Source organism: Chanodichthys erythropterus, chromosome 13 (genome assembly GCF_024489055.1).
Source record: "Chanodichthys erythropterus isolate Z2021 chromosome 13, ASM2448905v1, whole genome shotgun sequence".
Taxonomy (NCBI): Eukaryota; Metazoa; Chordata; class Actinopteri; order Cypriniformes; family Xenocyprididae; genus Chanodichthys; species Chanodichthys erythropterus.
Genome location: NC_090233.1, coordinates 52,323,837 through 52,395,925, shown reverse-complemented (window position 1 = coordinate 52,395,925; position 72,089 = coordinate 52,323,837). Strand labels below are relative to the sequence as shown.

The 72,089-nt window shown below is 37.3% G+C and overlaps 2 protein-coding genes across 2 annotated transcripts; both read left to right on the top strand.

Annotated features, from left to right (window-relative positions):
• The first annotated feature begins 20,212 nt into the window (after positions 1-20,212).
• On the top strand, positions 20,213-29,180 carry LOC137035024 (cytosolic phospholipase A2 gamma-like). Its single transcript, XM_067408269.1, has 16 exons — positions 20,213-20,259; positions 20,751-20,948; positions 21,214-21,263; positions 22,332-22,443; positions 22,532-22,674; positions 22,765-22,966; positions 24,747-24,849; positions 24,930-25,070; positions 26,358-26,423; positions 26,512-26,556; positions 26,770-26,895; positions 27,369-27,512; positions 27,773-27,850; positions 27,937-28,094; positions 28,788-28,953; positions 29,035-29,180. The coding sequence occupies exons 3-16, from the start codon at positions 21,214-21,216 to the stop codon at positions 29,178-29,180; spliced, it is 1,680 nt and encodes a 559-aa protein (XP_067264370.1). The 5' UTR covers positions 20,213-20,259; positions 20,751-20,948.
• Positions 29,181-29,393: 213 nt separating this feature from the next.
• Positions 29,394-56,937, top strand: LOC137035023 (cytosolic phospholipase A2 gamma-like). Its single transcript, XM_067408268.1, has 16 exons — positions 29,394-29,472; positions 45,900-46,037; positions 46,188-46,249; positions 47,070-47,235; positions 47,317-47,503; positions 51,124-51,235; positions 53,379-53,490; positions 53,567-53,707; positions 53,901-53,952; positions 54,114-54,190; positions 54,423-54,680; positions 54,853-54,954; positions 56,139-56,216; positions 56,281-56,435; positions 56,524-56,689; positions 56,771-56,937. The coding sequence occupies exons 1-16, from the start codon at positions 29,394-29,396 to the stop codon at positions 56,935-56,937; spliced, it is 2,052 nt and encodes a 683-aa protein (XP_067264369.1).
• Positions 56,938-72,089: the final 15,152 nt, after the last annotated feature.

The window sequence follows — 72,089 nt, the reverse complement described above, 5'->3', positions numbered from 1 at the left end:
TAAAGAAAACAGTTAATGGACAGTGACTTAATGTGTAATAAGACGGGTTCTGTTCATATTCTTATCTGCTTTGCTGTAACTGTTACTTACAGTTTCTATGGGAGGAAAACGTTTAACGTGAAATTAAACGCGTTGCGTTCAAATTCTGGGCTATTAGTATGATGTTTACTTACATTACGCCACGTTAAGCTTTTTAGAATGTCCCGAAAATGGGACAAAATGGCGCTCCATTTCACATTCGTTTTCCACGCTGGTCAGTATATGCATATAGTTCATACCACAGCCAGCGTTCACCATTCTAATATGTTTTTAACTGTATAATATAAATTTTAACATCTTCCTCCACTATTTCCCAGTCTCTACTCTACTGTCCGTGACCTAATGTCCCAGAATGCAATGCGCTGCTGACGTCACGTTCCCAGACTCTATATGGCGTGGCTACCACATAAGGATGTCGTTTCCTCGACAAAACGATCTCATGGCCGTTCCCACAAATTAATAACTTGTGGCCACGACATATCATGTTTCCACGAGTTTAAATGTTGTAGCCACGAAAAAAGCTAAATGAACCGAACATGTCCCCTCCCGGTCACCGTACTAACTGTCCAATGACAGTGAGTGTTACAAGTGAGAGAGGATTGGCTCTTCAAATTGAGGAGAAAGTTGATTGGTTGCTCCCACGTGTGTACTGTCCAATGGCATTTTACCACTCGATTGACAAATGGATAAAGAAAAGCATTTGGCAAACCGACAAAGAAAAGCAACTGGTAAATAGAGAAAGAAAAGCATTTGCCAAATTCTTTTTAAAAAAAGCGATTTAAATGCGCATTTAAAATGATTTACTAATGAACTTTTTATTGTTTTATTGATCTACGTTTTAAAAAATGAATTAAATATCCCATTTCAAATTTGTCTATTTATTTATACATTCAAAAAAGATTTTTAAAATGTATTGTTTTATTGTTTTATTAAGCTACATTTAAAAACAGGAACTTTAAATATGTCTATTAATTTGCCCATATAAAAAGTGAATCATTTATATACATTTTGAATTTACAGTTTGAATTATTAAATTAATTAATTGATTCTTCTTTTTATTTTTAAGTGTCACCCCTGGTCCTCCATATTAGTGTACTTAGATATCCTAGGTATTTAATCCAGAGTTTTGTGAAGAGAGCTTGATGGATTGTAGCGTGATAGAAGGTTAAATAAAAAGGAGCTACTGTAGACCATTTAGTGAGCAGCAATACTTTACAATCGATATAGAACTTAATAGGTAACCAGTGTAGAGATACGGTGACCTGGAGGGGACATGTTTGGTTTACTTAGTTTTCATATGTTAGATCGTATGTTGAGGAAACAATATATTTTTCTTGTGGCCACGACTTCATTATGTTGAGGGAATGACATTATTTCTCATGGTCACGAGTTAAATGTGTAAACAACCTGCGCTACCATAGCAACCTGGAATTATCAGAAATGGATAGGCCTAATAATATTTATTTTTTAATTAAGAATGATAAAATAAGGGCGATATTAAGAAATTATTATATTAATATATTATTTGAATGCTGTCTAATTAGTCAGCATCATGCGTGTTACATTCCCAGTCATTCCCAGACTACATTTCCCATCATCCTCCCTGGCTATCACCTGCACTCACTCCAACCATCACTAATCTCCACACCCAGCTGCAGCACATTATCTGGACTATTTAAACCATTCACACCCTCACATACTTTGCGAAATCTTGTTTACTGTGGCAATACTGAGTGTTATTTGTCTTGTCTGTCTGCCTGTTACTGATTCTGTCTGTTCCCCGTATACGATTCTCTGCTGCCTGCCCTTTGGACTATTTGCTTTGTTTTGGATTTATGATTGTTATCTGCCCACCCTGACCCATTGCCTATTCCTCGACTACGATTCTGCCTGCTCTTTGCCATACCTGTTTGCTGTTGTTCCACAATTGTCTGTTTGACCACGAACTCTGTTTAATAAAAGCTTGCAAATGAATCCTACCCTAAGTCCTGCTTCGTTACAATGTGCAATGTAATAAGCTATAAATAGCCTATTATATTGCACGCAGTGTTACTAATAGACAGCATTCAAATTCAGTTATTATCAATTTGATAATAACATTTATGTTAGCTATATTTTGTAAATACTTTAAATTGGGCATTTAAAATATTTACAAAATATAGCTAACTAGGCCTACAGAAAGGTAAAGAGATACGGGAAATGAAGGGAAAATAAAGCAAATATGTCTACATAACAATGAATAAATAATTTAACCATTAATGATGATAATAATAATAATAATAATATAAAATATGAAATTAAAATGAACAAGTGAATGGATTTAAAAGACTGTTGGATGTGATTAAAATATGCACGGCATATTCTAACATTTATTGATAAACTTCACTCAAATGCTGCTAAACTTCATCGTACACAACACAATTAGCAATATTAATAATTTCTTAATTCCGCACTTTTTCTTAATTAAAAATAAATATTATTATGCCTATCCATTTCTGATAATTCCAGGTTGCTAACTTGCTATGGTCGCACAGGTTGTTTACACATTTAACCCATGAGAAATAATGTCGTTCCCTCAAAATAAAGAAGTTGTGGCCATGAGAAAAATATATCGTTCCTTCACCATAAAGATGTTGTTACCTCGACAAAATATCTTGTTAAACGAACATGTCCACTCCCGGTCACCGTAGTATTGCTGTTTTTTTTTTCTGTATGTTTGATATACAGCATGATGAGCATGAGACTTCTTTTTAAAAACATTATAATAGTAATGCGTCCAATCTTTTGACTGGTAGCCTACTGTAATTTAACATAGGCCTATACAAAATTTTCTTCACATGATGTGCAATAATACATGCATGCATAAGATCACAAAATCATGTTTTCTGTCAAGAGTGGACATTATATTAATGTTAATACAGCTGATATGATCCTGTTATCAGCATGAACACAGAGGGTTTTTTTTCCAAATAGCCTACCTGACTGAAAGGGCTCATTATGCAGTCCATTAATGAGTCTTTGTCTTCTCAGGTGTGAATCACAGCATTATTCATGATGATTCACACCTCCACGCATACCGTCTTTCTTGACAAAGTGTTTTACAAAATTTAAATCAATATATTGTTTTATTTGAATGAGTGGGCAGGATAATTTTTGCATCATTTTGATACAAAAACTCTGGTCTACAACCTCCAATACCCAGAAGACCACATATTTAATATTTGTATTTTGGCCTTATTTCAGTGAATTTTTTTTTTTTTCAATAACCATGCATAAACGTTTTTCCTTCAAAAACACAAACATGTACATACATGTTTCTCACATATTATGGTAGCCAAGTTTGTGCTGAATACAGTGTAATGACACTTTTTCCATTAATATGTTTATGAACAACTGAAAAAAGCACAAATGTCAGGGCATGTCAAAATTTCTCCAGGCCCAAAAAGTGAAACTTGTATATTATATTCATTCATTACACACAAACTAATATATTTCAAATGTTTATTTCTTTTAATTTTGATGATTATAACTGACAACTAAAGAAAATCCCAAATTCAGTATCTCAGAAAATTAGAATATTACTTAAGACCAATACAAAGAAAGGATTTTTAGAAATCTTGGCCAACTGAAAAGTATGAACATGAAAAGTATGAGCATGTGCAGCACTCAATACTTAGTTGGGGCTCCTTTTGCCTGAATTACTGCAGCAATGCGGCGTGGCATGGAGTCGATCAGTCTGTGGCACTGCTCAGGTGTTATGAGAGCCCAGGTTGCTCTGATAGTGGCCTTCAGCTCTTCTGCATTGTTGGATCTGGCATATTGCATCTTCCTCTTCACAATAACCCATAGATTTTCTATGGGGTTAAGGTCAGGCGAGTTTGCTGGCCAATTAAAAACAGGGATACCATGGTCCTTAAACCAGGTACTGGTAGCTTTGGCACTGTATGACAGTTTCCAACTGTCCTGTTGGAAAATTAAATCTGCATCTCCATAAAACATTTATTTTGTGACATCTTTTTACTACTACTGTCTTTTATTTTATTCCTTTCTCTGTACAGCACAGTGGTCAACTTTTGTTGTGTTTATTTGTGCTTTATAAATAAATGAAATGAAAAATGAAATGAAGTGCTCTAAAACTTCCTGGTATACGGCTGCGTTGACCTTGGACCTCAGAAAACACAGTGGATCAACACCAGCAGATGACACCCCAAACCATCACGGACTGTGGAAACTTTACACTGGACCTCAAGCAATGTGGATTGTGTGCCTCTCCTCTCTTCCTCCAGACTCTGGGACCCTGATTTCCAAAGGAAATGCAACATTTACTTTCATCAGAGAACATAACTTTGGACCACTCAGCAGCAGTCCAGTCCTTTTTGTCTTTAGCCGAGACGAGACACTTCTGATGCTGTTCAAGAGTTCAAGAGTGGCTTGACACAAGGAATGCGACAGCTGAAACCCATGTCTTGCATACGTCTGTGCGTAGTTGTTCTTGAAGCACTGACTCCAGCTGCAGTCCACTCTTTGTGAATCTCCCCCACATTTTTGAATGGGTTTTGTTTCACAATCCTCTCCAGGGTGCGGTTATCCCTATTGCTTGTACACTTTTTTCTACCACATCTTTTCCTTCCCTTCGCCTCTTTATTAATGTGCTTGGACACAGAGCTCTGTGAACAGCCAGCCTCTTTTGCAATGACCTTTTGTGTCTTGCCCTCCTTGTGCAAGGTGTCAACAGTTGTCTTTTGGACAACTGTCAAGTCAGCAGTCTTCTCCATGATTGTGTAGCCTACAGAACTAGACTGAGAGACCATTTAAAGGCCTTTGCAGGTGTTTTGAGTTAATTAGCTGATTAGAGTGTGGCACCAGGTGTCTTCAATATTGAACCTTTTCACAATATCCTAATTTTCTGAGATACTGAATTTGGGATTTTCCTTAGTTGTCAGTTATAATCATCAAAATTAAAAGAAATAAACATTTGAAATATATCAGTCTATGTGTAATGAATGAATATAATATATAAGTTTCACTTTTTGAATGGAATTAGTGAAATAAAGCAACTTTTTGATGATATTATAATTATATGACCAGCACCTGTATTTCTAAACAAAAGACCTGTTTGTATTTCACATCTTTATTTCAAGGAAATCTATTAGCTGCATAATACTAATATGTAACATAAAATGACCTCGGAGTCGTTCCTTTGCACAACATGGAGCAGTATTTTTGCAGTGCATAGTGGCAAACAGGTGTTTAGGAAAGTGCATTGGCTTTTTTTTTTTTTTTTTTTTTGTGTGTGTGTGTTTTATAATTGCGCCTTTAACCCTGTGATCATGCATTCTGAAAAAAACTGATCGTGCAATCAGATGGTGTTATAGTGTAACACACTTTTCAACATCTGTAACACCCCGCCTTTTATTCTCCCCTCTTTATCTGATACAAATTAAAGTCCATAGACTGTTTAAATGACTAAAGTACTAAAAGAACTTTACATTTGTCCATAGTTTTCTTCACAATAACATATAAACAGGGAGGTGACCCTCTGAAACGCTCAAACCCCCTCCCCCCACTTCAGCTGTCCGGAAGGTCCAGGCCACTGATCCCTGCCATTAAATTACAATAAAAAAAAGTAACATACACATATTCACCTGCATAATAAAATAAAATAAAATAAATAAATAGAATAATGTCTTAATGATTTGAGTTAAATATTTGTTATCATTTATGATTATCATTATTCATGTGCTACTTTAATCACAACAGCTATTCTTGCCTCAGTGAAGTTGACAAGTTAAAGCTGTTATTTTATGTTTGCAGCACTCAATTTGACTGGAAGGATTAAAATGAGCTACAATCTTGCATTCTGTCTGCTTTAAATCAGGTACAGAGATAAAACAGAACAACATTTATTTTAACAAATTAGAGAGAGAGAGAATTACCTGCGTCTCTGCAGCATCTCTCTCTACCCCTTTCTGAGTAATATAATGTTGCTATTCAGTTTTAAAGTTAATTTATTAATACAAGTCATGTGACAGTGTCGACAACTTAATTTGCTCCTGTTTGTGCAGCACAAACTCCAACATTTGTGTGAGAGTAAAGTGTGTGTGTGCATTTCATACAAATACATTTCAGATTAGACCGTGTCTTTCAAATACACCTTCCAGTATTCAGTTGCTGCTTGATCACTGCGCTGCACTCGCTATACCCACCTCCATTCCCTGCTCCTCCAATACATGACTGCACTCAGTACCACACCTCTACTCATGTAATCCAGGTTATTATTATTATTGTTATTAATTCCTCATGTCTGTTTATTTCTCTTTCAGGTGATGTTCACATTTTCGTGTTCACAAGATGTCTCTGTACTATAATTTTGCTAAACTGTTCTGGTAATGGGGGAAATCACTGCGCTCCCTGCTCTGTCCAGGCATGGCTGCTTGAATGAGTGGGGAGTTTTGCCCAGAACAGTTCCATACTGCCAACCTTAAATTGTTATTGTATATTACTATCATTAATAAACTTTTGCGATAGTGGTCTGACAGAACGTTAGTTTATTTAATTACAAATAAATCGTAATGTAAGAGGATCATGGTTTCTGTGCTGATGAAGACTAATTTATTCACTTTATAACTGTAAAACTTTGTTTGCACATCACTGTCACAGACACGTCAGGTTCCACCATTCACCATTCACAACGCACTCAATCACCAGAGCACCAATACCAGTGCACTCAATCCCCGGATTACTAATCACCGCCACCTGCTCATCATCAGTACCATCATCAACCGCTCCATAAAAGACTAGCACTCACACACACTCCTCGTCCGGTCTCGTTTGCACTTCACTTACCTGAATGCTTACCTCAAGGACTCCATCGATGTACTTACCTGTTTCCAACGTCTCCTGTGTTCCTCTTGTACTACTCCGTCAGTGTGTGAGTGTTCCCCGTCTCCAGTCTCCTGTGTCAGCGTCATCTTCCATTCCTACGGATATAAAAGGACAGTATTACCTCTCTGCTTTCTACACATCAGTATTCATCAGTATTATTCACCTGCATTACCATTTGACTCTGTTGAACATCAATAAATACCACTGTGTGTTTTATTCCTGCCTCTGTGTCTCTGTACTGTAAAAGAAGATCAGACCATACCAACTGGATTTCAACATGAGTCACCCGGATTCTTTTCAAGAGCTCGTGGACACTTTGAGCCGAGCACTCACATCTCAACCACCGTCTCCATCACTATCATCCGCTGCTGCTTCTGCCCGCACCGTATCCATTCCTTCACCTGCAGTTGACGCCAGTCCCATGGCCCGACCGGCGCCCTACTCAGGATCGGCGGAGGACTGCAGCGGATTCCTCCTGCAATGTGAACTGGTCCTGGAGATGCAATCGCACCTCTACCCCACTCTCCACCAACCTCCTCCGTCGATCCGAACCCGTCAGTTCTCCAGAACCAGCCAACGAACCAATGCAAGTTAATAACTCTTGACTCACTCCTGCCGAACGTCAGCGAAGAGTTACCCAAAAATCTCTGTTTATACTGTGGATCTCCTGGACATGCAACCTCTGCATGTCCCATCCGTCCTCCTCGACAGGTGGTGAGTGCTATTATTCCCTCCATTAAGAAAATAAAAACAACTCACTACTGTAATAAACCTTACTGCTGCTGATGTATCTGTTCCAGTGGTGGCGCTCCTCAATTCAGGCTCAGCAGGAAACTTCATCTCCGGCGCCCTCTGCCGACAACTCAAACTCAAAATCTCCTGGTGGATGGGTGAAGTCCTGAAGTGGGGCAATATCTGTTTCCTGTTCCCAAGTCTCCTCGTTCCAACGACATCTCCATCTGTACCACCTCCATCGAAAGTCCTGTCGAGAAACGTTCAGTGGACATACCAGCATGTTACGCCCCCTTCAGCGACGTCTTCTGCCCGCAACGAGCCTCCAAGCTGCCTCCACACCGGCCATGGGACTGTGCCATTGATCTGTTATCGGGTGAGCCAGTGCCCAGGGGAAGGATTTACCCGCTGTCAGTACCGGAGGAGAAGGCCATGGAGGAATATAATGAAGAGGCCCTTAACCAAGGATACATCCACCCATCTACTTCCCCTGCTGCTTCGAGTTTCTTCTTTGTGGCTAAGAAAGACAGAGGTTTGCGGCCATGTATCGACCACCGTGCACTGAACAAAATCACCGTAAAGTTCCGGTATCCCCTTCCTCTCGTCCCACCAGCTCTGGAACATCTCCGTGGTGCCACTGTGTTCACCAAGCTGGACCTCCGCAGCACGTGTAACCTCATCCGGATACGCGAGGGGGATGAGTGGAAGACCGCCTTCGTCACACCCACCGGCCATTATGAAATCCTCGTCATGCCGTATGGCCTGGTCAACGCCCCGTCCGTATTCCAGGATTTCATCCACGAGGTGCTCCGGGAGTTTCTCCATAAATTCGTCCTGGTATACATAGATGACATCCTCATCTACTCCCAGAGCTTGGCCGAACATCACCACCACGTTGCGGAGGTCCTTCATCGCTTATGACAGTTTCAACTCTTCCTCAAGGCTGAAAAATGTTCATTTCATCAACCATCAGTTCAATTCCTGGGATACAACATCGATCACAGTGGCATCCGGATGGACGAGAGGAAGGTGGAAGCAATCACCACCTGGCCCACACCATCCACCATCCACCAAGAACTCCAGCGCTTCCTTGGCTTTGCAAATTTCTACCGCCGTTTCATCAAAAACTACAGTTCCATTGTCCATCCACTCACCAATCTACTCCGCAACCAGCCCAAGTCTCTGTCCTGGTCCCAGGAAGCCACCAACGCCTTTGAAGCCCTCAAGACAGCCTTCACCACCGCTCCCCTCCTCGTCCACCCTGATCCCGAACTCCCTTTCGTCGTGGAAGTGGATGCCTCCACCACAGGAGTGGGAGCGGTACTTTCTCAGCAGCAGGTGACACCAAGTAGGTTCCATCCATGCACCTTCTTCTCCCGCAAGCTCAACCCAGCGGAGGTCAACTATGATATCGGTGACCGTGAGCTCCTGGCTGTCAAGCTTGCCCTGGAGGAGTGGAGACGAGATCGTGGTACCAACAAAAGATGACTATTTTGGGATCTAAGTGATCTTGAAGGATTGTACATAGTAATCAAATCAGATAGATATTTAGGAGCTAAATTATTGAGGGCTTTGTAAACAAATAGCAAAATCTTATAGTTGATACGGTGTCGTACTGGCAGCCAGTGCAGAGAACGTAGGATTGGTGTAATATGGTCATGTTTGCGGCTACCTATGAGTAGACGGGCTGCCGCATTTTGGACCATTTGAAGGCGAGAGATGGAAGAGAGAGGTAACCCAGAGTACAGAGAGTTACAGTAATCGAGTCGAGTTGAGATAAAAGCATGGATGACTGTTTCCAAACTTTTCTTTCTTAGGAAAGGTTTGACTTTAGCTAATATGCAAATATGATAAAAACTGGTACTAACTATGGTGTTGATTTGTTTGTCTAATTTAAGACCATTATCTAGGTGAAATCCTAGATCTTTAACATCAGAGGTAAGATAAGGTGTGAGGGTACCAAGGTTGATAGAATCTTCATCTCGGTGCTCTTTTGGCCCAAACTGAATGATTTGGGTTTTATCATCATTGAGTATCATAAAATTATTTGTAATCCATAATTTGAGTTCATGCAGGCAAGCTTCTAATCTCTTGTAAGTCGAATTATCCTTGCGTTTAATAGGTATGTAAAGTTGTGTGTCGTCCGCGTAGCAGTGATACGACACCTCAAAATTATGCATAATTGATCCCAGAGGTAACATATACAGCGAAAATAACAACGGTGCTAAGATTGATCCTTGGGGTACACCACAGGTGATGTGGGCCACTGAGGATGAATGAACTCCTAGATTGACTGTGAATCTTCTGTTTGACAAAAAAGATTGGAACCATTTCAACACTGTACCAGTGATACCAATCGAGTGTTCAGGCCGAGAAAGAAGAATCTTGTGGTCTACAAAATCAAAAGCAGAGCTCAAATCAAAAGCACTAAGGCCATAGTATCACGAGCATCTGTGGCCATTAAAATATCATTGAAAACTTTTAAAAGAGCCGACTCAGTGCTATGAAGGGTTTTAAAGCCGGATTGAAAAATATCAGAGATAGAGTTGATTTTCAGGTAGTTCCTCAATTGTATAAAAACAGCTTTTTCAAGAATTTTGGATAAAAACGGCAAATTAGAGATGGGTCTGTAATTTGCATATATTGCAGAGTCAAGTACTGTTTTTTTTGAGGATAGGAGTCACAGCAGCTAGTTTAAAACAAGCTGGAACAGTACCGGTGACTAAACAATTATTAATGATGCGCAAAATGTCTGGGCCGACTAGATCTGTTTTAAGAAGCGAGAAGGGAGAGTGTCGTGAGGGGAAGAAGTGGGTTTCAGTTTTGAAGTGATTTCCCTACAAGTCTGAAGGGAGATCAATTCAAATTCACTCCACTGTGAACTGGAAAAAGAGGCATCAGGTAGGCCTGCAGGCAGTATTGAAGTAAAAACTTGTGCTCTAGTAGTGTTGGTTTTGTCTAAGAAGAAGTTAAGGAAATTAAGAATCGATAGTCATAAAAAGCGCTCTAGAACAATGTTTTTAACAATGATATCAGATAAAAAATTATGCTTTGCAGCCCTGACAGCTTTTTGGAAATTTTGAAGGGAGACATTCAGCATATCAAATGAAGCCTGTCTTTTTTCCATGTACGTTCAAATCGTCTGCACTGCTGTCGTAATAATCTGATATAATTTTTGATCCAAGGCTGAGACTTGTTTCGGGGATAAACAAGCCTTCGAGGTGCAACAGAGTCCAAAATGTTGGAACATTTGTTATTAAAATATTGTAGCTGCTCATCAACATCTAAATGTGGCATGATGAAGTCATTGATAAGTGAGTTTTCGGTCCTCAGATACAAGTCAGAGAAGGCGTGATTGGAGTGTGAGGTCAAAATGCGAGACCAACGTGCTTGTAGTAGTAAGGTTTTTGGTGGAGGAGTGTTGAAAAAAGCACTGGTCTGTGGTCAGAGAGTGGGGTATCACTGATGTCAATATCAGCCACTGACAGCCCATAGGTTAATTTTAAGTCAAGTGTATGACCATGACAGTGCGTAGGACTATTTACCCACTGAACAATATTCAAGGAAGAAAGTAAATTTAAGAATTCCTTAGCTAAGGCATTGGTAGAGCAGCATACATGAATGTTAAAATCACCAAGTATTAAAATATGATCGTGTCTAGTCAAGACATCTCCTAAAAGGTCAGCAAACTCATTTATAAAATTGCTGGAAGAGGGGGGACGGTAGATTAATAAGAGTAAAACAGGATGAGGGCAGTTTAAGTGTATTTCCTGAATTTCAAAACTGCCGAAGCTGGCCGTGGGTAGAAGGCGACACTGAACTTTATTTTTAAAGACAGTCACGAGGCCGCCTCCCCTGCCAGTTAACCGGGGAGTATTAAAAAAATCATACTGAGGGGGAGTCAGTTCAGAAAGAGGACTCAGATCACCTGATTTTATCCAGGATTCAGTCACGAAGAAGAAGTCAAGATCATTTGAAGAGATGAGGTCATTGCAGATTTAAGTTTTATTTACCAGAGATCGCACATTGGCAAGCCCCATCCTAAGCTGCGGAAGATCCCGTTGAGCGTCAGATGCTTTACGTAGAGTGCGCAGGTTGCAGTGATTTACATTCCTTCATCGGATCCATAGCGGGATGCGTCGTGGGAGGTGAATGCGGGACAATCGAGCGAATCCATGTACACCCACGCTCCGCCGTGCCGTGACCATAAGAACTTGGAATACCGTCAAGCCCGTTGGGCAATGTTCTTCTCCAGATTTGACTTCTCCATCTCCTATCGTCCTGGCTACAAGAATATTAAGGCTGATGCCTTGTCCCGTCTCCATGCTCCAGAAGAAAAGAACGAAGCACCTGAATCCATACTTCCTGAATCCATCTTCGTGAGTCCCATCGAATGGTCAGAAGAGACCTTACCCTCCTCCAATGCCTTCATCAACGCTCCGCCGGGTTGTCCACTGAGCTTGCAGTACATCACTCGGACACGACGCACTCCACTTATTCACTCTGCTCACACGTCACTAGACACTGGCAACCCGGGGGTCAATGAGACCCTCTCGCTGCTTAAAGAGCACTTCTGGTGGCCCAACATGGCCAACAACGTCAGAAGGTACGTGCAGGGCAGTCGTGGCCTAATGGATAGAGAGTTGGACTTGTAACCCAAAGGTCATGGGTTCGAGTCTCAGGTCCGGCAGGGATTGTTGGTGAGGGGAGTGAATTTCCAGCGCTCTCCCCACCTTCAATACCACGACTGAGGTGAGACCCTTGAGCAAGGCAACGTACCCCCAACTGCTCCCCGGGCGGCAATGGCTGCCCACTGCTCCTCTGTTCACTGCTGTGTGTGTGCACTTGGATGGGTTAAATGCAGAGCACAAATTCCGAGTATGGGTCACCATATTTGGCCACATGTCACTTCACTCACTCTCACTCTCAGGGCAGCAGGGAGTGTGCCATCTCCAAGAGCCCTCGCCATCTTCCAGCCGGCAAGCTCAATCTTCTGCCCGTTCCTGAGCGACCCTGGTCACACCTGGGAGTGGATTTTATCACGGATCTCCCAGCGTCTGATGGCCATACATGTATCCTGGTGGTGGTAGACCGCTTCTCCAAAGCCTGTCATCTGATTCCCCTGAGAGGTCTACCTACGGCAATGGAAACCGCAGAACTCATGTTCAACTACATATTCCGTTATTATGGCATTCGACATCGTTTCAGACAGAGGACCACAATTCATCTCTCGTGTTTGGAAGGCTTTCCTTTCCCTCCTGGGTGTGACCGTCAGCCTGTCATCCAGATATCATCCTCAGCCAAACGGGCAGACGGAAAGGAAGATCCTGGAGATCGGCCGCTTCCTGCGTATCTTCTGTCACGGCCACCAGGACTCCTGGAACCAGTACCTGGGTTGGGCCGAGTACGCACAGAACTCCCTCTGTCAACCATCTACCGGACTCACTCCATTCCAGTGCGTACTCGGTTACCAACCCCCAGTGTTCCCCTGGGACGGGGAACCCTCCAATGTTCCTGCAGTCGACTACTGGTTCCGGGAGAGCGAGAGGGTTTGGGACTCAGCCCACCATCAACTGCAGCGAGCCTTGCGCAGCCGCAGAATGACAACAGACCTTCGCCGTTCCGACGCTCCCTCCTACCAACCAGGACAGAAGGTCTGGCTGTCTACCCGGGACATCAAACTGCGTCTGCCCTGCAAGAAGCTGAGTCCCAGATTCATTGGCCCATTCACCATCACTAAACAGATCAACCCAGTCACGTACCAACTCCAATTCCCTCCACAGTACAAAATACATCCTACATTCCATGTGTCACTCCTTAAACCTCACCACCCCTCTGTTCCTCTCTCCACAGAACCTGACGTGGCAGCCGCTGAGCCCCCCCTTCCACTCCTTCTGGATGACGGTGCAGCCTACGAGGTTTGTGAGATTCTGGACTCCCGGCGCCGTGGTGGTCTACTGGAATATCTGGTAGACTGGGAAGTCTACGGTCCTGAGGAGCGCTCTTGGGACCCCAGAAATGACATCCTCGATCCCAGTCTTCTTAAAACTTTCCACTCCAACCATCCCGGCAAGCCTGCTCCACGCGGAAGAGGACGACCACCATGACACCGGGGTCCTCGGCCCTCAGGAGTGGGCCGTGGGAGGGGGGTACTGTCACAGACATATCAGGTTCCAATTTTTTAAATAAGCGTTATATGCTTACATATAAATCGTATATCTGAGGTCTAAACAACTATTTTCTGGCCAAAAAAAACCTCTTCAAACAACATTCTGTTACAAAATAACAGTAGTATCTACTGTTACCAAGTACCATGACACTCTCTGTGAGAATGATGACAGCGGAGTGATTTAAACGGTGAAACTGCTCCCATGGCAATACTGGTAGAATATTGTATGGCTGGAAAGACCTCTCAGCCAATCAGATTTGATAACCAGAACGAACTGTTGAATAAACTGTTTTATGTCATGGTTTGATTACTCAATTCTGATTGGCTGGAAGATGTGCAATAAAACTGTTTAATGCAGAGGTAGTTGCAAGTCAGTTTAATCACAGAAAAAGATTCATTCAAAAACATTGTTTTGTTCACAAACATTACATAATTACTAGAGAGAGCTATCCATTAGCATTCCCATTCATCTCAGTGACAGTTTCTTGGCTGGGACATGAAACCCTGGAAGTGCATAACCAGAAGATCTGAGTGAATAGCAACTTCAATGTCCGCTGAAATATCAAATACTTTTAATAGAGTGATGTTGCTCAATGCTTTTCTACCGCAGACAGTGAAGGAAGCTGTTGAGGCGTGCAAGAAACTAAATATCCCTTTTCTATTTTTAAATAGGGTTAGGCAACAAGTGTTTCACTTCAGCCTAAACCCCTTCAGTCATTGCTGTACTATAATAATTCTGTCTGTGTATGTTGTTATGTCTGAATGACTGAAGAAATAAACTACTACTACTAAACTACTACTACAGAGTCAATGAACTCACAGCCAGTGAACATAGCCAATGAACTCACAGACAGACCGAAGGACTTCTATGTGTTCAAAGGCCAAAACACTCCAACCGTGATCCACATCCCTCTCTTTAATATGGTCATCTGTGGAGGCAAGTTAAAGTCTTACAATGACTGTGTCAACTGTGTTCTGATTTAAGTGTGTTAATGTTTCTTTAGACAAAATTGAGGCCTGGAGGAACAAATATATACGACTTTTCAAGGTCCTTACAGCGCTGAGATGATCACTGATCTCATGAAGGTCGCTGGAAGAAACATCATAAACAACAGAGCGAAACTGGTGGAGCAGATCCGTGCGGTCACTAAAGCTAAATGGCTCCAGGCAATGGCACGACAAAATCCAACACTGAACTGAATATGCCACCAATGACAATCTGAATTAAGACTAAACTAAAAAAAATTTATATTAATTTTTCTGCCTTAATCATCACTTAGTGATGTCATTAATGTGTGTCATCAGAGGTTAGTCATGCTTGCATTTCATTTCTGTTTAATACATTTCTGTATGCTTTAATATGTTCCCTCATTAGGATTTGTTACGACAACTTGACATAAACCAATACATCATAACCTGTCATAAACATGGCATAGCAGATTCATTATCAAACTTAAGAAACTACTTAGCTTTATGGGTTAACATTACATTACATTATTTTGGTAACACTTCAGTATATGGAACACATATATAAACTATTAACTATGACTTTTCCCTCAATAAGCTCCTAATTGACTGCTTATAAATATAATTAATTAAGTTTATGTATTGGGTAGGATTAAGAACAGTCATCTTTTTTAAGAAATTTGAAATTGTTTGTTACCTGACCTTCTATTGGAGGAAACTTATTCATGAAAATATTCATGATGCTTTTATAAAATTATTTTATTAGTATTATCACTTAATGATATTTTAATGACAAGTTCAATTTGTACTACTGAAAAATATAAATATTAATATATTTTAATTAATTTTATTAATAAATATTAATTAATAAAAATATAAAAAATATTCATGACACTATTTTAATGGTCTCATGTCAAAACCAACCACATGACAGTTTAATGTAATGTTAACCCATAAAGCTAAATAATGTCAAGTTGTCATGACAAAGACACTGACAGGTTATGATGTATTGGTTCATGTCAAGCTGTCGTAACAAAGACATCTCAAACAATGTCATCTTTGCATTAAAAATGACATATTTGAGCAAATGACACTTAATTACACTGGTTACTGTTTGTATTTCACAACTTCATTTCAAGGAAATCTATTAACTGCATAATACTAATATATGTAACATAAAATGACCTTGCAGTCGTTCCTTTGCACAACATGGAGCAGTATTTTTGCAGTGCATAGTGACAAACAGGTGTTTAGGAAAGTGCATTGGCTGGTTTTTTTGTGTGTGTGTGTGTGTTTTATAATTGCGCCTTTAACCCTGTGATCATGCATTCTGAAAAAAACTGATCGTGCAATCAGATGGTGACACCCCGCCTTTTATTCTCCCCTCTTTATCTGATACAAATTAAAATCCATAAACTTTTTAAATTTTAAATGACTAAAGCTCTAAAAGAACTAAACTAACATTAGTTTTCTCCACTGGCTGGTTCAGAGACCTAGAAAAATGTCTATATGTCTATGTTTTTTTTTTTTTTTTTTTTTTGATAAATTTTTTATTCATTTTATATAGATAGGGTCACATACATCTGTCCATCATTTTCTTCACAATAACATATAAACAGGAAAGTGACCCTCTGAAACCCTCCAAACCCACTTCAGCTGTCCCAAAGGTCCAGGCCACATACACATATACAAATAATTATAATAAAATAAAAAAATTAAATAATGTTTTAATGATTTGAGTTAAATATTTGTTATGATTTATGATTATCGTTATTCATGTGCTACTTTAATCACAACAGCTATTCTTGCCTCAGTGAAGAAGCCCAGCTTATTTCTGCAGGCCTAAAAATGATGAACAACCAATTAAAAATGTTCTGCATTGTGGCTGTTTCCACAATCACACAAAAGAAAAATTACACAATAATTCACTGTAAAGGAAAGAAAAACAGAAAAGGTCTACAGTGAATGTTTAAATATTATTGCCATTAAATCATAAATAAATGACCTCACTCTTAGAAAGAAAAGGTTCAATAGGGTTCTTGACTGAGTTTTAAAGAACCACTTATTCCAAAAATATTCTATACAAGGAGAAAAGTCTTTAATGATTGCATAGTACTGTCATGTTTAATGAATTATTTAAATTCTAGTGATAAAGGTTACAAGTTGCATAAAATGTAACTAAAATTAAAAATAGATGAAAACTAAATAATGAATTAGAAACTAAATTAAATGATTAGTCTCGTTATCTCCTGTTTGCTGTGTTTATAATGTTGCGTTCCAGGAAACCTGTGTTCTTCCAACCTTTTACCTGTGAAAGTTCACTGAAACAGCAGTCAAACCCATGACTTCCCAGTCGTGAACTGGTTTTCCTCCTCCATTTCCCTCAAATAAGCAAGGAATAAGCACCTTTGGCGATAGAAATAATTGTTAATGAGCATAAGCCCTGTACGGTCCGCCATGTTGGTTTGTTTACTCCGGCAGTTGGAACGCAGCAATTAGTCCCCAGTTTCTGTCTGTTCTTTGTCCAGTCGCTGTTTTGTTTTTGATGTGCCTTACCTTCATTTTATTATTAAACCTTTTGGGTTATTTGGAAACCTCCTCTCCTGCTTTATTCTGCTTGTGGTGACACACTGTTAAAGATGGAAGATCAAAAGGCTGTAAATTTTAATATATTGTTAATAATGTTTATAATAATATTTACAATAAGTATTATAAATATTATTAAATATTATTAATAATATTTATAATATATTAATTGTAAATAATAAATATTTAGTAAATTATTGCTGCATTGTTATTGTTTTGATGCTTTTATTTTTAATATTTACATTTAAATTTATTAATGTTATATTTTTATATGATTTTAGTTTATTGAACATTAACAAAATACTATGAATTGTCAACTAATAAATGATAGCTCATTTCATAAAATACAAAAGAAAATGCAATGCACTTCTGCAAGATTTGTAATGCCACATTTCATAGGTTTTAATTCCCTTTGTAATGATATGAAAGCAATTATTTGTTAATGGCATTATTTATTTGTAAAATAAAAATAGAACTGGAAAGATTGATGGTTATAATTTTTTTAAGTGGTGATCCATCTGATCTGAACAACTACCGTACAATTTATTTGTACTGTTGCGAAGATTTTCGAGAAACTAATTTTCAATCAAATATCAAAATACATTAATTGGTTTAACATTTTATCTCCATCTCAGTCAGGTTTTAGACCCAATTTCTTCAATCTTCATTGATCTTTCTAAAGAAACTTTTGAAAAAGGGGGCAGTTGTGGCCTAATGGATAGAGAGTCAGACTTGTAACCCAAAGGTCATGGGTTCGAGTCTCAGGTCCGGCAGGGATTGTCGGTGAGGGGAGTGAATGTCCAGCGCTCTTGTTTAATGAATTAATAATAATATCATATAATATAAATCATAGAATAATTCTAAGTAATTATTATTAAAGCCAGACAATTTTATCACCAGTTGAGAGGTTAGCCGTGGGTTGCAAGTTATTATGGTGATGAACACCGCTAAAAGCCAAGTCACTTTCATGGTACCTAAAACCCAGAACTGGGCAAAACTAATCTGAAACTGAATCCAGCTTCATGGTACAGGCCCCATGTTGGTGGATTTTCCTGTTCTGGGCTTGTTTTGTTGAGTGTTCATTAGATTTCAAATTTTGTACAACTTCATTTTTTTTTATTAATTTAATCTTTTAATAAAGATTTAATGTTTTAACTCTTTTACTGTAATCCATTTTTCCTAACTGCACCGTTAAACATTTAAGGCCATGTGCATTGTAAGCATTATTCTAAACATATATGTGTAATTTGTATATTGAACATTTATACAAATAAATATGTCATGCACATTGATATTTATATATGTGACATATATGTATATAAGACTGTTTTATACATACATTTACATATATATTTATATGGGCTAGTTTTATATGTGACATATGTATAAATGACTGTTTTATACATATATAAACATTTATATTTATATGGGCTAGTTTTATATGTCAATATATGAAATTGTTCCATTTTCGAATAGGTTTCATATATGGGCAGGTATATATATGTACATATATGTTTTCACTTTATATGTGACATATATGTATAAATGACTGTTTTATACATATATAAACATATATATTTATATGGGCTAGTTTTATATGTCAATATATGAAATTGTTCCATTTTCGAATAGGTTTCATTTATGTTTTCACCATATATGTGGATATATTTAATATATGTAAATGTCATATATGTACATATATTACATTTCCGTATGGGTGTGTTCACTGCTGTGTGTGTGCACTTGGATGGGTTAAATGCAGAGCACAAATTCCGAGTATGGGTCACCATACTTGGCCACATGTCACTTCACATCACATTTTTTAAAGCTTTCTAAAGCCCTAACCCTAACCCTAACGCATTCCTGTAGCTCAGTGGTTATAGCATCGCACTAGCAATGCCAAGATCATGGGTTCGATCCCAGGGATTGCACAGACTCAGATACAAATGTATAGTATAATGCAATGTAAGTCGCTTTGGATAAAAGCGTCTGCCAAATGTATCAATGTAAATGTAAAATGCTTGATAAATTACACTCCTACTATTGACTATGCAGAAATTATTTACCAAAACATTTCAGACACAATTTAAAACCTTTAAATAATTCTTTATATAGGTTTGTTTTGAAATGTCCTTAAAGAACCCATTTTTCTCATGTGTACATGCTCCTGTTTGTTTAATACAGTTGTAGACTGTAGGTGGAAGATCAGGGGAGTGAGCTGCTTGTGACCTTTTTTTATGTTTCAAATGTCTTGAATTTGTATTGTTTTTTTTTTTTTGTATGTGTTTCTAGGACCCGCTCGAAAATGGACATTACATCTCATGGGGCTTTCCTTTCAATAAATTAAAAAATTAAACTTCATTTAACAAGACAAATTCTGAAATATGTTAGTTTAAATCAGTATTAAACTCTGGGACATATAAAAGTGTCTGTAGTATAAATTATCATGTAATAGAACGTTAAAGAGACACAATCATGGACTAAATATGATTTAACCTGTGCAACAGTTTACCATGTTTACCTGCAAATGTGCATGAAGGCTCAGAGAAAAGAGCTAATATGAACACGCTGAACAACCTGCGTCCTGCCACACAAACTAACAAACACTCATTTTTTACACAGACCTTTCATTTTGAACCCATACACACATCTGATGCCTTGACCTGCAGTAATTCTTCTGGTTTGTAGGAAATTGCATGGAAGAACATTTTGTGCTCTTTATGTGTGATTATACAAGTTCATGTTCATCACCTCCACCTCTCACGATGATATCTAGACTTTCAGAGTCCTATAAAAGAGGCTCTTCTGTCTGATCTGAGAGTCGACGGCTGCTGAGTTGCTATTGGTGAAGTCTCAAGATTTTACAAGACTATACAAGAACAGTGAGTACATGTTTTAAAGCTTTTACAACAGGGCAAATAATAATTTAATAAGTGGGAACAGTATAGGAATGAATCTAGACTTTCAAATTTGAATTAAAACTTACTAATCGCTTACTAATGAGCAACTAAAACAGTAACTTTATAATTGACATTTGACTTTATGGAAGTTCAGGATTAACTGTCTGAAATGAACAATGTTGTGATATTATATTATTGTCATTTTTACAAAAATATACAGTTGCAAGAAAAAGTAAGTGAACCACACAGAAAATTCTGTGAAGATATTGTACATAAAAGATGTTTACATTTAGTTCATAAGACAAAACAATAGCTGAATCTATTAAAATAACCCCATTCATAAGTATGTGAACCACTGATTCTCAATACTGTGTGTGGTCACCTGATGATCCACGACTGTTTTTGTGTTTTGTGATGGTTGTTCATGAGTCTCTTGTTTGTCCTGAGCAGTTAAACTGAGCTCTGTTCTTCAGAAAAATCCTCCAGCTCCTGCAGATTCTTCAGATTTCCAGCATCTTTTGCATATTTGAACCCTTTCCAGCAGTGACTGTATGATTTTGAGATTCATCTTTTCACACTGAGGACAACTGAGGGACTCAAACACAACTATTAGAAAAGGTTCAAACATTCACTGATGCTCCAGAAGGAAACACGACGCATTAAGAGCCGGGGTGTGAAAACTTTTAAATTCATAATAAATTCAGCTATTGTTTTGTCTTGTGAACTAAATGTAAACATCTTTTATGTAAAATATCTTACTCAGGACAGTACTAAACAAAAAATAACATGCATTGTGTATGATCTCTCTTATTTTATTAAAATTATTCACATTTTCACTGATTCACATACTTTTTCTTGCAACTGTATATTTTTATTCAGTGATTTTCAAAAGGTTTTCCCCATTTTAACTTTAATGTCAATTCTGTTGTTTTATAGATGGGAGCATGTGGATGCCGGCAAACAGGGGCGCAGGAGACATTTTCAATGTGAGGGGGACCAAACTGCTTTCCGGGGGGGGGGGGGGTTATCACTGACATAATGGGTTGTTATGACAACGGGTGGTGCACATATGCATGCGCTGAACGCGTCTTTCCCATGGTCTTTCCGCGCTCATCGGCACATGAGTTTCTCTGAAAGGCTCGCGCGAGACTGAACGGAACGCGGGAAATGAAGTATACCCGGGCCTTAACCGCTCTAAATTGTAATGGATCAAACTAGTGCACGCGATCAAAGTGCACGCCACTGATAAGCATTGTAAATTAAGTATTACAGTATACACATACCAATTAAACGCACAGATCTCTCGTGCGTCCTCCACTGGATGAGCCAATATCACTTTCGTTTCTATTTCAGAAATCTCTTTTATAGATGCCATCAATCCTTTTGCCTTTCAAGATGTAATTACCAAAATCAAAACAGTCCATAAACTATAAATCCTCAGGAAAACTTCAGTTAAACCAGCTTCAACCTGATAGATCAGCCTCCTTACCTTAAAGTGTAAAATTTCTCGGTTTCTGAATGGACGGTTTGGCTTGATTGACAGATGTTCACATCCGCGACAAAACAGCTGATTATTTACGAACGGATCGCTTGCAGAAACGTGAAAATGGTCTCATTTGAAAGAAAATATCCTAAGCTAAACGTTGATATAGTGTGACTAATTGAAGCAGCCCTTATCAAAAGTGCGGGGGTCGACTTCTATCTTTTCAAAACTGTGGGGGTCCTGACCCCCCTGTCCCCCGTGCCAACGGCGCCCCTGCCGGCAAAGGTGCATAATCCTGCTCTGGATAATTTTGAGAATATCTGATCAAAAAGTCTTAAAAATTAAGGCTTTTATTGGTATAAATGATTCCATGATGATTCCGTTCTTCAGATTATTAAAATTCTTTGGGGAACTTAAATGGTTCTTCTTTTGCTTTGCTGCAAAAACAAACAAAAAACATTTGGAACCTTTTTTTTTTTAAGCGTGAAGTGAGCCACAGAATATTCAAATCTAAAAAGTATATAAAATACCAGTATGTGATGTTAAATTCAGCACTGGTCTGTCTCTGCAGTGTTGAGGTGAGAATCGAACACTCTCTGAATAAGGGGGAGAAGGAGTTTGTAGTCAAAAGGAGAAAAGCTGTTCAGGAAAGCCTGATGAAACTTAACATCCAGTGCAGTCAGGTAATATTATACTTCATTCTGCTTGGCTGTTTACAAATAGTGTTGTAATTGATAAACATCAATTGTTTGCTAAATCAATCTGTTTCAGAATGAGGTGCCAAACATTGCCTTACTGGGTTCTGGAGGAGGACAAAGAGCCATGGTGGGATTGCTGGGATCCCTGGTTCAGCTCCAGAAAACAGGTCTTCTGGATTGTGTCCTTTATCTGAGTGGAGTCTCTGGATCCACCTGGTATGAACACTGAGAAACACACACATACACACACACACACACATACACTTGGTTGAATGTCAAAAATGAGAGTATGTTGTTCCTCTGAAGGTGTATGGCCTCATTATATCAGGAACCAAACTGGTCCACCGACATAGAGACTGTGAAAAACAACATCATCGAGAGACTCAAAGGTCCTGGAGTCAGCTGGATAGACACAATTTCCATACTGTTGAAATATTACAATGAGAAAGACCACTTTAGCTTCACTGACATCTGGGCAGCGATGTTTGTCACAACAATTCTGAAAGAGGTCTGTAACTACTTTTAAACTATTCTTACCACAGCCAGGTAACAGCCGAAATCTAGCCATTTCAACAGGCATCTGTTCAATTGGGGGGTTTTCGTGTTAGGTCAAAAAAGTTCCCTGTGCAGATTTCGCTCGTGACAAAGTTGGTCACACAAAAATGAATTTATTCCTCAGTATTTTCAATATTATGACATTATTATGAGAGGAAAAGTCAAAATGATGACATACTAAATCGAAATGATCACCTAAAAATTCAAAATTATGTAATACTAAGGCACAATTATGAGATTAAAACTTTAAAAAAATATATATCTCATCATTGTGACTTAAGTGTGGTATACTTTCGTCTTTTAAGTCATAATTATGATTTAACAGAGCATGTTTTTTTCTTTTGTAGTGGGAATTGGCTTCCATAAAAATAAGTCTTTAAAACAAGAAAAACTATGCAGAATTCTCTCACGTTCACATTTATTTTTTTTAAGCAGTTTTATTTTTATATTTTATTTTTATTTATTTTATTTTTTTCGAAGCATACCTAAAATGGTGATGGAATTTTACTATACGTGTTCTCAATAAAATTAGAAGAACCATTGTTGCCCCCAGGGGCGGCGCCAGCCGATTTTGCCGGGGCTTCAGCCCCGAATGTTTTGAGTCAAGCCCCGAATGTAATGACTGTCACTGAGAAAATATGAAACTGGACAATAGCCTATGTAAACCCCCGAAATCATAAGTTGCTTTATTTCATTGCGCTTTGGCTTTGCATATACTGCATACAGCCTGTAAAAATAGACCTTAAAAATAATCTAGCCTATAGAATACATTTCTTTGCTGTCGGTAGCCTATGGGCTACTCCGTTTCTTCCTCTCTGTTGAATATGCAGCAGGTAGGGGAGGAGGTAGCACAGTCAACCGTAAGAGTGCGAGACAGTCAGCAAGCAGGAATTTCAGGTTAGAGGTTTCTTAACAGTGCTCTCAAAATATATTTTTTCTTAACACATCTCTCTATTAAAATACGTTAAGCAGTTCAATACCGCTTTTCTACAGTATCCGACCATACACCGGCCACGCTTTCTCTCTCTCGCACATTTGCGCACACGATCAGCTGGTGATGATCAAAATAAAAGCTCAAGGATTTATCTTTTAAAAAGAAATGAGTACAAAAGTATTGTAAAAAAAGAAGTTTGAACCCTTTTTAATGTCCAGGTACAAGTCAATGCTGTTTCTTTGTTCAATTTGCACACTGTACATGTGTTGAAGCTCTTAATTTCCAGAGTGCACCAGATTGATGCATTTAACCTTAATATGTACAAAATCTTCTCCCGGGGGAGCATGCCCCCGGACCCCCCTACAGCTGGTATGTTCAATGAAGTTTTACAAATTACAGTGTCAAATAATGTACATTTTCTGAACAAGAATACGACAACAAAAGCTCCTTTCATGTCAGTAAAGCTGTTAATAGAAAATTAAAATGTCTTTGGACAAACATAGCTTTGGGCTAAGCCCCGAATGTTTACAATGTCTGGCTCCGCCCCTGGTTGCCCCCCCCCAAAAAACAAACAAACAAACAAACAAACAAAAACATTTAAACATGAACACAAGAACACTTAAAAAATCCTTTTGTGGTTTGTAAAGGTTCCATATGTAAATGGTCTTGTCTTTAAAGCGGTTTTGGTTAAAGTCTCGTCACAGAACCACAGATCAACCTTTATTTGTAGGAATGTATTTTGGCTCATTGATTGTGTCCCCAAGCAATTTTAATGCTGCAAAAAATATTTTCTCTTCAGGTCAACAAACAAACCCTCACAAACCAGAAGTTGCAGCATGAAAAAGACCCATTCCCCATCTACACAGTGATTGACAAGAAATGCAAACAGAGCAAAGATGGAGGTTTGTGTTTGTATGTGAGAAAGACAGACAGAGTTAATGTGTTTGTTTCATCTGTTATATGAACATGTTTCTGTCTGCAGACCCCTGGTTTGAGTTTACTCCATATGAAGCAGGTTATTCTCTCACTGGAGCATTTGTGGAAACCTCCAGCTTTGGCAGCAAGTTTGAAAATGGCTGTAAGATCAAGCACCAGCCTGAAATTGACATGCTGTACCTGCAAGGTAACAAACTCTGTTACAGGAGAGTATATTTGTAATATCAACTTACATTCTAGATGGAACAACACCGAACTCCACGTGACCTGAATTAGAGAATAGTTTTAAATAGTCTCTGAACTTAAATAGTGACCCTGGACCACAAAACCAGTCATAAGGGTCAATGTTTTGAAATTGAGATTTATACATCATCTGAAAGCTGAATAAATACGCTTTCCATTGATATATGGTTTGTTAGCATAGGTTAATGTTTGGCTGAGATACGACTATCGTATGTAACCCTGGTTCTCTGAATAGGGAACGAGACGCTGCGTTGAGATGCATAAGGAACACTCCTGCATTCCCTATTCAGGGAACCAGGGTTACATATGTAACCTAAGACGTTCCCTTTCATGGGAACTTCGAGCTACGTCGAGACTTCAACCATCGTCGACCATACTCCTGGCAGATCCTGGTAGCCGAAGAAGAAGGCTGACCTGTAGATTCATAAGCAAATGAGATGGCCTCGACCACCCACTTGTTCATTCTCTTTAGCAGACCTGTAAGAGACAAAAAGTTGTTCGGTTTTACGCCACAGGGCAACTCTATGGAGATAAGTGTCTAACGCCCTGACCGGGCAAAGCAGATTAGGTTTTTCCTGATCTGAATTAGAAAATGGAGAAGGACAAAAAGATATCTACCTGTGATTCTCCGCCGCCTACCCTGATCCTTGCCTGTTCCCTGTTTCAGCCTGCCGCCTGCCCTGATCTCTGCTCATTGTAAGACCCTGATTCTTTGCCGCCAGCCATGACTATTGCCTGTCCCTGTTTATGTTTCTGCCTAACCCTTGTCTGTACAGTGCTTGTGTTAATAAAAGCTGCAAATGGATCCTTACTCTGTTGACCCATCATTAGTGTTCATGGAACATGATCTTTACTTAATATCCTAATGATTTTTGGCATAAAAGAATAATTAATAATTTTGACCAATACAATGTATTGTTGGCTATTGCTACAGATATACCCATGCGACATATGACTTGTTTTGCGGTCGAGGGTCACATATAAACAATAAAATTACAATTAGATGTTCACAAATAATTTAAACATTGATTTTTTTATTTTTTATTTTATAAAATGTCTCAATTATTTAAAGGAGCCATCATTCCTGCTGAACATTTTCAGAGCTCAAATTATTTTTTTTTTTATGAGATACAATTACCGTAAACTGTTACATATTTTATTTCAAAACAGATTACGTTTTGTTCCTTTCATTTTAAACTTCCTGTTTGTTGATGATATGTGTTTTCTGCAGCTCTGTGTGGCAGCGCTATAGCTGATGGATATGAGAACCTTAAATTCTTCTGGACTCGAGTAAAAGGTACAACTGCATTTGTTCTGAAGATTTAGCCAATAGCTGACAGTCATTTCATTATCATAAGTCTGATTACATTTGATTTTTCCAACAGATTCATTGTCTTACCTAAAACCAATGCTTACAGAAATGGAGAAAGGTAAAGCATTACTTATTGCTTTTGTGAATCACACTCATGCTTCCTGAAAAAATAAAATCAAAGCATCTTAAATGGGTTTTGGGTTTCTTCAGCGGGTCAGGCTGGGATTCCCTGGACAAAAGAAATCTGAAAATAATCATTCTGATGGAGGAAAGAAATTGCATTGAAGACGTTTAACAGTGTGATTTGTTTAATGTGCGTTTTCTTCAAAAGATCCCCACTGCCCACCTGTAGAGAAATGTTACCAGGTGCTCATGGATCTGGTGGAGATGCGTATCAAAGTTTTGACTGGCATTGATCCATCTGCTCTCTATGAATCCATCAAAACAAAGCTGAATGGTAAGATTTTCCTAAAGTATGTTAGATCGCATATGGCACGTTTCCACAGTAGTAACACCTCGGTTGAGGTTCCAAGTGTGCTGCACCGATACTAAAATGTGTCTTGTAAACACTGCAGATCACTGCAGATCCCTTCAGGCGTCATTGGATTTGTGACACGAGACGCCAAACCGGCTAGATTTAAAGGGTTAGTTCACCCAAAAATGCAAATTCATGCCATTCCACACCCGTAAGACCTTCGTTCATCTTTAGAACACAAATTAAGATATTTTTGATAAAATCCGATGGCCTCTTTTGAAAGCAAGTTAATTTACACTTTCAGTTGAGTAATTAATGACAAAATTTTGGGGTGAACTAACCCTGTAAGTTGGGAAAAACAAACTAATTTGGCCAACATAATAAAACAATATATGCAAACTAGAATTCTATGTTGCCATATAAGAAGAGCAAAAGAATGTTTCCTTCTTTTACAGATCTCTCTGGAGGCACAATTCAGCTAAATTCTCAAATAGAAAATTTGAATGTTGCTGATAAAAAAAATGCAAACCAGTTTATGAAGGACTACACCTTGGAGATATGCAATTACTTGGGCAGATGGCTCAAAAGCAGGCTATTCAGTAGGTTGAACTGTACTTCACATTTGATTTTCTAGTTATAAAGCTTCCTGTCATAAGGAAGATTGTTTCCGCCATGAAATAAAAAATAAAATGGGTAATTGCTGATTTTTAGATATAAACTCACAACTGCGAGTAATAAAATCGGATTTGTGAGATAAAAAGTCACAATTACCATTTTTATTTAGTGGCGGAAACAAGCTTCTGTACAGTCAGAATCAAAAAGTGTTCAACAACCTTTACTTTTTTTTTTTGAAATTCAGAGGCTTGCTTGAGCATTTTTCAGTGTGTGGCTGAGTGGATCTGGTGTAGGAAATACAACTTTCTCCACAACATGAACGGTGAGAACAGACCCATTTCATAACTGGCAGTTCAACATGAATAATTAGTGGACTAATTTCATGCTGTGATTTTTCCACTCTGTCAGTCAAAGCATTGCCCGCCGATCTTCAGGAAACTGAGACGAGAGACTATGAAGATGCCGGGCTGTTGCTGAACTCACCCTACTTCTCAGTGCTGAGAAAAGAGAGAGACATCAAACTCATCATTTCACTGGACTTCAGTGACGATGATGATCCTTTCACTGTATTATGCTTATATAATTCTCTCATAAAAGTTAGGGACCCTCAACATTCCCAAACGGACTGATAAGGAAAACAGGAGAAACACTGTGACATGAACAAAGTTAGAAGACTTTTAAATCCCAAAATCACCACCCCTACAAACATTTACCATGACTGTACTGTAGTAATTTACCATGATTAGGGCAGAATTGTTGAATATGTATATTGAATACTATGTTATTGTCATTTATATTGCATTATATTTATTAATTAGGTGGGTATGGGAATATATAATTAATTTCTTTGTGATGGTGTATATAGTTTTTACCTGTGTTTAAGCGTTGTTTATATATAATATATCACAATATAATATCATTTGACAGTGGTGGTGAGTCGCGATGCATGGTTTTGCCTGTGGTTTCTCACTGTGAGAATTTAAATTATAGCCTATAATAGTTATAAATAAAGTAATTCTTACCAATAAGACAAAAAAACATCAATGAACAAAAACATCAACGGATAATTATACAATATATAGTCTATAATATAATATATAATATCTATAGAGAACTATCCATTAGCATTCTCATCTCAGTTGGGGTTTCTTGGTTGATGCATGAAGACAATTGACTGACAATTTCAGTCAATAACTTATATTTAAACTTGAAATGTCAGTCTAACTCTTAAGTCATGCTGTGATGTTTTTCCACTGCAGACGGTGAAGAAAGCTGCCAAGACGTGCAAGGAACTAAACATCCCTTTCCCTGAGGTCAACATTCCCAGTGAGGACTCAGAGCTACCAAAGGACTTCTATGTGTTCAAAGGCAAAAACACTCCAACCGTGATCCACATCCCTCTCTTTAATGTGATCAACTGTGGAGGCAAGTTAAAGTCTTACAATGTCCTGAATGAAACTGAAATATCAACTGTGTTCTGATTTAAGTGTGTTCATGTTTCTTCAGATAAAATTGAGGCCTGGAGGAAAAAATATACAACTTTTCAAGGTCCTTACAGCGCTGAGATGATCACTGAACTCATGGAGCTCGCTGGAAAAAACATCACAAAAAACAAAGACAAGCTGCTGGAGCAGATCCGTGCAGCCTGTTGATATTGCCATTTACCTGTTTCATTGTTTTTATTTGCTTGCTTTTAAGTTGAGGCCACGTATAATTGAATGCTTGAATGATTATGAAATTAAGTAACTGCAATACTTCCTTTGTTTGTTATAAGATGAGATGACTAAGCAACAGTTGTGAAAGTTAGTTTGTGAGTTTGATGTATGTAACCAACCACAAAGTTTAACAATAAGGATGAAGAGAGCATGTTGCAACCTCAGGCGGAGGTGATCCAGATGAAGATTTCAGTGAAGAAGAGGAAGAGTGCTAGAAGAAGACAACAGCGTAAGCCAAGAGGAAGGACATCAGGCTTAGTAAGCAAGAGATACAGAGACTGATACGCCTACAGCAGGAAGATTGGATCATAGACATTGATCAATTGATGAGTAATATGAAGTTGGAATGTCCCAAAAAGTAGTATAAAAGTCTGAGGAGTAAAAGGCCTCCTCAGATGCTGCCTGCATTAAGCATTGAACGACACCTGATGCCCTAACTAGGGGCGCTAAACATCATCTCCAGTATTTCTGGATAAAAGCTTATAGAGCTTTTTAGCTTGCGCTGATTTAAGTTTTATTTTGTTTTATTTTGCATCAACTGCTTTGTATTTTAATCAATAAAATACATATTTTATTGGTATGATTGCCTTCCGTGAGACTTTACTTATAACTACAAACTGAGTCTCAATAAAGAAAAACCACAAGGTAGTCGTCTACGTCATCCCTGAAGGACTTCAACCTGCTGGCGGGTGAGTATCTTATGGTTTAGGCTAGATTTGACTTTCCTTGCCCTACCTGAATAATCCTAGGGTTAAAAGGTGTACTGTAAATGGTCACACCAACTAACTAACTAACCATTGGGCAAAAAGGATCCAGATGCTAACATGAAGAAATTTAACAATGACTAATGATAATCTGAAAGCAGACTAGACGGATCTTCATATCAGTGATTTTACAACAAATATTGTTTAATTTCTTTTATTTCTTTATTTTGGTCTTAAAGGTGCAATATGTAATATTTTTGCAGTAAATTATCCAAAAACCACTAGGCCAGTGTTATAGGCCTATATTTTGTTCTCTTGAGTACTTATATTATCCCAAATGTTTCCAACTATTTGTAAATCATGATAAAATTGCAATTTTAACCAAGGCTCCGTGACGTGTGAGGAGTCGCCTGTCAATCACTTCATACCCGCGTTACCCATCGGTTTCCGGTTTATTTTGTAGAAACCATAGAAACACCAAAGACGCTTTAATATATTACATATTTTAATAAACAAGGGAACAACTGTTTTGATATATTTATAGACAGAAAACTAATTGTTGTTACTGTATATAGCTCAACACGTTTAGTCTTTTATTAAATCGACTTTCTTGATTTTCCGCGAGTACCATGCTTTATCATGCCATTAACCATTTACCATCAGTCACTAACAGTATATCATTAAAAACCCGCAATGAAGCTGACTCTGTGCTGTGTAGAGGCTTAAAACCAGATTTGAAAGTTTCAAAAATGTGATTTGAGCTAAGAAAAGACGGCAGCTGAATAAAAACAGTTTTGTCCAAAGCTTTAGTAAGAAAAGGAAGAGTCGAGATAGGTAGAAAATTATTGAAATCTCTATCATCAAGTGAAGGTTTCTTGAGAAGAGGTGTGACAGTAGCTTCTTTAGGGCTATCAGGGATAATCCCTGAACATAAGCATTTATTCAGAAAAGACACAAGACATGGCCCAACTATATCAATTTGTTTAAAAAAATGACGAGGAAGAATATCATTAGGACAAAAAGTAGGTTTCAATTGCTCAATTTCATTTTTTCAAAATGGTGACCGTCTGATAGGTACAATCTAAACCACCTTACTGCCTGTCCCTGAATAAAATGTAATTTTTGTAGATGATCTAACAGTATTTTAGTTTCTTTATGAGAGGCTTAATAACAGCCAGCTTACAGTTGACCTAGAGATAGAGACGAGTTGATAATATTGAGAAGAAGCTCTTCTGTAACAGGGTAACAGGAAGAAACAGATTGTTTCAAAGCACACAGCAAAATCACCGTTAAATCAACTCTGCTCGGAGTACATATGGTCCCTCACTAAATAGTGTTAAAGTAACACTGAAGTAGAGTTAGTTAATAAGATAATTAAGCGAATAATAAAAAGTGATGATTGAGCTTTAGTGATGAACACCTGCTGTTAACAAGCAGAATCAATAAAGAGAAGAGAAATACAAGAACTGACTTTAGCCACAGTCTCCCTGAAGATAAAATACATTATATCTCTCAAGATCTCAGCAGAGGAGGATTATCTTTTCTTAATTTATTCTGCTTGTTAACAGCAGGTGTTCATCACTAATGCTCATTAATCACTTAATTATCTAATTAACTTAAACTCTGCTTCAGTGTTACTTTAACGCTATTTAGAGAGGGCTCATATGTACTCCAAGCAGAGTTGATTTAACTCTGTTACTATTGTGAAGCTGCACAGCAAAATCCCCACATTCAGTTCAAGTCAGTTCAGTTTTGATCCAGTTCAGTTTAATAACTGTAAAATTCCTCAATTATTCAACAATTGTGCATAAATACTGTATAAACTGTGTGTTTGGGTATTATGTACATGTGAAACTCCTGCATACACACTGAAACTCATGGCGCAGGTGCGCTTAGGGTATGTCCGAATCTACTTTTGCTAGTTTAACCATGGAAAAAATGGTCGCGCATCAGGTGCATGGTCTAAAAGTGTTGTACATAGTCTCTTAATGAGTCATGGGTGTGTTTTGGGCGTAGCATGCAGGTGATTGTGATTTCACCAAGTACGAAATGTTCCTGGATCAACATATTTGGAACAACATTCCAATCAACCAATCAGATTTGAAGGACAAGTTTAACATTTATGTCAAGTTTAGGCTCACTTGAGCAAAGCATAAAAAATGTCTGAGCGCACACTGAATCCAAAAAGACTGAAGAGGTCTACAAAATACAAAATTTATTTTATAAATTGCATGGTGCAATAAAGTGCAAAGTGCAAGTGAGTTAAAAACAGAGGAGCATGAGCATGAACCCTGGTTGTGAGCATTAGCTTAAAACCAGGGTTAGGTGCTTCTACATCAATCTTTCCCCTCTGATTTTAGGGAGAAGTTATGGGTAGGATTAGGTTTAGGGGTAGGAATAGGGTTAAGACTAAATTTTCAGACAGGAATGTTGTTCCAGGATTAACAAAATATGTTGATCCATCATGTCTTACTTGACAAAATCATGGTGACCATAACATGCAATAAAGTCTCATCTCCTATTCCCTTTAAAAGCCAGGTGTGCTTGCATTTGCTATTTAAACAACTTGGGCATTGGGCATGAAAATGATAACTGCATCGGGCTGAAACTACACTGTAACAAATTTCTGTATATGAATATTCTGTAAATGAACAAATCCTTACTGTAAATCCTGTACAGCATGTTGCTGTGAAAGGCATCCTCATGTAAATTTACCTGTGTTTAGTAGTGTGCCAGGAGAGAGATGCAGAGAGCGGCACTATTAGCTATATCATTACAAACATAACTGTTTACTTGCATAAATTTGATAGATTTTTTTTATCTTTCAATATTTTTAACGTCATCAGTTTGGTGGAGTAACATTGCTGGATAAAAGTAAACTGGAACTACATGCACATGCATGTGTGTTAGCAAAGTGCGTTGTTTTTCTAGCTACGACATGATGAATGAAATACCGAAGCGGGCTGAAGAAAGAGAAAAGGCAGCAAACGGTAAGAATTTTAAACAGCACAACATTTTTCACAGCATCATGTTTTTCTGAGCTTCTTTGCTGGGCAAACTACAGCCTTTTTAAGTGAATCCCTGCCTCGTGGAAGCATAATACGTACATGTCATTGTACACGCATTAACAGTATTCTTTGTATTTATTCACCAATTTTTCGAATGCTGCCACAGACACAAGGCAGCCTGTCTACATTGTGGGGGATATAATATATTTGTCACAATTATGTTTAGTTGGTTTTGTCATGCACAGACTAGAATGTACTTCTTTCTTCTTCTTTTTTCCTTTTTATGGCGGGTGGCACCAACGTTAAGGTGCATTATCGCCACCTACTGTATTGGAGTGTGAACCAGAGTTTACCCATTTCAAAATAATAATAATAATAATAAAAAAACAAAACTAAACTAAATTCTCTTAATCAGCTCTGTTCTCTTGAGATACAAAAATAAACTCTCTAATCCATAATTAAATATATTTTTAAGCTTAAGATCAACCACTCCCACCTTTCTAAGTTCATTCTTCATTATTTCTCGTTCATTAGTATAATTTTGACAGACACAAATAACATGCTCTACTGATTCGTCCATTCCACAGTGCTCACATAATCCTGTTGGATGTTTATTTATTAATTTTAAGGTTTTATTCAGCATGGTATGCCCAACCCTTAATCTTGTTAAACTAGTTTCTTCTTTAGTATTTCTTCTTGTCTTCCTCTCCCCTCCTACTTCCCGTTGTATTTCATAAAGCTGACGTCCTGTATTTCCTGTATCCCATTTTGTTGCCACTCGTTAGTGGTAAATGTTTTAATTACTGCTTTTGCTTCAAATTTACTAAGTGAGATATTCATGATGTCCTCATTTTTCAGTGCCTGCTTTGCTAATTCATCAACCTTTTCATTACCCTTTATCCCCCTAAGAGCTGGTATCCACATAAATATTATCATGATGTTCATATTTTTAAATCTATACAGATTTTCATATATCTCATTAACTATATCCTGTCGACTGTGAGATGTGAATGATTGTAATGACTGTAACGCTGAATATGAATCTGAACAAAGTATAATCTTTTTGATTCCAGTGCCTTCTATCCACTGTAGTGCAGTTGCTATTGCCATCATCTCTACAGTGTATACTGACAAATGATCTGATGTTCTCCTATTATTAAAAATGTTTAAGGATGGACAACTAAAAGCAAAACCTGTTCTCCCTGTATTTGGATCCTTAGATCCATCAGTATATACTGCAGTAAATGCTTGATATACAGTTTGTATTCTATCTTCAACAATAGCTGCAATGTCTCCAGATTCTTTAAATACCTTCATTAATTCTAGCATATAAAAATCCAAGAACACTGCAGGAAACATCCAAGGTGGAGTTATTGATAACGGTACTGTAGCCATGTATCTTTTCTGACTTAAAACCATTTCTCTTGCTTCTTTGCCACTATTCCATGCAAAACACTTCTGTTGAGATTTTTCCTTTTCCCAGCAAGGAAGGAGTACCTTTACTGTTGGATGGCGGTCTTCTGAATGACCTTGAAGATTTACCCAGTAGTTCATCATTAACTGCTTTCGTCTGATTTGTAACGGCATTTCACCAACCTCTACCTGAAGAGCAGATACAGGAGTCGTTTTAAAAGCACCACTACAAAGTCTCAAAGCTTGAGCTTGTATCACATCCAACTTCTTCAATAAAGTTTTTGCTGCTGAGTCATAAACAATACTTCCATAATCTAAAACTGATCTAACCAAAGCTATATAGATATTTTTCATTGCCGCTCTACTCTCTCCCCATTCTGATCCTCTTAAACATCTCATCACATTTAAAATCTTTTTACATTTAGTATCTGTCTTTTGAATATGTTCTTTCCATGATAATTTAGCATCAAACCACACACCCAGAAACTTAAAAACTTTAACTTGCTCAATAGTTTGCCCATACATCTTTATCTGTGTGTCAATGCCTCTTTTCCTAGTAAACATGATTGTTTTTGTTTTATCTACTGAAAACCTGAAACCCCATGAATATGACCATCTTTCTACTTCTTCAATTGCCTCTTGTATTTTTTTGGTAATATGATTAATATTCTTTCCCCGCTTCCACAATGCCCCATCATCAGCAAACAATGATCGCCCAATGTCCCCTTGTACTTGAGAAAATACATCATTTATCATGATTGAAAAGAGTGCTGGACTAATGATGCTGCCCTGGGGGTACCATTTTCCACCATATATCTTCCAGATAAAGCCTTCCCAATTCTGACTTGAATAAATCTATCAAACAAAAAATCTTTAATCCAATTATAAATTCTACCTGTTATTCCTATCGTATCAAGCTTAATCATTAACCCCTCTTTCCAAACCATGTCATATGCTTTTTCGACATCGAAAAAAACTGCTATGACTGATTCTTTATTAACCTGAGCTTTCTTAATATCTGTTTCTAGGCATATAATGGAATCCATAGTTCCTCTTCCTTTCCTGAAACCACTCTGATGAGGTGATAGAATTCCTCTACTTTCCAAATAAAATGATATCCTCTCCGTAATCATTCTTTCCATTATCTTTCCCACATGCAAAGTCAATGCTATTGGTCGATAATTCTTTGGATTTGATGGATCCTTTCCTGGTTTCCTAATAGGAATAATGAATGACTCTTTCCATCCAGTAGGTAACTTTCCTTTTTCCCAAACTTTATTATAAAAACCTAACACTTTTATTGAAGCCAAAACACCCAAATGTTTTAACATTATGTAGCAGATTTCATCCTTCCCAGGAGATGTCATTCCAGCTCTTGCTATTGCCCTTTTCATTTCTTCCATAGTGAACGGAGCATCCATTGTGCTACTAGTTTCCCTCCGCCTCTCAAGTCTTCCAGTATAAAATGATTTTGTTAATTCTCTTCCTCTCTTTCCCTCCTCAGTTAGATTATTTGAGCTATGGATTTCAATAAGTGCCTTTGCTATAATTTCTGCTTTTTCCTCATCAGATGCTGCTGCCTTTTCCCCCACCTTCATAATAGGATATTTCCATTCCCTTCTGATCCCTCTCATACTTTTAATTATGCCCCATACCTCTCCCACGGGTGCTGATCTACCAATTTTATTACAAAACATCTGCCAACTTTGTCTTTTTGCATTCCGTATAATTTTCCTAACCTTTGCTTGCATTCGCTTATATTGAATTAAGTTTTGATAATTATGAGTTCTTCTTAATACTCTTAAAGCTTTATTTCTTTCTTTAACTACTGCACTACACTCATCTGTCCACCAAGGGACCCCATTCCTCTTCATTTGTCCTTTACTTTTAGGTATTACTTTATTACCAGCTTCAAGCAATACTTTTTCCAATTTCCCCCCAATCTCCTCAATATCTTCATTCAAATCTATATTGTCTATTTCACTTTCACAAATAAAACTAAACATTTCCCATTTAGCACGATCGAAAATCCACTTCCCCATTCTTTCCCTTTGTTGTTTATTTTCCTGTTTTAATATTTTACAAAAAACTGGATAATGATCACTTCCTACTGTTGTTTCATAATTTACCTCCCACTCACATTTCCCTGCTAAATTATTTGACACCAAAGTTAAATCCAATACTGACATATTTCCTGTATGTACATCCAATTTGTTTCTTCTCCCATCATTTAAACAAACCAAATCTTTTTCTTCTAATAGTTGTTCAATCACCCCCCCCCGTTTACATCTGTTCTTGCTCCTCCCCATAATGTATTATGTGCATTAAAATCCCCACATATCACTCTTCTATTTCCATCTATTCCTTCAGTTTGCACTAACTCATTGAAATCTACAAATTTCTTACAAGGATTATAATAATTTATAATAATAAACTCTCCTTCCTTCATCAAGATCTCTATGACTATATATTCATTCTCATTTCCTTTTCCTATCTCTCTAAATGCAATATCTTCTCTAATAAATGTCATTCATCCCCTCCTACTCCTTCCCTCCTATCACACCTAACACAATCATATCCACCTAGTCTAAAATCCAAATTTGGTCTTAACCATGTCTCTTGAACACAAATAACACTAGGTTTGCTAGATAACTCTTCTATATATTTTTAAAATTCTTGTCCATTGGTCAACAAACTTCTAGCATTCCATTGCATCAAGAGGATCATTATTAATATTATCCATTCCATGATTGTTCCTGACTTGCCTGAGCACTAAGGTCATTTCTTACTTCCTCCCATGTCAGTCCACTGATGTTTAAATGATGTACTGCTGCCTTCACAATTATTTGTATTCTTTCTGTCTTTGATTTAATCTCCATTGTGGCATTAACTACCCCTGCAATGAAAATAACCAACTTCTTTAAGTCAACCAATACTTTTCCTTTATTTGTCTGTTCTGTTTCTTTTGTGATTTGATTCTCCTCTCTGTTTCTTTCATTTCTTCCTTCTCTTGGATTCACCATCTTAACAGCTTCTGCATATGTGATCTTATTCTGAGTTCTTATCTGTTGTATTTCCCCTTTCCTTTTTCATCACTTCACAGTCCCCATAAGCCACACTGTGATTTCCTCCACAGTTACAACACTTTAGCTGATCATGATTACATTTCCCATATTCATGGTCTTCTCCACACCTGGCACATCTCCTTCTACCTTTACATACCTTAGCTGTATGACCAAATCTTTGGCAATTGTAACACCTCATTGGCTTAGGGATATACTCTCTTACATTATAACTCAAAAATCCTAACGTCACTTTTTGGGGTAGCGATTCCTCTTCAAAATCAAGTACCACACATTCACTGTCTTTCCTCACTCCCTCACGAGTTATTTGTATCCTCCGAACACCTTTCAAAATTCCTCCTTTTAGGTTTGATTTAATTTCCTCCATTGAGACTCCTACCGGAACTCCCCAAATCACCCCTTTACTCCACTTATTTTCTCGTTCAACACGACTTATATTTATTACCTTGAATGATCCTATTTCCTTCATTCTACCAGCCCTCTCCCTCTGTTCTTCATTTCTACAAACAATCAGTAGATTTCCATCTCTCAAAACCTTTGCCATATGTACATCTCCAATCTGGTTTCGCAAAATAGTTGTCAATTTCACTGGATTCATTGATGAAATTCCCTTCTCCTTTCCGAATCTCAATACCATTTTAAATTTCAAACTTTCCTGATCACTCTCTTTCACTCCTCTTTCAAAACTGCGACTACGCCTGGTTTTCTTTGCCCTAATCCCTTCAAAATTATTTTCTCTTTTCTCACTCATTCTTCCGCTTCCTTGACTCGTTTCCATACTATCATCACTATTTACTATATCAGAATCCCCCCACTCTGGTCCATTCACAACACAGCTGTGCTTACCCGCCACCGCTTTCTTCTTTTCATTTGATTTTCCCATTCTTGTTAATTCTCCGCGTTTCCGACCACCAGTTGATAAACATGCTTTTCCTCCAAAGTCATCTGTTAAATTTCCGTATTCTTTTCATTTGGAAGGTTTAACCATATAATCTTGCCAACAGCTGTACATGTTGGATCCGACTAGAATGTATTTCATTAGTTCCTGTTTTTCTTCGGTTAATTTCGCGCGTCTCATTTGTTTCTGTAGAAACTGCCATTAGTTCAAATGGTTTCAGCTGTGTTTGATTAATTAGTCTCGTTTGTATTTACTAATTAAGTTGTGCCTTTGCCTTCATTTTCTGTTCAGTGTTACTCTGCCGGTTTTGTGGATTATCTTGCCTGTTGGGAATTTATTAAACTTTGTATTGGATTTATATTCAGTCTTCTTGTGTCTGCCTGAACGCACATCCATTGTGTGACTATAATATAATATAATATATAATCATGTTCACAGTCACACTAGTTAATATGGTCACCATAGTAATTAACAATGTTGACAGGATCATTTAATCTAGCCAGACCAACTTGTATACATTGTCATCAAGCCATCAGTCTTGCTTTCTTAGTAATCTACATTAATGACTAATTTCTTCCACTGCAGGAAACAACTCCAGCCCAGAAGGAAGTTTCCCATTCAAGAACAAAGTCGGTATTAAAGATTTTGAAACTTAAAATTTGAACATTTTTGAATTATATTTACATTCTGATTTAATCTTTTCCAATTGTATCTGGACATTTTAATTCAGCTTCAACAAAGATGATGGATTTGTATGTTTAGGAGTGTTGTATACATAATAATAAAAATGTATAATCTATTAATGTATGCAACGTAAAAATATTTTATGCCTATGTATTTTCAAATTTAATCATATATCAAATATCATTTTGTGACAAAAATCATGTCATCATTTTACAGACACAATGAAAGCAGTTTACAGTAATCTTATATTTGCTGTGATAAAAAAAAATACAGCAGTAATAATAATAATAGAACAAAAAATGTACGGTAAATTGCTGGCAGCAATTAGCAAGTTATTTACTGTGTTCTATTCCACAGTATGCTTACTGTAAATGTAATCATGGTATCTATCTGTTACTGTTTATTATTGTACAGTAAAATTACTATAATAATAAACACAGTAACACAATAGTTACCATAATTCTAATCAAAGTAGCTATTTTTTACTGTGTTTATTATTATAGTAATATTACTGTACAAAATAGATACAGTGATTACATTTACTGCATACTGTGGAATAAAACACAGTAACTTACTTGCTAATTTCTGCCAGCAAGTAACACATTTCACAGTGTTCTTTTTACAGTGTAGCAAAAAAACACTTGCGTTGCACCAGGAGTCACATTGGCTGGGTGTATGATAGGGTCCAACATTTTTCAAGAGCAATTTTTGAAGGGGACACAAATAATACAGCCAAAAGTGTACTTGTGAAATATGAGGTTCATATTGTAGGTTCACCAAGCAGTCATATTTATTATTAAATTATTAAATTTATAATAATTTAAATTATTAAATTATCTTGCATCCTTGCGTATTTTAGGTTTCATCTGTGACAGAGGACGTCCCTTACTTAGATATTCAACTGCAGCAAGCCCACTGATCTGCCACTGATGTGTTGGGTCCAGCCTCTGGACATTTTGCATCACAGTGTAAAATGTTTTAGTGAGTGAGAATGTGTTTTACAAATTGTGTCTAAGTGCTTGAATTTGTTTAAGGTTTTACAGAAAGAGTTGTAGTGATTTTTACTTTGTCCATCCAAGGACGCGAAGTAAAATAGGGATTGGTACTCACGTCACCGCTGACGTTATGATTTTCGATCACACGTCTCTTAAGGTGTGGTTATGAGTACATCAGATAACCACTTTCCCCCCCTTTCCCTACTTCAGGGCACCAGTCAGGGTCTTTTATTCATTTAGAATTAATGTAAAGTGGTTAGCTGATTTATCTGAAAGATTGGTGAAATTGCTAACTTGTAGAACCTTTTCTGTATTATCAGCACAAGGAAGACACAAGTGTAATAAAATAAATGTTATTAACAAAAAGATAAACAAGAATAACTAACACAACTACTAAATGAATACCATGAATGATAAAGGAATAAAGTGCAGAAGATACATAGAATACAAGTGATTAAGTTGGGTGTGGCTATGGAAGAGTTACGTTATCTTATGGAGAGATAAACTGTTTCTCTGAAAATAATAAGGTGGAGAACCTTATTATGCAACAAACAAATAAACGAAAGATTATTTGTTATTAACTACTATGAGCTATATTACATCTAATGGAAATTAGGAAATTATATACTGATAAAATACAACAATGCCAAGGTCTCTGGAAAGAGGTTTGGTTAAGTGATATTTACGTTCCACTTGGTTGAGTCCGATGACGGTGACGTCTTCCACTGGTTGTGCTGGGTGACAATGCAGTGGGGAGAGGAGCCAGAATCTGTTTCAACAGTCTTGAACACGAAGCTCTGTGGGATGCTGGTCTCCTGGAGCACCAAAGGGTCCTAAAATCTGGAACACGCAGATGAGGCCCTGGTGTAGGTGTAGGTGTGACCCACCCTTCTCTCCCCTGTGGAACTCATTTGTATAAAGTAGAAAGTTGGAAGTCTTTACAGTGTCTTTAAAGTTTACCAATGCATTTCTCTCCAGCCCACCACCAGAATACCTTTGGCAATATTCTAAACAATAGAGACTAAACATGATGGAAAAAGATTGAACTGTCATTCAATTGTACATTAACAGCTGAATTTGTATCAGATGTTGCACTACAAATGGCTGTCACTGAGAATACTTATTTCTGTGAATAAGTATGAATTGGATGTGTAGTTTGCATCAGTTCTAAGGTTTTCAAACATAGTTTTGAATGGATTCGGATGGATCTTTGTGATCTCTCTTTGTTTCACCCATTGCTGCTAAGATCTTGAGGAATTTTTATGGTGGGTCTGTGGCCAACCTTAGGATGTAGTGTCTAGATGGGTGAAGGGCAGAAACTGCCTGTGGACCAATGAGAAGTCCTGTCCTTCCCAGGCTTGGTACAAGAGGTCTTCCTCTTGCCCTCTAAGAGAGGTCTGGATGTTGTCCTTATATCTTTATCTGATGGCATTGGACAGTTTGTTTGTGTTAGTCCACCAAGATCCAATCAAAATGTAGCAAACCTTTGTCCGCTGTTAGGGACAGAGAGGGGCCTGGCCATAAACTGGGCCCTAGAATGTGCTGTTCACTACAGTGTACAACAGGAAATTTCCCTCATCTAAAGTAGCCAACTGGTACTGTGTAAGTTTAAAACCCCTGTAAATTATTCATTAAGCTCTCCGTCTCAGATTTTGGCTGGAGTGTCATCAGTTTTGCTACCTAATGTTGTCATTGTTAAATGTTTTGAGAAATGTGTCTTTGTTTTGATAACTGAACGAATGGTTTGGGAAACTGGGCCAACTGAATCACTTATAATGTGTTAGCAATCGAGAAATGCTAAAATACGTTTAGATTCTTACCCCATCTCTGCTATTAGTTTCTGTGATTGGGATATCCGTATTGATTTCATGTTTTTGGTTCGTCGGATGTCAAAAATACCTTTATCCATGATGAAAGTGGAGTGGGTGGTCGCTGAATCAGCTTGCCAAAAAATTACGAAAATTAATCTCAGACATATTCGGATGGGAATACAATTCTCACAGGACTTCTGAGTTAGCCGGGAAGCAGTAATTTTCAGATTCACGTACAAATATGGGAAAAAATAAATCGTAAGTGAACTTGGCTGCGCTGTGTTTTTGACTCTCAAAGAACCGGTTCATAAGAGTCATTTGTTAATGAAGCACACTGGGCGCGCTGCGTGCGCGTGAAACCGACATGCACAGTTTATTGAAAGACGTGTTTTCTTGCCATTACTTTGCGTTGCGTTTTTTTAGGTCATCATATTGAAGCACCGCTCCTGAAAAGCAGTACTTGAAACACTGCTTACATATTTTTATTCTGTGATAATTTTGGGGTGGTAAAGCTTTTTCTTAGGGTGGCAGATGCCACCCCAGTAGAACCGCCCCTGTCCACGCATCCGGCCTCTTTGGCGCCCCCTAGCAAGATTGCGCCCTTAGCATTTGCCTATACTGCCTACATAACGGGCCAGCTCTGGACGTCAATCCCTCAACATCAAGGCCACAACTTCACAAAAATAAGTGAGCCAAACCCGTCCTTTCCCAGGCACCATAACCCACAATTGATCGAAATGTATTGAATGGCTACTTTTTTAGAGGTATCTCTTCTCTAAGAACTGTATGTTCAATAAATACACTTTCACACATTTCTAAAATTCTGCTGTCAATGTGCATGAAGCCTTTCCCCTTTTCTAAGAGAAAAATACCATCTAATAACAATCAGTCAGAACAATATGTTTCCTGTATGATGTATATGATTATATAACTTAACGTTCATCACCTCCACCCTTCATTGTTATGTCTAAACTTGAAGTTTACTTTGAGAGCCCTATAAAAGAGCATCTTCTGCTGATCCGAGAGACAACGGCTGTCTTGTTATTAGTGAAGACTCAGGATTTACAGGAATAGTGAGTATATCTTTAAAGCTTTATGTAAATAATCTCTTTTGAGCAAAAGGTAATTAAATGTCATTATAGTTAGATTAGCATGTGAAAACAGTAGAAATAAAATTTGGCAAATAACAATAAATATTTCAGTGTGATAAAGTTTTCAATTTTCCATGCAACAAAATCTGTACAATGTTATTTAAATATACTGTAAATAATTGTATGTTTGAAACTTACTGCTACAATTTAGATGCAACAATTAGGATGTTTATAGTTTTCAAATAATAGAAATGTACATTAATGTCAACTATTGTTTTATAAATGAGTGCATCTAAACCCAAGGAAAGGTAATTCTGCTGAAACTGTGTACTTCATTTGCACAAAGTCTATAACATTCTAACAATAACTTTTTAAAACGAACTACAGATTAAACTGTATTCAAATATAGAATATTTGATATCTAAATATATCAAATAAGTTATGTTAAATTCAGCACTGGTCTGTCTGTCTGTCTCTGCAGTGGTGAGGTGAGAATCGAACACTCTCCTAGAAGTGGTTAATGCCTCACTTCTCTCTGGGACTTTTCCAAAATCCCTGAAAACTGCAGTTGTTAAGCCCCTCCTGAAAAAGAGCAAACTGGATAACACCATATTGAGCAACTACAGACCAATCTCAAATCTTCCTTTCATAGGCAAGATCATTGAAAAAGTTGTTTTCAATCAGCTGAACAAGTTCTTAAGCTTGAATGGATATTTTGACAACTTTCAATCTGGTTTCCGACCGCATCACAGCACAGAGACAGCACTCATAAAGATAATAAATGATATTCGCCTAAACACAGATACAGGTAAATTATCAGTGCTGGTTCTACTTGACCTCAGTGCTGCATTTGACACTGTCGATCACAACATTCTTCTTGACAGGCTGGAAACTGGGTTGGGCTTTCTGGGATGGTCCTAAAATGGTTCAGGTCATACTTAGAAGGGAGAGGTTATTATTTGAGTATCGGTGACCATAAGTCTGGGTGGACATCCATGATATGTGGAGTCCCTCAAGGTTCAATTCTTGCACCCCTCCTGTTCAACCTATATATGCTGCCACTGAGCCAAATAATGAGAAAGAACCAAATTGCATATCACAGCTATGCAGATGACACCCAGATTTACCTAGCCCTATCACCTAACGACTACAGCCCCATATTATCATCTCAAAAATATTGCAAGAATTAGATGCCAGATGATTAGATGCCAGATTAGATGTCTCCAGTCAAGACTTAGAGAAACTTGTTCATGCTTTCATCACCAGCAGGGTGGATTATTGTAATGGGCTCCTCACTGGCCTTCCCAAAAAGACCATTAGACAGCTGCAGCTCGTACAGAACGCTGCTGCCAGGATTCTGAGCAGAACCCGAAAACATGAACACATCACACCAGTCCTTAGGTCCTTGCACTGGCTTCCAGTTGCATTTAGAATTGATTTTAAAGTACTGTTACTTGTTTATAAATCACTCAATGGCCTAGGACCTCAATACATTGCAGATATGCTCATAGAATATACCCTTAACAGACCACTCAGATCATCAGGATCATTTAGAAATACCAAGGGTTCACTCAAAGCAAGGAGAGTCTGCTTTTAGCTGTTACGCCAGCCGCAGCTGAAACCAGCTTCCAGAAGAGATCAGGTGTTTTTTGGTAATTTGGTAAATCTGGATAAGGGGACAAACCATGGGGAAATTTAAACTGTAGTGCATGGTTAAGATATCTCTGGATTACAGTCAGGACACTTTCCAAAGGGGGAAATTACCAATGGGGAAATTTGAACTGCGTTGCATAGATAAGATATCTCCGGAAGGGGGATTAGGGCTGTGTTGTGCAGTTTGAGGTGTCTTGGCAAAAGGGGAGATTGAAACTTTGTTAATCAGTTTGAAGTGCCTTAACAGGTAGCAGTCCTGTCATGTGAGGAAGATCCATTCAGATCTGCTCTGATGGATAGGTCCGTTTAGATCCACTCTGACGGAAAACAACAACAACAACAACAACAACAAAAACTCCCTGAGACTTCCTAGCTCTTCCGTCCAGATAGCAAAATTCTCTGTTATTTCTATTCCTTATGTTCTATTTTTATTATTCTTCTTTATGTAAAGCACTTTGAATTACCATTGTGTATGAAATGTGCTATACAAATAAAATTGGCTTGCCTTCCTGATAATTTACTCACTCCCATGTCATCCAAGATATTCATTTCTTTCTTTCGTCAGTCGAAAATAAATTAAGGTTTTTGATGAAATTCCAGGATTATTCTCCTTATAGTGGACTTAAATGGCCTCCAGATGGCTGAAGGTCACTGGTTTCGCGGTATCGTTTATTTAGTGGTTTCACAGGCTGCTGAGTTAGTGTGCTTTTCTAGTGACTTTAAGCAGCTGCAGAGCTGGAGCGCTTTGGCAGGAAGTGACGCATTGCCTACGAAAACTTCTGTGCTGCAGCGAAGCGCTCAGCGAAACTGTCTACTGCGGGGCTTAAAAGACCAGTGGTGGAGAGTAGGGAGTCGAGGAAGGCAGCCTTCGGCCAAGGGCAAGATTTTTTGTTAAAGGTGCAGTATGCAATAATACTGTCTGCTAGAGGTCGCTAGAGGCCAAATAAAAAAAAAAGGCATAGCTTGATGACGCCAAGTTTGAGCACAGAATCTTGGGACATGTGGTCTTCACATCAACGGACGGAGCAAAAGAATAGGGATAGGACTCGAGGAGCTGGAGCGATTGATCAACAATTTACAAATAGTTGGAAACATTTGAGATATTGTGAGTACTCAAGTGAACAAAATAACACTGGCCTAGTGGTTTTTGGATATTTTACTGCAATAATATTACATATTGCACCTTTAAATGATACATTAAATTTTGGTTTGTTTTTCACCAAACCTTATTATAAACCCCCAGAACAAGAGACAGAAAGAGACAGAAAGTTAATGTGTTTGTTTCATCTGTTATATGGATGTGTTTCTGTCCACAGACCCCTGGTTTGAGATCACTCCACATGAAGCAGGTTATTCTCTCACAGGTTATTCTCACACCTCCAGCTTTGGCAGTCAGTTTGACAATGGCTCTAAGAAGAAGCCGCAGGATGAATTTGACATGGTGTACCTGCAAGGTAACAATATTATTTGTAATATCAACTTACTAGTACACATTACATTGTATTGACCTAAATTATAGTCTAAAATACAGTACAGTAGTGAGCTGTTTCATGAAGTTGTGGAGATACAGTTAGTTTCAACGTGTCATTGTGTGTTTTCTGTAGCTTTGTGTAACAGCGTTTTAGCTGATGAAGAGGAGCTCTGGAAATGGATAAAAGGTACTTGTGTACTTGTTCTGAGGATTTAATTCTGCTCCAGGTTATGTTATTAAATCATGTGAACTCATGGTTCCATTTAATTTTGTTTTTTTTTACTACCTGAAGTAAAAAAGAAATCTGAGAAAATGAAGCAAGGTAAAGAATTGTATTTAATTATAAAAAGCTATGTTTAAATGGTTTAATTTTAACCATCTTTATTATGTGGTATATGTAAGGGATAGTCCACTAGCTGTGCCTTAAAGGATTAAGGAAAAGAAAAGAAATTAAGGTTTTTGATGAAAACATTCCAGGATTAATCTTCTTATAGTGGACTTCAATGACCTCCAAACGGTTGAAGGTCAAAATTACAGTTTCAGTTCAGCTTCAAAGCGTTCTACACGATCCCAGACGAGGAATAAGAGTCTTATCTAGAGAAACCATCACTCATTTTCTAGAAAAAAAAAAAATAAAAAAAAATATATATATATATATATATATATATATATATATATATATATATATATATATATATACATTTTGACTATAAATGCTCATCTTGAACTAGCTCTCTTCTTCTTCTTCTTCCCTATTTGAATTGCAGCAGTATAGATGTTGCTAAGTGTATTACTGCCCACCACAGGACAAAGTTTGAACTAAATTGTCATATACAATATGCTAGTGCAAGTATATAACAATTAGTTCAAACTTTGACCGGTGGAGGGCAGTAATACACTTAGCAACATCTATACTGCTGGAATTCAAATAGAGAAGAAGAAAAAGAGAGCTAGTTCAAGATGAGCATTTCATAACAAGCATAGAGTGATGTTGCTCAATGCTTTTCTACTGCAGACAGTGAAGGAAGCTGCTGAGGCGTGCAAGAAACTAAAGATCCCTTTTCCTGAGGCCAACATAGCCAATGAACTCTCAGACAGACCGAAGGACTTCTATGTGTTCAAAGGCCAAAACACTCCAACCGTGATCCACATCCCTCTCTTTAATATGATCAACTGTGGAGGCAAGTTTAAGTCTTACAATGTCCTGAATGAAACTGAATTATCAACTGTGTTCTGATTTAAGTGTGTTCATGTTTCTTCAGACAAAATTGAGGCCTGGAGGAAAAAATATACGACTTTTCAAGGTCCTTACAGCGCTGAGATGATCACTGATCTCATGAAGGTCGCTGGAAGAAACATCATAAACAACAGAGCGAAACTGCTGGAGCAGATCTGTGCGGTCACTAAAGCTAAATGTCTCCAGGCAATGGCACGACAAAATCCAACACTGTGACTAAACTGAATGTGCAACCAATGGCAATCTGAATTAAGATTAAACTAAAAAATCATCTTAGTCATCACTTAGCATTAATTAGCATTATTACTTTTTTAAATGTGATTTGTGTCATCAGAGGTTAGTCATTTCTGTTTTAATATGTTCCTTCATGCATGAATTTTTAGCTGATCATTAATAATCAAATCAACAACTCAGATTGAATTAGAAACATGATTGCCGATTAAAACACTGTATTACTTTGCTTCTATTTCGATTAATTAAACTGTTCTCTAAAAATACTGTTTTGTCCTGGTCATTAATTCACACAGCAAACAACACAAATGCTTATTATTGATGATTGGTTTGGTCCTGGATGCTTATTGGTCAATCCAGAGCTCCAATCACAAGCTTCTGTTTATAAACTTTTAGCATTTTTAGTTTTTCTTGTATTTTGGACATAAAGTATGTTTATGTGTATCACACTTTTTACAACATATCGTTTCAAAGCAGATTTACAGAAAATTCATGTTTCTATGTTACAATCAACAGTGATTTGTTATAGACATTGGTGACTGTGAATGTAATGTCAAAATGCCAGAAATGTAACAGCTCTAAGATAATACTAGTCTTGTGGTTAATTAACATCATGTATTCAAGTATGTGCATTTGTTACAATTTCATCAGATATAACTGGGGTTAATAACAAGGTTATGAAATGTAATGAGAACGCTTGGATGAAGACATGTATCTTTAATATAGATTCGCTCTCCCTCCTTTAGTTGATTTAGATATCCTAGGGATCTAATCCAGAGTTTTGTGACCTTAGAGAGCTTGATGGATTGTAGCGTGATAAAAGGTTAAATACAAAGAAGCTAGACCATTAGCAGTGAGTATCAATACTTTACATTCAATATAGAACTTAATAGGTAGAGATGATAAAATTGGGGTGATATGATCATATTTTCTTGACCTGGTAAGAACTCTAGCAGCTGCATTTTGGATTAACTGTAACTTTTTCATCAAGGATGCAGAACTAACACCTAGTAATGCATTACAGTAATCTAGTCTAAAGCAGTTTTCAAACTGTTTGTAAAGCGACCTTTTTTTTTTTTTTTTTTTTTAATTGATGTGACCCAAATACACAGCCACATATTTCTATCATATCAAGCCTTAAGAATACTAATATACAGCTGCATGTTTGCGGGGACCCCCCAGTGGCGTAGTCTATGTGATATGCAGGTATATGCCGTATACCTGCAGATCATGTACATTATATATTATATAAGGTAATATATCATATATATGATCACTGATCTCATGAAGGTAGCTGGAAAAAACATCATAAACAACAGAATGAAACTGGTGGAGCAGATCCGTGCGGTCACTAAGGCTAAATGACTCCAGGCAATGGCACGACAAAATCCATATTATATATACGTTGTTATATAATAATATTGAAATGAATGTTTGAAATGGTCTTATTAATTTCACAAGGGTCAAGAAATGTAATAATATCTGAACAGAAATTTCTGACACAAACTAAACAGACTTAAATAATATTGAGTACATTAGAAAATACAGGAATACGTAGAGGATCAAGCACTGGAACCATCAATAAACATTATGAGTATTAATTGCAAATTATTGAAGCTGCTCAGGTGTAATAGGATACAAGTTAAACAAGAGGGCGCCAGAGCTCAATCTTCACTGTTTGGACACTATAGAAGTGAGAAAATGTAGAATGGTAGTATTTTTTAATTTTTAATTTTGTTTACTATATAATGAAAAAATGTAAAAAATATAATAAAATAAAATATTTTTAAAAATAAATATTACATAAAATGATCAAATGGAAAGGATAGGTCTAATTAAAGCAGAATATTAAAATGTAAATATATTTGTATTAACATGTTACCAATTAATATTTAGTGATTTAACATTTCTGCCATGAATACTGATACTTATTTATTTATTGATCTAATGCCAATGAAATACGAACATAGACCTTTCAGTTTAGTTATGTGTTCAAGTGACATGATAAACTTCCTCCTGTGATGGGAGAATTCACTGAACTGAACTAAATGTAGCTTGTTTATTGAGGAAGCAGGACAAACAGCTAGAAATGCATTACAGTAATCTTGTCTAGACTTCACGAATGCATGAACTAACTTTTCTGCATCAGAAACAGATAACATTATTCCACACCTTAGCGTGTTTCTGTGGTGGAACAAGAAGTCTGTTTTTGTAACATATGACATATGATTTTTGAAGAACAAGTTGAGTCTAATACCCAGGTCTTTAACTGTAGAGGATGACGCAGCATGGTAATTCCTGTAGTTACGAAATTCTAGCTTGTAAAATGTCCTTGTAGAGCTTGTAATTACAGCTTGTAAGCTGAGAGTTTTCTGAAAGCTTCCAGATTGTACCACCTGACAGCTGTAGATTCATAGGCATTGATAGTGGTGCCATGAAAACGTGTAATTCCCAGTCCAAGGACTTGAACAGCTCCGGATATGTCACATGTTGTCATCACAAGATTCCGGCAGCATAAGTAGTCCCTGTATTTCACTCAGGGTTAAGTGTTGTATGTCAGCTATTGCAATTCTGAGTGTTTCCTGTTCCCTGGTTGTTTTTATTACCTGCCTGTGTCCTGGATTTCCCATGGCGCAGGTGCACTTAAAAATGTTCAATAAAAATTACAAGGAAATATCAAAATGTGATATCACTGTGAATGATTGCATAATTTGTCATTCACAACCTCACCCTCATGATTATGTCTGGACTTGCAGTGTAGTTTCAGAGCCATATAAAGAGCATCTTCTGTCTTTATGTCAAGATAACAGTTGCTGTGGTGTTGCTGGTGAAGACTCGGGATTTACAGGAATAGTAAGTATTTACTTTAAGCTTAAAAATATAAAATGTTGTTTCAGCAATAGCAATGCAGTTAAAAGGTTTCACAGCATTATAAATTATATGTTTCTGTAATTTGCTTTAAAACCAATTTAAACAGTCAATTATCGTATTTCAATGACAAAGTTTTCAATTTTCTATACATCAAATTATGTGTAATGTTCTTTAAATATAGCTACTATAAATAATTGTATGTTTGGAACAAACTTTAAGTCAGTTTAATTTAAGTTAAAAGGAAAAAAAAACACAAAAAACTTTACAGTGCTGCTATTTTGATCCTTACATTTTATTTATCTGACTGTATAAGAATAAAAACTAAAGGATGTAAATTTGCATGACGTCCCAAACAATCAGCTGTATTATAGACAGTTTTATATATATATATATATATATATATATATATATATATATATATATATATATATATATATATATATATATATATATATATATATATATATATATATATATATCTCAAATAACAGAAACTGTGGACTCTATTGTTTTAAAGATGAGTGCATCCAAACCCCAGGAAAGGTGTGTAATCCTGCTCAGATTCATGGAAGCATTAAAACAAGTTTTGTACTGTTACTTACATAATTAAAGTCTAACTGAGATTAACTGTTCAAAATAAACTGCAGACTTAATTGCATTGAAATCCAGAATATTAAATATCTAAATATCAAATAAGTTAAATTCAGGACTGTTCTGTCTGTTGCTGTAGTGGTGAGGTGCGAATTGAACCCTCTCTGAATAAGAATGAAGCAGAGTTTATAGCAGAAAGGAGAAAATCTGTTCTACAAAGCCTGAAGAAGCTTCAGATAAAGTGCCGTCAGGTAAAGCTTCTTATTTTATACTTCATATATCTGAGATGACCTGTGAATTGTGCTGTGGTGATGTGCGATGAACATCAAATGTTAAGTCACTTCATATTTTAGGGCCCTGTGAAATCCTTTTTTTTTTTTTTTTTTTTCCAAATTCCGTTTTTTCCATTTTATTTTTTCTGGATTCCGTTTTTTTGTTTTTTTTTGTTTTTTCAGGTTTTTTTTTTTTAGACTCCATTTTAATGTTAAATTTTAGCAATCATAGAAGCATGTCTAATTAACTGAAATAATGAAACTTATCCAATTTACCAACAATTAAAAGTTTAACAAAAAAAATATATATATTTTTTAGGGCCCTATGATATACATTTTATTCTTTCCCCTCAATTTTTTTATTTTTTAAAGTTTTATTATTTATTTATTTATTTATTTATTTATTTATTTTTTACCAAATTCTGTTTTCTGTTTTAATTTTCTGGTTTCTAGTTTAATGGTTTAATTACATTTTGCACTCGCATTGTTTGCCAAGCCTTCCAATAATGCAAAATAAGCCATTGCGAACATTTTTCACAGCTGTCTTTTATAGGGTTTGACACCAGTTACGCATCGTGTTTAAAACTAGACAAATTATAAATTGAGTGTTTTATAATTAAAAGGAAACACAGGACATGTGGATTGCTTAATGCATACTCAGGGCTCAACGCTAAGGAGTTTTTTTCTGCTGGCCCAGTTGAGCTGGTGGTTAATTTTACTTGCCCTGCCAAAATTTTCACTGGCCCCACAACAAAAAATTTATAAAGTAATAGAAAAGAAAATGAGCCTATAAAATAAGCCTAATTATCGTTTTTGTTTTTGATACATGTATCCTTAATAAATAAGGAAAACCAAAAGCTACTAGATAAGTTAAACAGTAATAAAACGAGAACAAATAATCAAAATACAAGTAATGGCACAAATACAACAGATCATAAATGAAATAAATGGTGCTTTTCAGGTTTATGTAGGCTTAAGCAGGTTTATTAAACTTTATTAAAGTTAGTCAAGAGCAGTGAGAAGATAGGCTACTTTAAATATGAAATTTAACCCATCATGAGGAGGCAGCAAGTCCCTGTTAATGAGCGAGTCATTGAGATTCAACTGATTCATTCAAACGGCTGATTCATTTAAACACAAATCAATTCTGTGGACTTCGTTTGGAACTATTTTCGTTGGCGAAATAGGTTCATTGGAGAAAAATGGCGCTCTTAGTGTAATATTGGCTAACTATATTAAATTATATAAATATAAACGACATACAGGGGCATTTTTGCCCCTTATCTTTAATTCTGGGGGCATTCTAAAAGCATTTTAATAGACTAGTGTGCGTGCATAGAGTGTACTTGATTTAGTCTAAACTACTAAACTACATCACATAGTGTATGCGTGCACTCAGTGGATGTGTTTTTGTTTGGTTTTTTGGTGGGGAGTGGAAGGAGACAGCAGTGGGCGGAAACGTGACATTAGGGATGTGCCCGAAGAAGAATATTCGGAAAGGAAATGACGTGTAAAGGAGCCCATGAAGGGAATACATATATATGCTTTCTCTCGCAATTATATAGTTGGGTAATTATCAGGTAAATAATTTGCCAGCATCAGGAAGCTGCTGTTAATATGTGGAGTATATAGGGTATGCACGTGACGTCACCGTCGACCGTTATGACTGCGGTTCCGCTCACTGAACGGCAAAAGACTGAGCGGCAGCATTGGTTTTCAGCGTGAATGCCGCGAAAAACACACAAAACACTTACAAAACGGAAAAGAGCTTTGTGATTGACTGTACAAACAGTACTATATCTGAAAATACAGACAGTGTAAAGCATATTCACTCGTTTGAACCAACATCAGAGATAAAACTGACATGAAAAGTAAAATCTCCAAAATGACTTTTGTACTTCAGCAGTCATATTTCTTTATCTCAAGCATGAATGAAATGATGAAATTTACTAATTTTATAAAGTCTCTCACTGCATAAATGTAAAGATACTTGAGGCTTTGAGTCAAGAGAACTGTTGTTGCACAAGTTTTAAGTTGAACTTGTTGGTGATTGAAGAAATTGAATGTGTTTGTCTCCGGTCTCTACAATAACATGAAGCTGTGAATACTGTGTTCTCTATAGATCGATGAACACACACTCACAGAGCAGTGGAGCCAGCACAGTAAAGACGGTAAAGTCCCGTTTCCCATCTACACCGTGATCGACAAGACGTGCAAACAACGCAATATCGGAGGTCTGTGTTTGTCTGAAAGAGAGAGAGAGATAATGTGTTTGTTTCAGCTGTTATATAGACGTGTTTCTGTCTGCAGACCCCTGGTTTGAGATCACTCCTCATGAAGCAGGTTATTCTCTCACTGGAGCGTTTGTGGACGCCTCCAACTTTGGCAGCAAGTTTCACAAAGGATCCAAGAAAAATCAGCAGGGTGAATTTGACATGCTGTACCTGCAAGGTAACAAACTCTGTTAAAGGGGAGTTTAATATTTGTAATATCAGCTTATATTCTACACTGCACACTGTACAAAATTTACCTAAATTTCAGGTCTGTATTATTAGCTTATTGCGTAATAATATGTGCTATTTATGTTGTGTTAGGGTGTTATGTTGTACCTGTGTCCAGTGTTTTACTGTCTGTTTTTCTGCAGCTCTATGCGGAAGCGCTTTAGCTGATGAAGTGGAGATTAAGAAAGATAAAAGGTTCTGACCTTAATTTGACTTAAGTTTAACAGTTATTTAATTACCATCCATTTGATTTTTTTGTTTGTTTTGTTTTTCAGATTTCTTTCAACAAAAGGAAACAATACTTGAGGAAATGGGAAAGGGTAAAGCATTTCTTAAGTTTTAAAACTATTTAACAGCCCTGATTTGATGTTTTTAAAGAAGTCTCTTCTGCTCATGAGGCTGCATTTATCTGATCAGAAATGTAGCAAAAACAGTAATAATGTGAAATATTACTACAACCTAAAATAACTGTTTTCTATGTGAATATTTAGTCAAATGTAATTTATTCCTGTGATCATATTTTTACCTTACCCCAAACGTTTGAATAGTAGTGACATCAATAATAATCAGAAATGTTTCTTGAGCAGCAAATCAGCATATTAGAATGATTTCTGAAGGATCATGTGACACTAAAGTCATGCTGAAAATGTAAATTTCATATATAGAACAGCATGAGAGGAGACTGGAAGCATTGGCAAGAGAGAGTGGAACAGGGTCGGAAGAAGTCTTTGCAGCGGGATTCAAACCCGGGACGCGAGAAGTGCTACTGCACCCTCTATCAGAGCACAGACAACAAGATCCAAACTCTGCAGCTACAGAAAAGGGTTACCAGGTGCTCATGAACCTCGTGGACATGAATCTCTCTGTTTTGACTGGCAAAGATCCTTCTGCTGTTGATGAACCCATCAGGACATCACTGAACGGTAACAAGCCACTGATTGGTCTGTATGTCCATTACAGCCTTGTGTTCACGTCTTAAAGTTTTAGGGCCCATTTGCACCAAGGATGATAACTAGATAAAGTTCTAAAATCGCTCTAAATATAAAAGAAAAGCAGAGTCCACACCACAACTGTAACGGTCCCATCTTTTTACAGACCTATCTGGAGGCAAAATGGAAAGACTGAGCATTTCTGATAAAAAAGCAGAAAAACTGAATATGAAGAGTTACACCATGGATGTAACCAACAGTTTTAGAGGTCAGATTGGTTGGCCATTTGGTAGGTTGAACTGTTTCTAATATCCATCCATCCATTCTCCACACCACTTTTCTAGAGTTGTGGGGATGCTGATTTACACCTTAGTGTAACCAAAATTTCCATCCCTTGTTTTAACTTAAACTAATAAACGTAATGTGATGCATATTTGTCAGTCACACATAAATAAAACAGGTCAGAACCCACACAGGACTACAACTACACTGTCAAAATGAGCAAAATATAAATAACGAGGGAATATATTATAAATCCAACTGTCAAACCATGTTTTTGCCTTGCCCCAAATCACTGTATCACCAAGATGTTGTGTCCTGACTCCAATGAATATGAATGTAAAAACAAAGTTTAACATTAGACATTAAGTTTGTGTAATGTTACCTTCGTTTTTGCTTTTCGTCAGCTGTTTTCAAAGCGTCATTTTTATTCTATTATGCCATAATCAACACAAATACGCAATATGCTCTCATTGTGTCATGTGGTCAACATGTGAATGTGGTGTATGAGTGACTGGAACTCACTGAGGTCTGAAATGGGACATTTAATTTCATCCAACCTCGTCTGGAACGCAGCATGAGTTATAGTTTCCACGGTTATCTTTTAATTTTAAAAATGTATTACAGTATCTTTTTGGCAAACTTTTGTATCCAATACTGCCCATCCCTGTATATGTATAATATATATATATACACAATTAATATAAGTGATTACTCGGATTTAAACCTAACTATATTGTATTTATATAAAGCATATAATGCATTTCCCGGCGTCAAAATCAGGCACATATAAATGTCAGGAAACACGACTCCTGGCTGCATGTCAATATCCATGGATTAGGTTCATTTGACATGTCATAAAGAACACTTTCAAGCCCAACCTTTAGTCTAATCGTTTGTTTTACTCACGTTGTCGCAGTTTCCTCTTTTAAATCCAGTCACGCAGCAGGTTCTTTTGCCACTCAGTCCAGATGAGGGAGCGCGTTCCGGTCAATGCATACCCTCTATAGTATTTAACAAGACACAGCTGAACTCAAACACTAATCAATCTGTAACCAAGGAGACAAACAAGTGGCAGGAAACTTATTCTTCAACCGCTAGAGGGCCAAAAGAACTATTTACTCAGCCTGGAAACTGAAGACCTTAATTAATAAGAGTGTATTTGTTTTACAGGTGCTTGGAGGAGAATTATTAAATGCATGAATCACTGGACCTGGGGCAGGAATTATAACTTCCTCCATGACATGACAGGTAAGAACAGACCTGCTGACTGGAAATTCTGTGTGAATAATATAGTAATGCTGTGATCCCTCAGGTGAAGCAGTGCCCTCCACTCTTCAGGAAACTGAGACGAGAGACTATGAAGATGCCGGACTGTTGCTGAACTCACCCTACTTCTCAGTGCTGAAAAAAGAGAGAGACATCGACCTCATCATTTCACTGGATTTCAGTGAGGGTGATCCTTTCATGGTATTATACACATATTTAATTCTATAGTTTCACTCATAATGTTAGTGATTAAAAAAATAAGAGCAACTGTGATGCTTTTCCATGGCAGATGGTGAAGGAAGCTGCCAAGATGTGCAAGGAACTAAAGATCCCTTTCCCTGAGGTCAACATTCCCAGTGAGGACTTACAGAAACCGAAGGACTTCTATGTGTTCAAAGGCAAAAACACTCCAACCGTGATCCACATCCCTCTCTTTAATATGATCAACTGTGGAGGCAAGTTAAAGTCTTACAATGTCCTGAATGAAACTGAAATATCAACTGTGTTCTGATTTAAGTGTGTTCATGTTTCTTCAGACAAAATTGAGACCTGGAGGAAAAGTTATAAGACCTTTCAAGGTGCTTACAGCGCTGAGAAGGTCACTGATCTCATGGAGGTCGCTGGAAAAAACATCACAAACAATAAAGACAAGCTGCTGGAGCAGATCCGTGCGGCCGTTGGGCAAAAAGGATCCAGACGTTAATGTTTAAAATCTGAATATAGACAAAACTGATTTGCATATCAGCAGTGTTGGGGGTAACGCATTATAAGTAACTTGAGTTACATAATCAGATTACTTTTTTTCAAGTAACTAGTAAAGTAATGCATTAATTTTAAATGTACAATGTAATATCTGAGTTACTTTTTCAAATAAGTAGCACAAGTTACTTTGTTATTTATTATTTATTATTATTTATTACTATTATATACGACTCTCCTGTCGCCATGTTGAGAGGATGTGTGTAATGTAACACATTACTTTCCTTAAAAAGTAACTAAGTAACGCAATAGTAACTTATTATGGTGGTAATGCGTTCATTTCCAAAGTAACTTTCCCCAACACTGCATATCAGTCATTTTACAAGAGTTTTTTTCTGCAAAATGCTTTTTTTCCTGCTAATTCTGTTTAATATGTTTCTGCATGTTTCAATGTTTCATCATTATGCCAGTTGATTATAATAAAACAGAGTTTTGGTCCTGAATGCTGACTGGTCAATTCAGAGTTTCATCATTTTTCCTCCCTGGTATTTTGGACATACAGTATTTAAATTGGGTTCTTATTAATTCCACAAGTGTTAGGATTTGGTTTCCCTAAACACAGTGTGATAATTAAATTTCCCAGAAATTTCTTCCATGCCCTTAACAGTTAAATACACACACACAAAAAAGTTAAGCATTTGCATCTATTTGATTTTAGCTTAGTAATCATATTTTAAAAAATGCATCTACTGTATTTGATTCCTTATAATCAGTATAAACCAGCCCATTTGTGAAAACTATTAAATTGAATCAGTTAAAGTTTTTAATGTTGTTTATAAATCTATGTGGTGTTTTTAAGACAAACCATGTGCAAATTCATCAGTCAGCACCATTGTTGAGAATTTTCTCCTTAAATCTGAAGTGAAAAAAACATGATTTGAAATCGCTGGTGTGTGTGCCGTCACAAACTACCTTGTAACCCAGGTGAAAAAACAAAGTACATTTCAATAATGTACTTTAAGTGCTCTATTTCCGCGCACTAATTTTTTACTTAATATAATAAAAATTCTTCTTTAGTACTTCTTAAGATCATCTTAAGAACATCTAAGTGTACTCAACTGTGCTATTTTGAGACACCATGAAATATGAACTTAAATGTGGTTTTAATATACTATCTCTGTATTTAAAAAAAATGGTGGTCAGAATTATTGGCACCCTTGGTTAATATAATCAAAGATGACTGTAAAAATAAATCTGCATTGTTTATCCTTTTGACCTTTAATTCATAAAATTAGCAAAATAATCTTTCATTGAAGGAAAAGAATTGAAAGTGGGGGGAAAATCACATTATGAAATAAATGTTTATATCCAAAACACGTTGGCCACAATTATTGGAACCCTTTTATTCAATAGTTTTTGCAACCTCCTTTTGCCAAGAAAACAGCTCTGAGTCTTCACCTATAATGCCTGATGAGTTTGGAGAACACCTGACAAGAGATCAGAGATCATTCCTTCAGGCAGAATCTTTCCAGATCCTGCAGATTCCAGCTCCATGTTGGTGCTTCTTCTCTTCAGTTCATTACACTCATTTTCTTTAGGGTTCAGGTCAGGGGACTGGGATGGTCATGGCAGAAGCTTCATTTTGTGCTCAGTGACACATTTTTGTTTTGGTTTTGATGTTTGTTTTGGATCATTGTCCTGATGGAAGATCCAACCACGGCCCATTATTGGATCTCTAGCAGAAGCGGTCAGGTTTTGATTTTTTATCTGTTGGTATTTGATAGAATCCATGATGCCATGTATCTGAACAAGGTGTCCAGGACCTCCAGCAGAAAATTATTCCCACAACATTAAAGATCCAGCAGTATATTTAACCGTGGGCATGGGTTACTTTTTATCCCTGTGTGCACCAAACCCATCTGGTGGGTTTGCTGCCAAAAAGCTCTTTTTTTTTAGTTTCATCTGACCATAGAAGCCGGTCCCATTTGAAGTTCCAGTCTTGTCTGACAACTGAATATGCTGGAGATTGTTTCTGGATGAGAGCAGAGGATTTTTCTTGAAACCCTCCTGAACAACTTGTGGTAATGTAGGTGCTGTTTGATTTCTTTCTGAGACTCAAGACTCAACTAATCTCTGCAATTCTCCAGCTGTGATCCTTGGAGAGTCTTTGTCCACTCAAGCTCTCCTCCTCACAGTGCATTAGGAGGATTTAGACACATGTCCTCTTCCAGGCATAATTGTAACATCTTTAGTTAATTGCAACTTCTTAATTATTGCCCTGATGGTGAAAATGGGGATTTTCAATGCTTTAACTATTTTCTTACAGCCACTTTCTATTTTGTGAAGCTCAACAATCTTTTGCTGCACATCAGAACTACAGTATATTCTTTGGTTTTACTCTTTGTGGTGAATGATTACGGGAATTTGGCCTTTGTTTTTCTCATGTTTATATTCCTGTGGAACAGGACGTCATGGCTGGACAATTTCATGTTCATGATCACCCTGGTTTGCTAGAAAATGTAAATATGAATGAGAATATACATCAGAGATATTTTACTGATAAAAAAATTCTAGGGGTGCCAATAATTGTGGCCAACATGTTTTGGAGAAAAACATTTATTTCATAGTGTGATTTTCCCCCCATTTTCAATTGTTTTCCTTCAATGAAAGGTTATATTTTTGCTAATTTTATATTGTTTATAAAATGTTTATAAAATAAACAATGCAGATTTATTTTTACAGTCATCTTTGATCACATTTACCAAGGGTGCCAATAATGCTGACCAGCACTGTATATATATATTTATACATTGTTACAACACAGAAGAGTCGGAGACAGGAGTAAAACAAACAGTGATGTTTATTGATACCAGTAGAGTTTAAGAGACGTGCAGGTGAGTATGATGTGCAGGAATGATGAATGGAGGAATGCAGAGTGATTCTAGATTCTGCGTACGCACCAAAAAATCTGATTTATAAAACCATGCGTACGCCAGAACCTGCGTACAAATCCCTTTATAAATCCCAGTCAGCGGAAGATTGTGCATATGTGCATCTCCACCCTGTCTCCTCCCCGAAATAACCATATATGGAGCTTACGACGCCTAGTTTTACTATGCATAACCTCATCTGCATATCATTTCCATACATATTCCCATATCCACGTGACACCAGAGTTAACACCGTCAAAGGTACAAGACATTGGAAAATATTACATATGGACTATAAATGCCATTTGTGCCACACATTATATTTATAAAGATCATTCAATATCCTCTTTATGTTTTAGAATAAATATATCAAAATATCCATAAAAACAAAATTGTATAAAATACTTCAGATAGAGTGTAACACAGTTCGTAAATATGGGAAGAAGGAGGCGGAACCGGCGAACATTCAACAAAACTTAATTTCAAAATAAACAAACAAAACGAAAGTAATGCCGGCAGACCCTCGCGGACGTCTGCCGGCCACACAAACATAATAAACCATAAAATAAAGTCCAGGCCTGGTCCTCTCTCTTCCTTCATTGTAGTCGCTCCTCCTTTTATGCCTCCGGAGCTCCTCCGTGAGAGACTCGCAGGTGACGCTCATTATTACTCGCGTCACCGGAGTTATGAAATATTCGGTGTCTGAGATTTTCGGTGACACTGGGCGGAGCTTACATGAATATTCACGAGTTTCCTGTTTTGAGTTAAAGCGCCACTGAAAATGTTAGTGCACGCTCTTCGGCTTGCATTAAAGGTAATTAGCATATGTTTCAGTGTTAAACGAAGTCAAGCTTATATTCTAACTGTTATTGATGCACAATATTTTATATATAAGCTATATTGTGTTATGTTGTGTCATGTGTTAGCTATGTTTGATATGAACACTGATTCGCCAGAGGTGTCGTGTAGGTGTCGTTAGGATTCGCTAAACGAGCCAATAGCGTTTTAAGTAGCCTATTTTTGTTGTTTCTGTATTACCTTAAATCTTATAAGCATATAGTTTTGAAAGGTTGCCAAAATGTATGGTAGAATAATAATAATAATAATTGTGAACTCCTGTGGTGAAGACAGCAGTAAACTTTCCTAGTTTGCAGAAGCACTAATCTGGGTAGACTTGAATTTCTAGTGTTATATGTAAAATGTTAAAAAATTGCACACATGCATGAAAACATGTTAATGTACTTTAAATATAGTTTAATGATTACCCAAATCCATGATGAATTATGCATGTGATAACTAATATAATATCTATAGATAATATCCTTGATTCATTCCCAAATATAACTTTTGCCAATAAATATCCCTGTACACCAGACAAAGCATACACTTTTATTTTTCACTTTGTTTAGAACATGACAGTGTATTAAAAATTTTAATAATACAGGTTTGTAGTAATGTCATTTTATTATATATTTTAGATTGAATGTGTCAGTAGCAAAGGCTGGTATCACTGAGATTGCATGAGCAGACCAAACTTTCATTTGTCTGAGATCACAAGACCCTGTGTAAAGTGTGTTAATGTGTGTTTAAATACAAGTGTTTTTGCTAATTAAATGTCATATTATATGTCGTGACTTCTCATTTGTGAATAAAATTTCAACACAGAATCATTTGCTCTTTTTTCATTCAAAATGAAACTACTCTCATTATTTACTTTCATCTTTGATATTACAGATATGCAAATTACATGTTCTATTATTTTAGCAGCTTATTTAACATAAATAAAATTTTAATTGTTATGGAAAGCTTGTAGAATATAACTAATACATTTCATTGTGAATATACTGCAGGTTTGCTCATTTAGTTCCATATAGTTTCATATCACCACTGTGTGAAACTGAATCCTGATTCACAGTGCTTCATGTTTTTTCACATTTAAAATGTTTTGTCAATGAAAGCATCATTTTGTGGGAAAAAAGTTTGAGAATGTTTCCTAATAATATGAAAAAAAAAAATAACACTTCATTTTAGGATTTAACAAAGTCTCTTAAAAAATATTTACCAACTGAGCAAGCAATTAAGAAATGACAGAACAATCACAGTGGTGAGTGTATAACAATAGGCTAGCTAATATTCTTCATACTTTTGCCAATTGTCTTCTCCATATAAATATTTGTAAATAAAACCCACATTAGTAACTTTTAGTTTTGTAGCTGATCAATTTAACCACTTGTAATTCAATTTTAACATTTTAATTGTTGTTGAAAGCTTGTAGAATTAAACTAAAACCTTATGAAAGTGCTGCAGGAAAGCTAATATCATCATGTTTCTATTCATAGAGCATTGTGTGTTTTGCAGAAAAAGATAAAGAAGGTTTACATTAATTCATACATGTCAAAAACATAAACAAAACAAACCTAACCCTCATTGTGTTTTAAAAATAATAATGTCTGGATAAAGTTATGCAGCCTATTAACTGAGAAAGCAACAGAGAATGACAAAATAATTACAACTGAAACTTTTATTATGCAACCACAGATAGGCCTACATACAAGTTATCTTCTCAAACGAACTAAATTAAAATCAAAACAGTTACAAACTCGATGGCTGTTGGCTCATTTCCTAACGATAGACCAGTGGCTGTAATCACTAAATTATATCTCACGTCACGACACAATGTAACCTACAAACTATTGAGCATACATAAAGTTATTAATAAAAAAGAATTTTAACTTCATTCGATGCGGAAACACAATCACGTTACCGAAAACAGTTCTGTGTGTGATCCAAGGACAATCCACTAAAATTTTCAGTGGCGCTTTAACTCAAAACAGGAATCTCGTGAATATTCATGTAAGCTCCGCCCAGTGTCACCGAAAATCTCAGACACCGAATATTTCATAACACCGGCCTCGCGCCGTTCCCTCACGGCTCTTGCCCGCCCTGCTCGTCACATAGAGGTTTTAGGATAGAGTTGATTCATTCATTTCCACTGGCCAGATAGTATTTTAATAGTTTTAAACAATTCAAATCAAATTTATGCAGTTTTGCTGATGAGGTGAACATGTCTTTTAGGAAGTTTATAGGCTATTTTTAGTGGAAACAGATCGGCCTACTTATTTATTGCAGTGTAAATACAATTGTCTGACTCGGCGCCTCACTGACAAAGTATTTTAAAAAGAAAACATGCAAATCTTACAGTTTTCTTCAAATTATATCCTTCAAATACAGTGGTAACTGTTTGAAGATCCTTCACACAACATCAACTCCTCCTGCAGCTGTAGTTGTACAGTAAGATATTATCATTGGACCCAGAGCCGGCCCGTTATATAGGCAGTATAGGCAAATGCTAAGGGCGCAATCTCGCTAGGGGCGCCAAAGAGGCCGGATGCGTGGACAGGGGCGGATCTACCGGGGTGGCATCTGTACATAACTTTTCTGATCTGTGAAAACTTTCACAGTTCAGTATGGGTCAGCTGACCCTTCCCTGGGTCACTAACATATATATATATATATATATATCATATTATACAAAAAACGGGGGGCAGAGCAAAGAGAAACACGACCAAGAGATAAAATGCTATTGTGAAAGTTTTCACAAATCGAGCTCGACCTAAAACAATGTTTGTCAATTTTATTCCAGCAGTCTGCGTGTTCATTGGTAATAGACGTTAAACATGAAGAACGCCTTTATTTCACATTCCTTACTGGTAGACTTACCAAGGGGTTTACGGACAAGAGCTTTGCTGTGAAAAAATTCACAGATCAAGCTGGTGAAGATGACACCAGTTTCAATCCTCTAAGTGTCCAACATTTGGAGCTATAGCCATTATAAAATTAAGAGTCGCTACGAAAAAAAAAACTGATTTCGGCCCAAAGGACAGCGTCACCTTAATTCACAAATCATGGAGAACGATATTCGGTATTATTTGCATGTCTATGAAAGCGCACTGCGTATTTATAGCCAAAAGAAATCTGAATATCAAACCGCAAACTATTTATTCTAAAACATAAAGAGGATATTAGATGATCTTTATCAATATAATGTGTGGCACAAATGGCATTTATAATCCATATGTAGCGGATCTCGCCCAGCACCACAAATGAACCACCGACACCAACTCTTTGGGGGACTTGGTCTGCAGTTTATTAAAGACAGGACAGGAATTAAGCATCAACACACTCTCAGTTCTGTGGTCTCTGTGAGGAGTGTGAGAAGATAGAAAAGTGAACCCCTGCCCCCATTAACACTATAACTGCATCTGCTATCAAATATTTCAAGTACACACGTGACTACAAATACACAATTTTAGACAGATAGAGACAATGTACTTTAAGTTAACTGCACAATATCTTATGAACGTAATCCACCCTTTTTAATTACATTTAAGAACCATATTACTATAGAAACCCGCTGTTCAAAATGGCGTGCGGGCGGCAACTTGAACCAGCACATTAAGAGCTCATTAACACGAAACCCAGAATATGCACAAAAATAACAGTATTCAAACACACTTAGTGACTCAATTCAGCATTAAAACATGTCATTCACCGACACTGATCAAAATATTGACTTAATCTCTTATATTTAAACCCTTTGCTTCAGAGCTCATTTACAACATACCTGTCTCGCTCAAATCCGAAGCTGTTCTAAGCTTTGGGCGAGACACGATTGGACAACTCGGCAAATGGAAATGACGTCACTCAAACATATAACTCAATATATTATTTTAAAATGAAAACTGACATTTTTCCTATAGTCTATATAGGATATGAACGGCAATATGTGCGCAGAAATACAAAAATAATATAGAAATAGATTTAATTTATTTCTGGCAGGGAGGAGAAAGTTTGCTGGAATGATCGAAACTCAAAACACCACACTTATCTAATATTTTCCAATGTCTTGTACCTTTGACGGTGTTAACTCTGGTGTCACGTGGTTGGGAACGTGTATGGAAATGATATGCAGATTAGGTTATGCATAGTAAAACTAGGCGTCGTAAGCTCCATATATGGTTATTTCGGGGAGGAGACAGGGTGGAGATGCACATACGCACAATCTTCCGCTGACTGGGATTTATAAAGGGATTTGTGCGCAGGTTCTGGCGTACGCATGGTTTTATGAAGAATTTAGCTTTTGCACGTACCTACACTTTTAGTAGGGATCCTACGCACAGAGACCCCAGGAACACTTACACACAGATGGAGACGCACACGAGAGGAAACAAACAAGACCGGACAGTGAGTGTGTGTGAGTGTGGGCTTCTTATACTGTGACTTATGAGTGCTGATGAGGTGCAGGTGCCGGTGATTAATATTCTGGTGATTGGGTGCGTTGTGACTGGCTGAGGGTGGAGCCTGGCATGTCTGTGACATATATATATATACACTACCTTTCAAAAGTTTGGGATCGGTAAGATTTTTAATATTTTTAAAAGAAGTTTTGTCTGCTCACCAAGATTGCATTTATTTAATTAAAAATAAAGTAAAAAAAAAAAAAAACAGTAATATTGTGAAATATTATTACAATTTAGAATAACTGTCACTTGGAAAAGCTGAATTTTCAGCATCATTACTCCAGTCTTCAGTGTCACATGATCCTTCAGAAATCATTCTGATATGCTGATTTGCTGCTCAAGAAACATTTATTATTATTATCAATGTTAAAAACAATAGTATACTTTTTTTTTCAGGATTCCTTGATGAACAGAAAGTTCAAAAGAACAGCATTTATCTGAAATACAAAGCTTTTGTAACATTGTACACTACCGTTCAGCCTTAGTGAGCAGACGAAACTTCTTTACAAAACATTGTAAATATATATATACAGGCCTATTAAATTTAAAGGTTCAGATTTGAATTGCTTTTGTTTTCTGAAGTTTTGTTTTACCTATTGATTCAGCAATAAGCCCACTTCTTTCAAGCAACTTTGAGCTTAAAGGGAAAAATGTGGTTGTCAGGACAGTCATGTGAAGTTCCCTTTTATGGGAACTGTCTACACTATGTCATATGGGTTCCCATGACGTCATATGACGTAGCGTCTCGTTCCCTTATTCAGGGAACTAGGGTTACAAGTAACCAGAGACGTTTTCACACATTGACACTCTTTCAGGAAAACATCATTTGATGAAACACAGATGGAAACTAAATCACATGCTTACCAAGATCATATCAGCACTGGACAAGTGACTTAAAAATGTATGTCACTGGATCATGCAACTCTACTTCACTGGAAACAGAAAGTAGCTCACTTCCACTAAACGTTTACTCTTTGAGTTCTTGCTTCTGAGAACAATATTGACACCATTATGACTATGGGAGCTTCCACACTGTCAGTTTAGTTCGAAACGGGGTGCGTTTCTCATGAAAAGTGGCTAATGTGAAAGCTGTCATGGGAACCGGGAACACCGGGGCAACCCGAGACTACCTAGAGGAGGTTGAGTTCATTTAACATTGCTGCTCTTCTCAATGGGGACATCGTTGATAGGGTTGCCACCTGTCCCGTGAAATACGGAATTGTCCCGTATTTACAGGCAAAATGACGCGTCCCGTATCAAGTCAATACGGGACGCGATTTGTCCCGTATTTTACATAGGTCCACATTATGCAGCATCCCATGCAAATCATTGTGTGAAGACGTGTCCTATTCTGCCCCTGATTGGGTAATACTCGCTGCCATCGTTGGTTTGATTGGTTTGTTTCAGGTTCACGGGCCGTGAATCACGGCAAATCAGAGTCAGAGAGGAGGGCGGGACGCCGCATCGCCGGTTCTTTTGTCAGAGAATCCATTTGAAACGTACGGAGATGGCGGAGGCAGGTCCAGATTTTTTTTATCACCTCAATTTTTTTAATTGATAATGTTTCATATGCTGCCTATTAAGAAATAATGTTAATAATGTACATGAATCATGTTATGGTATGATTTGTTTATTAAGGTTAAGTTGTACAGTCAGACTGACTCAGACACATAAGCATTACTTTAATAAGAGTTAAGAGAGATATATTTAATTAATCAAAATATAGTAGGCTACCTATGTGAATAAAATAAACAACTATTTGTTATGCTTAACCAATTTAAATAATTGCATCATTCAGTAGAATTAACAATAGACTATATAAAAATAGAATAAATAAATACATAAATATATTTACTTACCAATAATAAAAACGTTGTTAAGTGTTTTACTTAAATAAGAAATGTTTGTAGATATTATGTCATTTAGGTGTGGTTTCACTGTTTGGATGGTGTTACTGCAAACAATGCCAAATATTTTAGCCAAAATCTTTGTTCACATCACTCTATAAAATTACTCGAGTTAATTAGCAATTTCTTATCCTATTCCCCTCAGGGTTACAGCAGCTGAGTTAACGCAGGTGTTGGCCTATGTTTATTATTGTCATAGCTGTGTATTCAATATGACCACTTAAGTTGTGATAGTGAGAGACTGATTGCATCTGTTCACACTGATTTCAATAGCAGATATCTTACTATAATGTCCATTGGTATCAATCTTAATATTTTTATGAAAACATGTTTTAAGTTATGATATACCACCACTGGCACGTCATCGGGACCGTGGTCATCGTGGCCCCGAGGGGTGTGGCCCCCGCTGCGGCAGGCGTCCCTAATTTTTCTGTATTGAAGGTGGCAACCCTAATCGTTGATGATCATGATGATGGACCCCTGAACCACACAACCTCGAAGCAAGAGTGGGAGAAGATGTACGGGACAATCTGACTGCTGCTGTGTCTGCGCCAAACATTCGTGTGCTCTCCGTCAGCATAACTACCTGTTAAACCTTAAACACATTAAAATGTTTTACAATTCATGTCAGCATTCAGTTGCTTTTCACTTTAGTTGGAACTTCATTTCTTTTGTATGGGAAGCCAAACACACCAAAAGTGGTACGAGGCAGCGGGGCGTTACAAAGCTCGCGCCGCGCTGACATGTCATCTGCGCGGATCAATGGACCGAGCCGCGCGACCGACTCGTCAGCGCAGCGCGGACGTGTTTTCTAGCGCCACCCAATGGGCAGCGCGGCGCGAGCTAATCTCATCCAATAGTATCCAGCTGCAGACCCGCAGCACCAGTTTCAGAACCGCAGTTTCATGATGTCTACAGTATTTAACAACAATACTTTTAAATAAAGTCATTTTTCTGTTCATATAGGCCTAATATGCATAAGATATCATGATGTACAAAGAGGAGTTTTAATTACCAAGTTAATCGATAATGCAAACTAGGTTTTGTTAAGGCATGAACTAATTTTTATAAACTGTGAACAAATACTTTTAACCATATAATTTTGAAAATATATTAATAAATGTGTAACCATATAGTAAAATGTCTCCCTTGACTGTATGTGATATTATTTCCTTATGTTCATGTTGTGAACTTCTGACAAATAGTATAAAGACACAGAGGCATTTAAGGGCATTTAATGTCAAAATATAAGCCTGCATGTATTTAATCATTCCAAATCATTCCAAGTGAAACATGCATTTAAGCCAATGAGACATCAGAAGGTGTATATGGTGAGTGTATGATATTTCTGTCATGATGTGGTGAACGAATTTATATTTATATATTTTATGTATTTCAATTCAATTCAAATTTATTTGTATAGTGCTTTTCACGATACATATCATTTCAAAGCAGCTTTACAGAAAATGGATGTCAACATTACAATTTAAAGAATGTAGTTAGCAAATAATATACTTTAGGTAATTACAATCACTGTTAGCAGTTTAACTGAAGGTAGAAGTAATGAGCTCCTGGAAAATGAATTACATTAACAATAAATTAGGATATAGAGATTGTGCAATGTGAATGTTGATCTAGATGATTGCGTCTCCTGAAGTCCTCGCAGGAGCTGGCACCGTCTCTTCACAGGTGATGGTCATCTGAGGTCTTCTTAAGAGGCTGGATACAAACTGAAGCTGATGTACTCTCTAGTCACCTCAGGGCGGGTGTCCCGAGGTAAAACAGAAAAGCAAAAGGAGAACAATTAGCGTAGCTGCTGTTCATAACTTTAAGCAAAGATAGTCATGTGCAGTTGATCTGGTATGAGATGAGTTATGTGAACGCTTGGCTAAAGAGATGTGTCTTTAATCTAGATTTAAACTGGGTGAGCGAGTCTGAGCCCCGAACATTATCAGGAAGGCTATTCCAGATTTTAGGAGCCAAATGTGCAAACGCTCTCCCTCCTTTAGTGGACTTAGATATCCTAGGTACAACCAGAAGTCCAGAGTTTTGTGATCTTAAAGAGCGTGAAGGATTGTAGGGCGATAGAAGATTGGTTAAGTACACAGGAGCTAAACCATTTAGAGCCTATTTGTATTACTAAGTGTCTGCTAGGCTATTGAATCATTTACATTTTATCATTAAAGTTTTTTTTGCATTTGTCAAAGATATGTATCGTGTTAATATTAAATAAATATTAATAAAACTTATTCATTTTGTTTTCAGGGATGAAAAGACAGGGTTTTCTGCAGAAATGCCATGATATGGGCTTATAATCTTTAAGTGTTTTAAGATGATTATTTGTTTTTTGCTTGTTTTTATTTTATTATGAGCAGTTTAAATATGTTTTAATCCTATTATTTTAGAAATGTTTTATATCCTATTTGTCTTCAACACACGTTTTACTTGTTCAAGGCTTTTTTTTTTTAATGGTTATTTTTATTTGACATTAAATAGCCTACGTTACATAATGTAAGTATTATGTGTAACAATTTGAACATGAAGAAAATAATACGATCAAATATACAGTCAAATGTTACACATGTATTAATATGTTTGAATTAATAATAAAAAAAAAAACTCTGTGTCATTGTATTAGCCTATTTAAAACGTGGAGAAAATAATTTAAAAATAAAAACGGCGTAGTTGTAGCCTATTCTCGCAGTAGCCTATACACGACTGTGTTTGTATCCATTCATTGACATTAAGCATATAGGCTGTTTTAAAATTTTGCTCTTTGTACATCTTGATATCTTATGCATATTAGGCCTATATGAACAGAAAAATGACTTTATTTAAAAGTATTGTTGTTAAATACTGTAGGCATCATGAAACTGCGGTTCTGAAACTGGTGCTGCGGGTCTGCAGCTGGATACTATTGGATGAGATTAGCTCGCGCCGCGCTGCCCATTGGGTGGCGCTAGAAAACACGTCCGCGCTGCGCTGACGAGTCGGTCGCGCGGCTCGGTCCATTGATTCACGCAGATGACATGTCAGCGCGGCGCGAGCTTTGTAACGCCCCGCTGCCTCGTACCACTTTTGGTGTGTTTGGCTTCCCATACTAGTGTGTCCTTGAGCAACACACTTTACTCCAGGTTGATCCATAGGGATCGTCCCTGTTATAACAGCACTGTAAGACGCGTTGGATAAAAGCATCTGCCAAATGCATAAATGTAAATGTAGTTTTTGTAAATCCATTTTTAAAATGTTAATTATGCATAAACCTTGTGATTTAGTCATCTAAACAACTTATTTTATTTATTTAATGAGTTGGGTCTAGATTAGGCACACATTTTAATAAAAAGTTTTACGTTAGTTCAATTAAGACATACCACATAAGACACTCTTTTTCGCCACCTGCTGGCGTATTTATGCAATATGAAGAACGAACAAATCAGTGAACGAATCAAATGAACGAATCAAAATTTCCACCACTATAGGCGCGAGTCTGTTGATGTTATTCACCGTGACTCCAAGTTTGCACCCCAAATTAACCGGGCAGAGGTTGAAATTCAGCTGCTTAATGTGTGCGTGTGCACGCAATTTCTTTCAAGAAAAATATAGACAAAGTTCCCACCTCAATAATAAAGCTGCGAGTTTTTAGTGCGAGTGCATATGTTACACTTTTCAAGAATGAGGCGGTGCTCTTCCTTTGTGCAACACATTTATTTCTGTATAAAAGTATGAAAAAGACAGGTTAGATCAGGAACACTCTATGTCGCGTGTACACTCGAACTCACTCATTACATACTGAGCGCTCTTTCACTCTACTAACGTCAGTGACCAATCCTCAGCCTAGTGTAATGCTTAGGGTGCCCTCTATTGGTGAAGCTGAGTTTCACAACAATAACACTTTTTCTAAAAATACATCGCAGCAGTATTATCATCAATTGTCACTGTAATTCTTATTATCAGAACTCCCTTACCGGAATCAAAATTTAAAGGGGCAATATTTACGTGTGTCTCTTAAAGGAGCAATAAACACTCAGGGCTACACTCTCCCCCACAAAGTTAAATGTCTCCGGACATTTCCGTGAACAAGGAAAACATCATATTAGAACACCTCAGCCATCCAAGGCCTCCAGTAACTCTTAGTCTGTGTTACTTGAGTCTCTGTTACCTTACAGTTTCTTTGTACCAAGGACGGTTGACCCAGTGTATCATAACTCAGTACCACAGGCTGATGTCTCAGTCTCTGGGGTCGCTGTCTTACCGCCTGTTGCTCCCTTTGCATCAGGACTGGAGGGTCGGTCTCAGATTCACCATGCTCAGGCCTATCAGGACTCAAGTCAGGTCTCTGAGATTGTAGTGGCACATCCTCTTCGCTTTGTAGTGGCACATCCTCTTCGCTATGTAGTGGCACATCCTCTTCGCTATGTAGTGGCACATCCTCTTCGCTATGTAGTGGCACATCCTCTTCGCTATGTAGTGGCACATCCTCTTCGTGATGCTGAGGACTCTGCTGAGGCTGAAAAGGCTCTGCTAGAGGATTCAGTGAACCCTGTCTTTGCCGTCTCCCTCGGCCAGGTCTGAGATGCCACTGGTAGTTGCCGCTGCATTTGTCGCTGGAGGTGTCACTCTGTTCTAGCTGTTGCCGATGCTGTCGTTCTGGCTTGGTTCTTTCCTTTGGAAAGCTCTGGGAGTCCTTCTGTGGCTGACGAATCTCTGCTGGTGGCTGATCAAGGGGAAGGAAATCACAGGGCAGCAGAAGATTTCTGTGAACCACTCTGTCTCTTCCTTTACCATTTTCTGGACTGATCTCATAAACGGGACTGCCATCGGCTTTTCTCTCCTTCACCTTGTACACTTGGCCCTCCCAGTAGGACTGGATCTTTCCAGGACCCCCTCTGGGAGTGAGGTTTCTGAGAAGAACTCTGTCGCCGGGGTGGAGGTCTCTCCCCTGGACTTTTCTGTCGTAGAGGACTTTTCCCCGAACTGCTCCCTTGACAGCTGTTTTTGCCGCAATCTTGTATGCCTCTT

Bases quoted from the DNA above. Each gene is read 5' to 3' on its own strand.
- LOC137035024 (XM_067408269.1), top strand. From the start codon at position 21,214: ATGGGAGCATGTGGATGCCGGCAAACAGGGGCGCAGGAGACATTTTCA. The intron at 22,675-22,764 runs GTATGAACACTG...GTTCCTCTGAAG, and splicing joins GGAGTCTCTGGATCCACCTG to GTGTATGGCCTCATTATATC. The intron at 25,071-26,357 runs GTAACAAACTCT...TGTTTTCTGCAG, and splicing joins TGACATGCTGTACCTGCAAG to CTCTGTGTGGCAGCGCTATA.
- LOC137035023 (XM_067408268.1), top strand. From the start codon at position 29,394: ATGTTGCAACCTCAGGCGGAGGTGATCCAGATGAAGATTTCAGTGAAG. The intron at 54,681-54,852 runs GTAACAAGCCAC...ATCTTTTTACAG, and splicing joins CATCAGGACATCACTGAACG to ACCTATCTGGAGGCAAAATG. The intron at 56,217-56,280 runs GTAAGAACAGAC...GTGATCCCTCAG, and splicing joins CTTCCTCCATGACATGACAG to GTGAAGCAGTGCCCTCCACT.